At 37.8% G+C, this 72,089-nt stretch overlaps 2 pseudogenes; one reads left to right on the top strand and one right to left on the bottom strand.

Moving 5' to 3' along the window:
* Positions 1-3,557: 3,557 nt before the first annotated feature.
* LOC149247419 (transmembrane 9 superfamily member 7 pseudogene) lies at positions 3,558-5,421 on the bottom strand (annotated as a pseudogene).
* A 28,976-nt stretch (positions 5,422-34,397) lies between these two features.
* Positions 34,398-35,105, top strand: LOC149247420 (uncharacterized; annotated as a pseudogene).
* Positions 35,106-72,089: the final 36,984 nt, after the last annotated feature.

Raw genomic sequence — 72,089 nt, forward strand, 5'->3', positions numbered from 1 at the left:
AATAAACCATCGAGGTCCTCACCTATTCCTTCCTTTTTCTCAAATCATAATTTTTCTTAAAAAGTAATCTCATTGAGGTTACAAAGTTCCGAGGTCCTGATATTCCTTCCTATGATCACCTTTTAACTTTGTTATCATGGCTTAAGTCACCAAACTTTGACTGGGAATAACTCCTGATCGAGGCGACCATTTTCATACTTCCATATACCATTGGAAAGATATTTTATAGAACTTTCCAGTGGATAATTTCTAATGTATAATTTGAGCCATCTTCTACCTGAAAAATGGTTGCAAACTCTCTGCCATACTTTCCACCTTGGCTCTTCTTCTTCTCCCTAGAACCTACGCTTTGGAGGCATTTTGCAAGGTTCCACATACCATTGGAGAGATATTTTAGAGAACTAACCAAATGTTCCATCTCCAAGAGTATCTAAGTTGATCTCTTAAGGCAGAACCTCTTCTAAAGTTTGTGACTCCCAACCACCATAGTCATCATTTTATGGCTTCTCCAATAAGCCTACTACTATGGTGATTCTCTAGCAAAGATTGAATAAACCCTCGGACTCCCCCTAAGATTGAAACATCAAGCACATCAAACTAGCCCAATTTCCATCACAAGTAGGCTATGGAACATCAAATCCAACATCTGATGCCACAAACATCCATGTTATCTCGTTGACATCAATGCCAATAGTTAGAAAATGCCAACTTCCCAACACATCCCCTAGCATGATATTTGACATTAATACCTGGTGGGCCCCAGTATTGTAGCAATAATGCTACAACTCTTGGAGCTCCCTTCTTTAATTTTATCAACCCAGTAGTTCGTAACAAACTTGGAAGCGACGGTGTTGTATGCACAAGTACTAGCTCTTGCCGCAGCTGTCACTTGGTCAGCTGGCACAAGTCCGCTAGGGGTTTAAGCCAACCTCTATGAGCTCTTAGAAGAAGCATTTTAACTGATGGATGAAAGCTAACTCAAAGGAAGCTAATCTACTTGCAGAAAGAAACTGAAAGCCAAAAAGAAACGCAAACCCTAGCAAACCCTAATTCTACTAGCTAGTCCTACTGACGCAAAGGAGAGCATGCAAACTACTAAAAGAGATGCCATTGCCTCTATGAAGGTAAAATACATGTGTCTAGACTACCTCTATCTGAAGAAAACATCTTTTTGTATTTTTGTTCAAGTTGTTGGAATTATCATGCATGTGCTTCTAACTGGCTTTTTACTATGCAGGGGTAGATCAAGGGGAGAAATGCTTGGGAAAGGTTGGGAAGGTTCAGAGAGGGTCTAAGGGGTCCCTAACACCCTTCCAGAGAGTTTCACAAAGTTTGGCTGCCAAGAAACCGCGTTTATGAGCTGCTACAGGAAGTCTGCAGGGGTTCTACAGGATGTTCTGGCATTTCTACAGGATGTTCTGTAATTGTTCTACAGGATGTTTAGTAATGGAATTTTGGAGCATGGATGGAGAGAAAAAGGTGGAGGAATGAGTATGGAGGTGAAATAGGGGTGTAGGGGAGTTCAAGACTTGGAGGATGGAGTTGAGGAGAAGGTGTAGATGGCTGGACTTGTTCCAAGAAGGCTGGAATAATGCCGCACAAAAGGTAGGGTTATGAGGGCAATGTGGCAACATGAGGCAAGAAACCAAGTTAGGAGATGGAGAAGATGTGTTTGAGGGAGTCTAGGTAGACTGAGAAGTGGTACAGGTGCTCTGCAATTTGTGTTTCTAATTGAACCAACAAAGACATGCAAGAAAACAAAGATCTAGTTATGCTACCCTAATATGATCTAGCTAACAGTAACAAGAATGGACAGCAGCTTTATTTGCAAGGAAACCATGTATATTAACTATGCAATGAAGCATTCAAAGATCTGAACATGTAACCAACTTCTGCAAATGAAAACCAAACACTAATGATTGCATGGCAAAGCAAAGTCAGTGTTTTTGTGGGCAACGAAGTCATCATAGTCACAGCTCCTGATCCCACTGAGGGAGAGGTGAAACCACAGATGTTTGTTGGCCCTTTTCTTGAAGCTTTTTCTGTTAACAACCTATCAACTAAATCTGAGCATGAAAAGCTATTTTACTCATCAAAAAACAAACTAAATAACAAAACAAGATTTAGATCTAAATAGCAGATTTTATTCTAAGAATGCAGCAAAAACACATAAAGATAATCAAAGGAGGTATTGGGCGCTTGAGATGGGCCCAACCCCAAGAGCTATAGCCTCCTAAGAGAGATTTAGAGCTGGTACAAAGCTGGATTCATCTTTATTGAGCAAGAAAAGAAGAGTTACATCAAAACTGTCCACAAGGAGAACTTGAAAATGAGCTGAAAGCAAAGCTAATCTATTGCCTAAAAATCGAAATACAAACTAGCTAACTTCTGCCTACAAAATGACTAGCCACTAGCTACAAAATGACTAACCACTAGCTAACCCAAATGAGGCCCTAAGCCTTCTTATTTATACAAATTGAGGACCCCAACAGTCCTCCTAAACTTTAGGGACTCGGCTGCCCAAAACTTGTAGTTAACAGCAGTCCTACTTGACTTGCTTGGCTGCCCTTGTGCTAATTGATTTGGTGGCCATTGAACTTCGAGCTGATGGTGGAGAATTCGAGGTAAGGGCCCATAAATGAAGGGGACACCTTCCTACAAATCCTCTCCCTTGTTCTCCCATGAATTTGGCTGCCAAGTGCTCATTAAAACCTTCAATTTTGTCTCCAAAATGACCAAAAAGGCTACACAAAGCACACATTAGACTTGTTGGCATAATGACTAACCCAATTCACTCTATTAGCATAAATATAATCAAAAACATGCAATAAACTAATGAGAATGGTGGATTAAGTCGAATTAGGAGGTTGAATGAGCCCAAATAATTATCCATTTTTGGGGCTCATCATCACCCCCCTACTGAAAGTGTTGCTCATCCTCTGAGTAACCAATCTATCTCCTCATCTTTGATGGCCCTGGTAGCCTCCATGTCATCCCAAGCTTCTGAAGTGGTTTCCCCTTCTCGGTCATGAAACCATGCTTTTCTCTCTACTTCTTCCTACTGTTTTCTCATTCAATCATATGAAAGGAGATGAAACCAGTGGAGGATGGAAGAAAAGAGTGGTTGCATGCCTCCTCAACAGACTTCAAGCTTCAAATCCCTCTTCATAATTGATTTTGGCCTGCCCAAAGGCTCTACAAGATGTTTTTGGTAAGAATACAGAACTTCCTGTAGAAAGTCCTGTAGCTTCCTGTAGAAGGTTGAACCATGACTAGATTGTGTCCGAACCCTGAAAAAAATGAGTGTTCATGGAGGGGATGGATGTGAGGATGCCTGGGAACTTGGTAGGGACCCTTCTGCTTGTGTTGGGAGGCCCCCTTTTGGCATTGTGTTCCTGCAGCATCTTCAGCATTAACTCCCACAACAGCACATTGACATTGGTGTCTCTTGTAATGTTACCCAAAAACCTCTAAAACAACATAAAAGGAGCGAGCACCATTCCCCTAAACCAAAACTTAAACGGCCCCTCTAAAAAATGGTAGCTGCATGCAAAGCCTCAGTGAATCTTCACTGATGAGTATATTGTCCGCACAAACCAAAGGCATGCATAGAAACCTATTATACCGGTCAGAGCAAAAAATGAGTATGACATGATGGGCGTGTAGCCAAAATATAAAATTCCAGACACAAGCTTTGTCATCTCCAGCTTGGTGAAGAAATAGAATGTGGCATAGAGAAACAAGTAAAATGTTGAGGAGCCTGCAGTCAAATAAGATCTCCACCACCAGTTGTAATCTTCACTGCACAGTTGGAAGTAGCACAGGACAATGGTGATCTCTGCACATGTAACAATGAGGATCACAAAGACAATGAACAAGAACCCAAATATATAGTAGAACTGATGCAGCCATATTGAAGTTAATATGAAGAACAGTTCAATGAATATAGTTCCAAAAGGAAAAATGCCTCCAATTGGTATGGAGAAAATGGGCTGCATATACCAAGATTGCTCTGGAATCTGCCTAGGGATTTTATTGGTCTTCACTGGATATTCAATTGCAGGTTTCTTGTAGCCAAAGTAACTGCCCACAAAGACCAATGGCACCGAAATTTCAAACCATAAAAGGACCAAGGCAAACATAGTCCCAAAAGGAACTGCACCAGATGAATTTTTTTCCCATAGCAGTGCATTGAGAATAAAGAAAATGCAAAAGGCAATGCTTGGAAACAAGAATTTTGTCTTCAGCGTGTTCCTCCTCCATTCTGTGCCCTTGAACATCTTATATAGACGTGACGATGCATACCCTGCAAACAAACCCATAAACACCCATAATAGCAGCATAGCTGTCATTAAACCTCCACGGTTCGAAGGAGAAAGGAAACCAAGGACTGCAAATATCATTGTCACTGGTTTCATGGCAAAAAATCTGAACTCCAGTTCCCACATAGACACAAAGTAAGCTTGCATTGGTTGGGGCCCTGACCACATCTCCATGGACCGACTTCCATCCCGTTTCCTCTTGAGCCTCATCCTGTGTTTCTAATTGGTTGTATTTTGAGATATCGCGGTACAATGTTCGCATCATGATCATTGCAACCATTCCGGAGAGAAATAAAACAATCATCAATGAGTTGATGATAGAGAACCAATGGATCTGATCATCTATCATAAGAAGGTAAGTATCCCAACGTGATTCCCATTTCATAGGGCTCTCCTGGAAACTAACATCACAAGTGAATATAACTTCTTTGTCTTCTACAACTTCTTGGGGAATCTCAGAATTTGACACTGTATGCTTGGTATTTGGATCACAAGTTTTCAAATGGGCTTTGGCATTATCCCATGGTTGTTCATACTCATGCTTTACACTCACTAAGAATTGCCACCCTCGACGTGAACAGTCCAAGCTTCTTCGTATGCTGGGTTTCCAGTGGCGCAGCTTCCTGGAGAAACGCTTGTAGAGTGCCCGGCTTTTGTAGGACGTCTCTGCACCTTTGAACGATCTTGGTATGCGGGAGAATTTTGAACAAGCCGAAAAACTTGGCGAATGACGTCAGTTTAACAGAATTCATAGGCAAAGGATTCAGCCGAAGAGGTTTGCAAGTGTAAATGAATCAGCAGTTAACGTGAGTCTTCAGCTGAGCATTCCTTTAATTACTGCGTGATTTGTGGTGAGGTGGTAGAGACGTGCACTGCTCATGCAAACTGTTGGTCCCCTGCAGTGCCATCTGCCTGTAATCCCTTACCCTTAGTTGCACTGGAGTTTAAAATATCCACAACTGTCTGTGTTTTTTCAAATTTCACATGAGTTGTCTAACACATACGTTGCATGATTCCTGGCTGATTGATAGAGAATTGGACAAGGAACTATCGGCTTAATCCTGCTATATTCGTGGCTCAATTCCACCATTCCATTCATTCATGCAGTTTTTAAATTAGATTTGTGCAATAGAAGAACGAGTTTCAGTCACGTACCTGAAGTCAAATGGCTGCTGTGAGGTGCTGAGGCTAGTCATTGCTGCATGCACTAGTTTCTTTGGTTGCATGAGGGCTTGGCTGATGATTTTTGGTTGTTTTCCTTGTGCAGGTGTCCTCTGACCAGATCTAAGCTACAGGCATTTGTTTCCACATTCAAATCTGCACCTTCAAGCTACTGCTGCTGAATTTTCACAGGACCAGAACTTGTTTTCGCCATTGCTCCCAAACGGTAAACCGAATCGATCTGAAAATTTCCGAGCATGTTCCTATCATCATGATGCACCTCCCATAGCAAAATTATGATCAATGGATGCACAGATTCCGAGAAAAATGGAAAATGGCTGAAGATTTCAGAGATCAATTTCTCGAAAACTGTGCATCGGAATTGGCTGAAACTGCTTGGGTAGGCTACTATCACCCATGTGCATCTCCCCATGAAACAAATTTTGAAACGGATGCATGGATATGGAGAAAATGCAAAAATGGCTGATGGTGATGGAGGCTAATTTCTTGGAAACCGTGCATCGGAATGGGCTGAAACTGCTCGGGCATGTTGCCATCATCCCTATACAATTCCCTGTAAAACAATTTTTCAAATGGATGCATGGTTTTCAAGTTAGGGCAAAAACAAATTATGTTCTATGTATTTTTGCTTCAAGGCATTCTGCAGTTTTGTTGCATGGTAAGAAAAACTGAGCTTGGGTTGTGATGCAGGCATGGAGATGATGGAGGAGGAGTTTGAAAAGTGCAGGAGGACTTCTGAACCCTTGAGGAAGCTACCATGTTCGCCAAACCACCTTTTTGAAATCCATTTCTAGCTTCCTACCATTTCTACAGGAACTTCTTGTAGAAGCACAATGAAGAAGCACAATGAGGTGGAAAAAATGATGGAAAAGGGTGAGGAATGGGAACATGGATGCTTGTAAGCATAACCAATGGATTCCAAGCTTTAGATCCCCTTCCAAAATCGAATCTGGCTCACTTGAAGGTTCTATAGGATGTTTCCTGTAGAAATATAGAACTTCCTCTAGAAGGCACAAAAACTCCTTTGTCTTTGTTTTGAGTGATCCTCCTCACCTGCAATGTCATTGCTGCAACCTGAAATTATTCAATGGAAATTAGATTTATTCTTCTTTTTCTTTTTCTCTTTTTTTTTTTGAAAAACAACTAGGGCGCCTCATGGACGTTTTCACCCTAATTTCCTGCCCTGGGCGCCTCCAAGGGAGGTTTTCACCCAGAGATCTTATTCTCTTTTCTCTTTTTTCCCAACCCATTGACCGCCTCATGGAGGTTTTCAATCAATGAGCCAATCTAAGGTGCCTCTGAGGAGGTTTTCACCTTATATTTTTATTCTCTTCTTATTTTCATTTTTTCTCTTTTTTTCTTTTTTTTTTTCTTTTTTTTTTTCTCTACCCTACCCTACTTGAAAAACCAAATCATTTTCAAGTGTAAGAATACTTCCAATGGAGCCATGTGCACATCGAGATTAGAGACAAGATGATGTGAAGGCTTGAAATGCATGCTTTGACATGTATCCAGATTTCAGAGACCAAATGATCAGACTTTGAAGGGATCAAACATAGCTGAAGAAGATAGTACCGCTGCAACTTAGTGACCATCTAAAACCATATCTCAATATAGCTCTGATATCCTTGGTTCTTTTGCTGATCTGGATCATGTTTCATGTCACCTTCTAATATGACTTCCTCATCTTCCTCTTTTTGCTGATCTTTCTCTTGAATACATGGAAGATTTGATGGTAACCATGAAGGATCTTTCTTTATCTCTGCTTCTGATGTCTTCTCTTCATCAAGTAAAGCTCATGGTTTTTTGATTTCCTCTTCTGAATCTTCTTTTGCCTGATGTGGTCCTTCAATGCTTTCAATATAGTCTCGTTTTTGCAATACTCTTCCTGAGCTATGGTGAAGATCATTGAGCTCAAGAGCAGTTGTTTGGACATGTTGTGCCTCAGCTTTGCAATTGGGTTGAGCTACTCCATGGTATGGTTTTGGAAATGGTGGTACAGGTAGTTGAGTGGAGGTGTATATTTGAGATGGATGTGGATGGGGTTGTGGTTGGGCAGGCATTTGGGGTTGCCTTGGTGGAGGAGGAGGTGATGGTTGCGGTTGAGCAGGTGGTGGAGGAAAAGAAGTGGGAGGAGGGTTGTACTAGGGCCTCCACCCCTGATGAGGTGCATTCCACTGAGGTTGTGGCTGAGCATAAGAGTGAAATGAATGAGCAGCTGGTTGGGCATAATATGGATCTATGAAGGAACAAGGAGGAGGTGTGAACTAGGAAGGATGAGTAGGGGGACCCCAAGAAGGCATGAAAGTGGCTTGATAGGGGTCATAATAGGTCTCGGATGTCCCTTGCAGTTCCTTCTGATAAGATCTAGGTTCATGTGGCCTCCTTTGGTTCATATAATAGAGTGATTCAGTGGCTCCTTTGGCTCTCTGATATGCAGCTTTGATTCTGGGTAAGGAAGGGCACTGATCTATAGGATGGTACCCTTCACAGACAAAACACACTTCTATGGAGTGCAATGGACATTCGTTCCTAAGATGCCTTCTAGTGCACCTAGGACAAAAAATGGCCAAAGCCCTCTTGGCTTCTTCTTGCTTCTTTTGGATCCACAAGGTATCCAGTTGCATGGCAAGAAACTGCCTCATATCACTCTTGAAATCTTCGATCTGATTTGGAAATTCGTCTTTGGACAAGGTGCTGCTCCCAACATTTCTGCTTGTAGCCATTTGCTCCAGAGGAATGGTTTCTTCTTCTTCTTCCCTTGAGGTTCTTCAAATATGCCTAGCTGTCCACCTAAGGGTTCTTAATCACAGCCATCGAAGAAGAGAGAATGTTGGCTGTGTGAAGCAGTGGGGGTGTTGTGCAATCATTTTTCTAACTTATCTCTACTCCTACAATGCATGAAATGAAATCTTTTTGGTTGATTTTTGTATTTTTCTTCTTGTACCTGCAAAACTAAAATAGATTGAACTGCAACTAACTATCTTTCTGGAATGAAAATGCGGAATTGAAATGAAAGCAGGAAAGGACTAATCTATTTTTCTCAAATGAAATTGCAGGAATGAAATGCTAGGCTACGCTTGCGGAATTGAAATGCTAATCTACGCTTGCAGAAATGAAATTGCGGAATTGAAATGCTAATCTATGAAAGCAGGAAATGTCTACGCTACTTTTGCGGAAATGAAATTGCAGAATGGAAATGAAATAAACTACTTAGCAGAAGGTTGAAGTAGAAAATAGAAGAATAGCAGCAATCACCAATACTCTGACGCTGCCCCGGCAACGGCGCCAAAAAGATGGTGGGCCCCAGTATTGTAGCAATAATGCTACAACTCCTGGAACTCCCTTATTTAATTTTATCAACCCGGTAGTTCGTAACAAACTTGGAAGCGACGGTGCTGTATGCACAAGTACTAGCTCTTGCCGCAGCTGTCACTTGGTCAGCTGGCACAAGTCCGCTAGGGGCTTAAGCCAACCTCTATGAGCTCTTAGAAGAATCTTTTTAACTGATGGATGAAAGCTAACTCAAAGGAAGCTAATCTACTCGCGGAAAGAAACTGAAAGCCAAAAAGAAACGCAAACCCTAATTCTACCAGCTAGTCCTACTGACGCAAAGGAGAGCATGCAAACTACTGAAAGAGATTCCATTACCTCTATGAAGGTAAAATACATGTGTCTAGACTACCTCTATCTGAAGAAAACGTCTTTTTGTATTTTTGTTCAAGTTGTTGGAATTATCATGCATGTGATTCTAACTGGCTTTTTACTGTGCAGGGGTAGATCAAGGGGAGAAATGCTTGGGAAAGGTTGGGAAGGTTCAGAGAGGGTCTAAGGGGTCCCTAACACCCTTCCAGAGAGTTTCACAAAGTTTGGCTGCCAAGAAACCGCGTTTATGAGCTTCTACAGGAAGTCTGCAGGGGTTCTACAGGATGTTCTGGGATTTCTACAGGATGTTCTGTAATTGTTCTACAGGATGTTTAGTAATGGAATTTTGGAGCATGGATGGAGGGAAAAAGGTGGATGAATGAGTATGGAGGTGAAATAGGGGTGTAGGGGAGTTCAAGACTTGGAGGATGGAGTTGAGGAGAAGGTGTAGCTGGCTGGAATTGTTCCAAGAAGGCTGGAATAATGCCCAACAAAAGGTAGGGTTATGAGGGAAATGTGGCAAGGTGAGGCAAGAAACCAAGTTAGGAGATGGATAAGATGGGTTTGAGGGAGTCTAGGTAGACTGAGAAGTGGTACAGGTGCTCTGCAATTTGTGTTTCCAATTGAACCAACAAAGACATGCAAGAAAACAAAGATCTAGTTATGCTACCCTAATATGCTCTAGCTAACAGTAACAAGAATGGACAGCAGCTTTATTTGCAAGGAAACCATGTATATTAACTATGCAATGAAGCATTCAAAGATCTGAACATGTAACCAACTTCTGCAAATGAAAACCAAACACTAATGATTGCATGGCAAAGCAAAGTCAGTGTTTTTGTGGGCAGCGAAGTCATCCTAGTCACAGCTCCTGATCCCACTGAGGGAGAGGTGAAACCACAGATGTTTGTTGGCCCTTTTCTTGAAGCTTTTTTTGTTAACAACCTATCAACTAAATCTGAGCATGAAAAGATATTTTACTCATCAAAAAACAAACTAAATAACAAAACAAGATTTAGATCTAAATAGCAGATTTTATTCTAAGAATGCAGCAAAAACACATAAAGATAATCAAAGGAGGTATTGGGCACTTGAGATGGGCCCAACCCCAAGAGCTATAGCCTCCTAAGAGAGATTTAGAGCTAGTGCAAAGCTGGATTCATCTTTATTGAGCAAGAAAAGAAGAGTTACATCAAAACTGTCCACAAGGAGAACTTGAAAATGAGCTGAAAGCAAAGCTAATCTATTGCCTAAAAATCGAAATACAAACTAGCTAACTTCTGCCTACAAAATGACTAACCACTAGCTACAAAATGACTAACCACTAGTAAACCCAAATGAGGCCCTAAGCCTTCTTATTTATACAAATTGAGGACCCCAACAGTCCTCCTAAACTTTAGGGACTCGGCTGCCCAAAACTTGTAGTTAACAGCAGTCCTACTTGACTTGCTTGGCTGCCCTTGTGCTAATTGATTTGGTGGCCATTGAACTCCGAGCTGATGGTGGAGAATTCGAGGTAAGGGCCCATAAATGAAGGGGACACCTTCCTACAAATCCTCTCCCTTGTTCTCCCACGAATTTGGCTGCCAAGTGCTCATTAAAACCTTCAATTTTGTCTCCAAATTGACCAAAAAGGCTACACAAAGCACACATTAGACTTGTTGGCATAATGACTAACCCAATTCACTCTATTAGCATAAATATAATCAAAAACATGCAATAAACTAATGAGAATGGTGGATTAAGTCAAATTAGGAGGTTGAATGAGCCCAAATAATTATCCATTTTTGGGGCTCATCAATACCAACACACTTGTAGCCACTAGCCATCCATACAATGCCAATTGTCCAACACCCATTTAGTGGCATTGATGGGGGATACATCAAGGCTCTCCTGTGATAGTTCTCTTCTTGTTGACATCATCTCATTATCCAAGAAGTTGACTTAGAAACTCCATTCGATACCTTGGGGCTTACATACATCAATGGAAAGTTTCCTCGCTATTGGAAATAGGTCTTCATCATTGGCCTTCGACGAAATATTTTGTGTTGTGTTCAACTTCACCACATTCATTCACACCATACGGATTGTACTGAAGTACCTTGAGAACCATTAACATCATCGGTGGTTTCTCTCACATCTATTAATGGCATACATCATTGGCTGGTAATTAGATGGTGTCTACCACGTTCAACTTCATCTCATTCATTCACATGGCTAGACTCATACATTGGATGATCAAGTGAAAGAGATAGAAGACCCCATATCTAGTTACATCTATCCAGGTTTCACTTTTAGGATTAATACAAGATTACAAAAGTATGATGGTTATGATCATATAGACAATCATCCAAACATGGGTCAACTCTCTATCATCAGTGGATAGGCTAATCAATCATTGTACATGTAATATTATCATATGTGTTGAGCATGGGTATGTCTCCCTCATAAAAGATATCATGATGAAAATATATTGTAACAGATGATTTTCTTGATCTGGACTTGTCACAAGGTAAAGCACTTTAGTCATCAACTACCATTTCTGACTTTGTGCTTTACGAGGCAATCTATTATAGGCCAATTTGTCACATTTGGTCAATAGGCATACAAATCATATCAATCCACATCCATGAACATGTTTTCATAATCCCTGCACAAAGCCCTAAGCATGACCTTTCCAAAAATTCTGAGTTTCTGGGATTAACTACTCAAAATCATTTATTTTAACCCCACCCTTCCCCTTTGGCCACCTATGTTCAGCGCTAGTTTCTCCCTTCTGCACTAGTGTTGGTCAACACTAGTTTCTCCTTACTGGGGGTGCATTGATTCTAGAAATTTGGGAAAATTAAAAATATTATTGAAGCTCCCTCTTTGAGAAGATTCTAGGGGTTGTTTTAATGATTTACCTTGGATAAAAAGCTCAAGCCCTATCTAATCCTACCTTGGAGACTTCACCTCTTATCCCTTGAGTTCATCCTCCCATCATAAGTGGATCTCAAGCTCATTATGGTAAATCCTAAACTACCAACCCTATCCTATAAATTTACTACCACCCATAACATAAGGGTTGGATTTTGGAGACTCATTGTACCCTCATGCTACTACCTTGATTCTAAAGGAGTCTTCACCTTCATGCATTAGGGTTACATTGAGGTGTGCTTTGTGACAAGGAAGGACAAGTCAACTTGGGGAGATGTCTATAAGATCAGCTACTATTCTTGGTTGTAAAATCTCTCCTATTTCTATTGATACAAATAGTATCTTGTTTTCTTATATGTGTTGTGTTACATTTACATTCATGTATTTCAATGCCTTGTTGATTCATTGAATAGAGTAATTGAATTATGTTACATAGATGTTTCATATCCTTGGCTTGTTTTAGTTGTATGTGCAGGTTCTATTTATAGCACTTGGAGCTATGATTGGAGCTTACAAGAAAGGAGGAAAGAAAATCTTGCGACGGATTCCAAGTAGGCTTCTTTCCCATTCTTCAATTTCTCTAAGGAAAACTCTATATTCTTTGTCTTTTGTTGTTCTAGACTAGTCCACTAGGTCTAGGGAAATTACTTTTGTCTATAATCGTAAATTTTGCATAACACCTTGTATGGTATTAAAAAATCCCCAAGGGATTAGTACTCCAAGATGGATATGTATTTTCTTAAGTGAGGTTTAAAATAGATGCAGCTAATATCAACCTATATGTGAAATCCAATAATGGAAAATTGTTAGTAGTTTCTTTCTATGTTGATGATATAATATTTCGAAGTGATGTGAATCATCTAACTTGCTAGTTTGTAGTTGATATGAAGGTAGAATTTGAAATGTCAATGCTCGGTTAATTATTTTATTTATTTGGCTTGCATATCACTCAAACATGAAAAGTTATTTGTATTTCACAGGGTGAGTTTCTCAAGGAAGTGTTAAAGAAAATTGGCATGGAGGTAGGTTCTTTGGTAAGCACCCCAATGGTCACTGGATGCAAACTCAACAAGGATGATGTGTCAACATAGGTGGATCAAACTTTATATAGATATATTATTGCAAACCTATTATATTTGACAACCTTTGGACAAGACATTATGTAGATAGTTGGAATTATTGGAAGATTTCAAGTAGTTCTTAGACAAAGTCATCTCATAGCAACAAAGAGGATTCTCAAAAATATCTACAAGCCATAATGGCCTATATTCTTTGGTACCCCAGAGGTAAATATTTTTTACTAACGTATTTTACTAATGTCAATTTGGCATGTGATGTAGATGAATGTAAAATCACTAGTGGTAGTGATTTCTTTCTTGGTGAATGTCTTGTTTCATGGTTGAGTAAGAAGCAAACTTCAACCTCTCTCTCTAGTGTAGCAAAATATATAGCAACAACTTCTTGTTGCACTCAGTTATTATGGATGAAGAAGACATTACAAGATGTGCAAGTGATATATGACCATCTGGTGAGCGCCGGTATTGCAGCAAGAATGTTGCAACTCCTGGGCTGCCAACTTTACTTTTATCAACCCGGTAGTTCGTAACAAACTTGGAAGCATTGGTGCTATATGCACAAGTACTAGTTCTCACTGCAGGTTGTCACTTGGTCAGCCGGCACAAGATCACTAGGAGCTCAAGCCAACTTCTATAGATCTTAGAAGAAGCTCTATGTGTGATGAAAGAAAGAAATATTACTCTACAGAAGCTATTCTAATTGCAGAAAGGAAAAAGACCATAATGTAAAGCAAGACCTAGTAAACCCTAATTAACAAGCTAATTCTACTTTTGACAAAAGCACTATGAAAACCATGAAAGAAATGCCATACCTACTCAAGAAAGTAAACAACATCTAACCATGCTATTTCTAGAAGTAAATAAGAAAAAAAAAAATCGATTTTTATGTGTTTTTATGTGAATTTGACATGCATCTAATTTATTGTGTGTGAGTGTGGCAGCGAACAGGTGGTGTTGGAGGGTGGTTTTTGAGCTTGGGAGGATGTAAGATGGTATGGCTGGGTCCTAGGAGGTCTTAGGTCACCTTATGGAGGCTTTTCCCACACTTGGCCTTCAAAAGGGAGCCTACAAGAAAAACTACAGGAGGACACAGGGAAACTACAGGAGGCCTACAGGAGGAGGCTGAGAGCAATTTCCGCTATTTTGAGGGTGTGAGAGTGGGTGGAAAAGGTGGATGAAGGTTGGAATGAGGTGTTAGGGTGCCTACGGTCTACCATGAATCACCAGGAGAGAGAAAGATGATTGGGTTTTCTCAAGGAGAGAGGAAGAAGTTCTATGAGAAAAATGAAGGAAACTAGGGCAGAATTGAGGTGAGGTTTAGGAGACCTATAGGGCATGGATAAAATGGAGGATGTGATTGTTGATAATATGGCCTACTACTGGAAGATTTATACTACAAAGGAACTGACAATCAACCAATAAAATCAAGCAAAAAATGAAATGAGTGCATTTAGGAAAAACAGAGTTTTGCATTAAAATGGTCTAAACTATGATCTATGAAAGGAAATGCTGAGAAGTGTTGTAGGAATGGAAAGCATGAAAGAGGACTATTGTAAATCAGGAAATAAACATGATAAAGGAGATCTGAAGCAAAGCAAAACTGGACTATTAACCTACTAAAGAGCTGCAAACACTAGAAGTCCTATGAATGAGGAAAATCTATGTTTTTGGGGCAGCAAGAGAGTCTTTGCCTCAAATCATTGTCCCAAAGGGAGGAAGAGAGACCAAGGCACTATTAATAGCCTTTTGAATCTTTTATGATTGCTGCTTAACCTACTACAGAAAGCACAAATGGAAGCAAATTACCAAATTATCAAAAGCAACCTATTCTTAACCATAAAAGAAATATATCTAATAGCAAATTAATCTACAAACTGAAGTAAACCATGCAAATACAAGTAAAGAGAATCTTGGATGTTTGGATTGGGCCCTAGCCTAAGAGATTTAGCCATCTAAGGTAACTCAGTACTAGTTCAAAAAGGATTCCATCTTCATTATCAAAAAATAGCAAGATTACATAAAATTGTCACAAAATAGTAAGCTCGAAATTTGAGCAGAGTTTACATAAGAAAAAATCCAACCCTAGTGAGGCCCTAGGCCTCTCTACTTATACATCTAAAGCTACCAATATCTTCCTTAAAATCAGGGAGGCTTGGCTCCCAAAACTCGAGATAACTATCATTCATCCTCCACTTGCTCGATTGCCTTCTAGTGCATGATTTGGCTGCTTGTACTCCGAGTTGAATGAAGGGAAATTCGAAGTGAGCAGTAATAAATGAGGGGGATTCCCTCCTATAAGTCCTCTCCTCTTTCTACTTCGAGTTATTGTTGCCATTTGACCACTGGATCCTTAACTTTGACCTTGAAATCCATCAATAATCTACATTAAATACATGTTAGACCACATGGCATCATAACTAACTCAACTCACTCTATAAGCATAAATATAATCAGAAAATCATACAATAAGCTAAGAGAATGGTTGATTTGACTAGGTTAGGAGGTAAAATGAGCCCATATAATTACCCATTTATGAGGCTCATCATCACCCCCTACTAAAGGTGTTGCTCATCCTCTGAGCAACTTAGTCAATCTCCTCATCTTTTATGGCCCTGGTGGCCTCCCTAGCATCCCAGGCTTCTGATGTGGTCTACTCATGTTGGTCATAAAACCCTACCTTTCTGTCTATGTCCTTCCATTGCTCCTCCTCTTCTTCTTCTCTTCTACCGTCCAGCATGCCTAATAGAAGTGGAGGACTCAATTTGAGGCCCATCCAATTGACCTTCAGCATTTGCTTTAGGTTCGTTTTCCTCTTTATCTTCCTCAACCTCCCTGGGTGGAGGTTGGCTATATGGGAGAACTTTCCTAGATCGCAAGTTAATTTCTTGAATATCCATAGCATAAGTTGGGCATGATGGTTCCCCACTATACACTTGCTGAGCCTGTCTGTTGTTCGGGTTCAGATTTGGCTGGGCAGGCATTTGGGGTTGCCTTGGTGGAGCAGAAGGTAACAGTTGTGGTTGGGCAGGTGGTGGAGGTAGAAGAGCGGGAAGAGAGTTGTATTGGGGCCTCCACCCCTGATGAGGTACATTCCACTGAGGTTTCGGCTGAGCATAGGATTGAAATGAATGGGTGGTTGGTTGGGCATGATATTGAGATGTGAAGGACCAAGGAGGAGGTGTGGACTAGGAAAGATGAGCAGGGGGGCCCCAAGAAGGTATGGAGGTGACTTGGTTGGGGTTGTAGTATGCCTGAGATGTCCCTTGCATCCCCTGCTGGTATGGTCTAGGTCCATACGGCCTCCTTTGTTTTATGTAATAGATCTGTTCAGTGAATCATTTGGCCCCTTGGTATATACCTTTAAGTCCATGCAAGGAAGGGAACTTATCTGTAGAATGATTTTCTTCGCGGACTGAACAAACCTCTATAGAGTTCAATGGGCATTTATTCCTAGGATGACTCCTGGTGCATCTAGGGAAAAAAATGGCCAAAGCCCTCTCTGCTTCCTCTTGTTTTCTTTTGATATGTAAGGTATCCATTTGTATGGCAAGAGTTTGCAGCATCTCACTCTTGAAGTCTTCCAGCATGCTTCCAATTTCCCCTTTAGTGGATGAATTTGAAGAAGGGGTACTGGCTATGGGTTGACTCCCCCTACCTTTCTTTCTGGCTGCTCTAGAATGGTTTCTAAAAACAGTCTTTATGTCCTCATAGGATAGTTGGTAAATTTCTCCCTGGCCAATAGATGGAGGGTGTCTAAAAGGTCTTCTCGGATTCCCCTGAACAGGACCAACTTCAGAGGCTCAGGGTTAAGTGTACACCGGGCCCTTTTGTAATTGAGCTGGAACCTCTCTTCGTAGTCTTCTATGGACTCATCACTTCCCATGGTCATTTGGAATATTTCCTCTTTAGTGTCTTTTGACCTAAAATAGTCTCGATACTTGTTGTTAAAGGCTTGTTTCATCTAAGCCCAAGTTGTGATGCTATTGTTAGGTAATCCCATGAACCAGCACAATGCTGCATCCTTGAGAGTAGAAGGGAACAGTTCCAAATTTTTCTCATCTTCTGCATAGTCATAAGTTCGACAGATGACAACAAACTCAAACAAGAAGGTGTTAGGATCTCTTGTAGTCAAGCCATGGAAGTGAGGTAGGGCTGAAGGACTTATATTTTTCATTTTGGTGTCCCCATTGGTCTCTCGAATGGGAAAGGTACCCTCTATTCTTTCTCCATTTCCCCTAGCATTTCTATTTTCAGCCATTGGCTCCAGAGGAATTTTTTCTTCTTCTTCTTCCCCTATAGGTTCTTAAAATATCCTTGGTTGTTCACCTAAGGGTTCATATTGATCGTAGCCACCGAAAAAAAGAGAAGGTTGGTTGTGTGAAGCAGGGGGGGTGTTGGGCGGAAATTTTCCTGAGTTATCTCTATTCCTATGAGGCATGAAAGGAAATCTTTTTGGTTGGTTTTTTGTTTCTTTTTCCCCACACTGATAACACCTGCAGAAACTAAGATTGCTATTGAACAAAACAAATTGCAACTAGCTGAAATGAACTTGCTGAATGGAAATTCGTAGAATTGAAAAGGAAAGCAAGGAAATGTAGAACTAAAAGAAAGAAATGACTAGTCTACTTTTGTTGAAATGGAATTGAAAAGGAAAGCAAGGAAATGTAGAACTAAAAGAAAAGAAATGACTAGTCTATTTTTGCTTAAATAAACTATTAGCAAAATGTTGCAAAAAGAAATAGAAGAAAGTATTAATCACAGAATACTTTGACGCTTCCCTGGAAATGGCACCAAAAAGTGGTGAGCACCAGTATCGCAACAAGAATTCTACAACTCCTAGGCTACCAACTTTACTTTTATCAAACCAGTAGTTCGTAACAAACTTGGAAGCGTCAGTGCTATATGCACAAGTACTAGTTCTCACTGCAGGTTGTCACTTGGTCAGTCGGCACAAGATCCCTAGGAGCTCAAACCAAATTCTATAGATCTCAGAGGAAGCTCTATGTGTGATGAAAGAAAGAAATATTACTCTACAAAAGCTATTCTAATTGCAGAAAGGAAAAAGACTATAATGTAAAGCAAGACCTAGTAAACCCTAATTAACAAGCTAATTCTACTTTTGCCAAAAACACTATGAAAACCATGAAATAAATTCCATTACCTACTCAACAAAGTAAACAACATCTAACCATGCTATTTCTGGAAATAAATCAGCAAAAAATATATTTTTGGATTTTTATGTGTTTTTTATGTGAATTTGACATGCATCTAATTTATTGTGTGTGAGTGTGGCAGCGAATAGGTGGTTTTGGAGCTTGGGAGGATGGAAGATGGTGTGGATGGGTCCTAGGAGGTCTTAGGTAGCCTTCTAGAGGTTTTTCCCACACTTAGCCTTCAAAAGGGAGCCTACAGGAAAAACTACAAGAGGACATAGGGAAACTACAGGAAGAAAACAAGGAAACTATAGGAGGCCTACAGGAGGAGGCCGAGAGAAATTTCCGCTATTTTGAGTGTGTGAGAGTGGATGGAAAAGGTGGATGAAGGTTGGAATGAGGTGTTAGGGTGCCTGAGGTCTACCATGAATCACCAGGAGAGAGAAATATGATTGGGTTTTCTCAAGGAGAGAGGAAGAAGTTCTATGAGAAAAATGAAGGAAACTAGGGCATAATTGAGGTGAGGTTTAGGAGACCTGTAGGGCATGGATCAAATGGAGGATGTGATAGCTGATAAGCTAGCCTACTTCTGGAAGATATTGCTGCAAAGGAACTGACAGTCAACCAAGAAAATAAAGCAACAAATGAAATGAGTGCATTTAGGAAAAATAGAGTTTTGCATTAAAATGGTCTAAACTATGATCTATGAAAGGAAATGCTAAGAAATGTTGTAGGAAAGGAAAGCATGAAAGAGGATTATTGTAAATCAGGAAACGAACATGATAAAGGATATCTGAATACAGGAAAAACTGGACTATTAACCTACTAAAGAGTTGCAAACACTAGAAGTCCTATGAATGAGGAAAATCTGTGTTTTTGGGGCAGCAAGAGAGTCTTTGCCTCAAATCATGGTCCCAGATGGAGGAAGAGAGGCCAAGGGACTATTGCTAGCCTTTTGAATCTTTTCTAATCACTTCTTAACCTACTACAGAAAGCACAAATGGAAGTAAACTACCAAATCATCAAAAGTAACCTATTCTTAACCATAAAATAAATATATCTAACAGCAAATTAATCTACAAACTGAAGTAAGCATGCAAATACAAGTAAAGAGAATATTGGTTGCTTGGATTGGGCCCTAACCCAAGAGATTCAGCCCTCTGAGGTAACTCAATGCTAGCTCAAAAAGGATTCCATCTTCATTATCAAAAAATAGCAAGATTACACAAAACTGTCACAACATAGTAAGCTCGAAATTTGAGCAGAGTTTACATAAGAAAAAATCCAACCCTATTGAATCCCTAGGCCTCTCTACTTATACATCTGAAGCTACCAATAGCTTCCTTAAAATTAGGGAGGCTTGGCTCAAAAATCTCGAGATAACTATCAGTCATCCTCCACTTGCTCGAATGCCTTCTAGTGCATGATTCGACTGCTTGTACTTCGAGCTGAATGAAGGGGAATTCGAAGTGAGGAGTAATAAATGAGGCAGATTCCCTCCTATAAGTCCTCTCCTTTGTCTACTTCAAGTTATTTCTGCCATTTAACCACTGGATCCTTGACATTGACCTCGAAATCCATCAATAATCTGCATTAAATACATGTTAGACCACATGGCATCATAACTAACTCAACTCACTCTATAAGCATAAATATAATCAGAAAATCATAAAATAAGCTAAGAGAATGGTTGATTTGACTAGGTTAGGAGGTAAAATGAGCCCATATAATTACCCATTTATGACGCTCATCACCATACAATACCAATCATCTATGATAACACAAGTGCAATCAACATGTCCAGGAACCTTTTTTTCCAATCCAAGACAAACCATATTCCAATCAAGTACCATTTCATTCAAGAAGTTATAAATTATATTGTAAAATTGGAGCATGTACCTATAAAAGAACAAGTCGTTGATATCTTCTCTAAACTTCAAGAGACCAATTTGAGTATTTAAAGTAGATAATGGAGTAGTCCCTCTTACCTCCCTCAACTAAATCTTCTCCAATAATAAGAAAGGAAGAAACCAGATTAGTCCGAGAATTCAACACATCAAAAGGGAGATGTCGGATCCGTAAGGGTAGCATATTATTTTCATTTCCACTGATAAGTAAGAAAAACATTTCACATTGAAGTGAGCATAAGAAAAATTTGAAGAAGATAAGTGCAAACACTAATTAATCATTCAAACATGGCGAGAACTAGTTAATAGGTGAAACTGCAAGTGCTGAAACCAGTTTTAAAATCAAAAGAATTTTTATGCTTTCATTGTTTGACATGACACATGCTTTTATGTTTGATAACAATTTTGTTGGTGTTTACATCAATGACAAATGGGGGTAATGTTAGAAATATGTTGGCACGTATTAGGATATTCTAACATATAGGAAATAGTTAAGTATAACTTGGTCTAATATAGAGTTAGGTAAAGTGTGTTTCTTACTATGTATTTTTATAACTTACAATCCGATGGCCATGATATGTTCTAGAAATGAAGTGATCCGACGGTTCATTCTCTCCTCGGTATTACCGACACTTGATCCGTGACTTAACACCTGATTGGTCCATGATCTCTATTTAAAGAGCATGGAGGGTCATTTTTAAGGTGACTATTCATGAGAGAAGCTTACATAAATTTCATTCTTTTATTAATAAATTGCCTGAAGTGGCCGTGTTGGATCAGGCTGCGGACTGTTTCCCTCTTTGAGGGTTTTAACCATGTCAAGAATACTGGTGTATTGATTCTATGATATGTTTGTGAGTGGTGTCCTTTGGTGTTCTATCTGAGGAACTTACCCTATAAACTCCTACATGGTATCAGAGCTATTTGAGGGCTGCATCCATTGGTGATCCAAATTAGAAGTCGACACAACTACATTTGACTATCGTTTCCTAGATCAATTGTTTCTAACCTCTTTTAGGATGAGAAGATTGCTCTATTGTGTTAGGAGCATATGTTCCAGTGAGGAACCCTTTTCATTTCACGCGAAAAGGTTTCTAGTAGCCCTAGCTAGGTCATTTTTAAGATCTAGAGGTATACAGTCTTTATTTGTAGTCTTAGTTATTTATCTCTCTGTTTATTTCAGTTTATTTCCCTCTCTATTTGTTATTACCGGATCTATACATTTCATTTCTACATATGCTTTGTGCCCCTCGACTCTGTGCGATATGGGAAATCAAAAAAAGAAAGGAAGGATTCGTTCTCATGTGTATGCTCTTTTCTGTCATGCCTTAGTGTGATCTCGGAAAATCAAAAACATTGAGAAAAATATTTAGTTTCCGGCGAGAGCTAACTTTAAGTCATAAGGTTTGGTATATTTTTTGTATGTCCATGTTGGGTTGTGTGGTATTTTTTTTTGTAGGGAAAATGATATTTTTCAAGTAAGCACACACCCCAAAGCTTCAGTGACTAAAAAAACATAAAACAAACAAACCCCCCTTCCTCTTTTCCAAAAATTACTAACCTTTTAAACTAGCTCACTTGGTCCAAAGTTACTTTATGAGAATAGAAGTCTTGAGTTCAAGTCTTTCTTTTTGTTGAGTTACTTTTTCAAAAATCACATGTAACTTATGTTTTAAAGTTACTTTATGTAAAAGTGTTCTCACCCATTATAGAAAGTGAGTCGCTTATAATTCTAAAGTCTTTTTTTCTTTTGTTTAGTTTACAATTTAGTGGGTAACTCATGAAGTACCATTGTAAAAGTGAATTTCACCTATTTATAAAAGTGGGTCACATAAAATCCTTTTTTTAAAGTGAGCTAATTAGATTAAACTTGGAAAGGGAGGGGGACTTTTTTTTAAATATAAAATTATCATTCACTTCCGCACATTCATACACTTCATCGGCATCTTCAATAACGTTTCTTCAAAAAGCAATAACTTCCTCATCCGGAAGCCATTTTCAGAACCGTTTTTTTTAATCAGCCTAATTTTGAGATCTTTACATTGGAACACTTAGTTTCAGCATCTATAGCTTTAGTTTCTATTAAAATGGAAAGTCTATGCCAAGTTATTCTTGGCAGCACCAACTACTTCCAATGGTGGTCCTACATTGTGGATTTACTTAGAAGTAAAGGTCTTTATAGAATAACCTCAGGCCAAGAAACTAAACCTAAAGATGAAGAAAAGGCAGCCAAATGGGAAAATAGGCAAGATCAAGCATGTGGGTTGATAGGGATTTCTATTTCTTCAGACCTTAGATTCCATATCGTAGAACTTGATACCCCTAATGAAGCAATGAAACAAATCACTAAAGTTTTTTGAGTTAAAAATGAAATTGGAGCCCATCAACTCGAAAATGAGTTGCTTATGTTGGACCCCAATAATTTTTCCTGCATTGAAGATTTTTTGTCCAAGTTCAAAACCCTTAGACTTCTCTTGGAAGGTGTTAAGGTTAAGAAAGAAGATGGTAGCCTTATCTATTCCATTCTTACTAAGTTGGGACTAGCCTGCTCTGTGTTTGTTTCCACCTTCCATTCTACTAGAGAAGCCTTTATTTCTCAAGGACAAGAGTACAAGTCCCCCTCTTTTGATTCCTTTTGTGATTCTTTAATAAGAGAACAAGAAAAACTCTTACATCTTGGTCTTCTTAATCTTGGAAACTCTTCTAAGAAATCCTTAGCTGCCCAGCAACAACCAAATTCAAAGAACCCTAAGAAGCAGTATCCTAAAAAGAATGGTCCTAAACCAAACAAGGGTCCTAAGAAATTTCATTCCCAAAATGAAAAATCAATTCAACAAAATGATAAGGCAAATAAAAGCAAAGGGACTAAGACTAATAGACATTGCAACTTTTTTAATTGAGATGGCCACTTCGAATCCAAATGCTTTAATAAGATGGAAGCCTTGGAAGCAGCAATGAAGAAGCATAACATTCATTTGGAGCACTCTTCAACTTCAACTTCATCTTCATGAATAACACTTTCAGCATGTGGTTGTCAAGCATCTCAGTCTGGTTATGCACTAAATGTATCTTCTTATTCTCATTCTCATGAGTGGCTTATTGATTCTGAAGCTTCTTATCACATGGCCAAAAACAAAGCCATGTTTTCTACTTTAAATGATTGTAACACCAAAAATATATATGTTGGTGATGATAGGTATCTTAGTGTCGTAGGGACTAGAACTTTCATCTAGACAATGGTCAATTTAATGATGCATTATGTGTTCCAACCTTATCCTGCAACCTTCTATCTGTATATCAGATAACTCATTCAGGTGAAGGTAAAATCATTGAATTCTCACCTCATGATGTTGTAATAAGGGACCTAAGAGATCCTAGATAGATTTTAGCTACTGGCATTGTTGATGATTCTACAAGGTTGTATAATTTTAACAACTTTGGGTCATCAACTCTTCGCTCAGTGTTTGTTGCTTATAATGATGAAGTGAGAAAACTTTGGCATGAGCGATTTGGTCACTTAAACTATCGCTCCCTTCAAAATCTATGTAAAGAAAATATAGTGGCAGGTCTTCCTATGGTATCTTGCAGAGATGGTGTTTGTTCCAGATGTGTACTCGGAAAACATCATCAAGATAGTTTTGAAAAACATGCCTCTCTGCATGCCTCAGCCCCTTTATAGCTTGTGCATAGTGATTTATGTGGTCCACTTCTAGTTGTTTCATTCTCTAGCTACAAGTATTTCTTAACTTTCATTGATGATTTCTCCAAATTCACTTGGGTTTACTTCCTAAAACACAAGAGTGAAGTATTTAACATGTTCTTGGCCTTTAAGGCCTTTGTTGAGAAAGAATCTAGACATCAAATTCTTAAGCTAAGATCTGATAATGGCAAAGAATATGTTAACAAAAAATTCATCAACTTTTGCACTGAGCATGGAATTCAAATGCAACATACTGTTCCATATACTCCACCACAAAATGGTATAGTTGAAAGGAAGAATCGCACCTTAAAGGAAATGGCTAATTGTATGCTTCAATCTAAAGGACTTAGTCTTAATTTTTGGGTAGAAGCAATTAAATGTGAAAATTACATATTAAATCGCACTCCTACTAAGGTTTTAGATAATATCACTCCAGAAGAATCATGGAGCTCAATTAAACCAAATGTAAGTCACTTTCATGTTTTTTGGAGTGAAGCATGGGCCCATATTCAAGATGAGAAACACAAAGCTTTAGAACCTAAGAGTGAAAAATGTATTTTTGTTGGATATTCTGAAGATGTCAAAGGATATAGACTTATTCCACTTAAGTCTAAAAATGTTATCATTAGAAGATATGTAAAGTTTGTTGAAAATATATCGGCCTACAAGCATAGTTCGGTGAATGTGCCACCTCTCTCTATCCCTTCTACTTCTAAAAATATCTCTTCTTTAGATGATGACAGTGAGGATGAAAATCCTCCCCCACCTTCTCAGGATCCTCCTTCAGCTCCTAAGCTTCCAAAATGGGTATGTGCTACTCGGGATGCAACAAGTGCTCTTGCAGGTGATCCTACAAATCAGCAACGTACACGTTCTCAATTCGATAGAGCCTCTTCTTTACTAGCTCAATCTTCAGTGAATTATGATCCTGACACCTTTACAGAAGCTTCAAGCCATCCATATTGGGACACAGCTATGAATGAAGAATATCATTCATTATTGGCAAATGATACACGGGATCTTATTCCTCTTCCAAAGGGATGAACACTTGTTAGATGCAAATGGGTTTCCAGAACCAAGTATGGACCAGATGTAAAAGTTGATAAACATAAAGCTCATCTTGTTGCTAAGATCTTTTCACAAGTTGAAGGCATTGACTATACTGAAACCTTCTCCCCTATTTCCAAAATGAACTCTATCTGCCTTGTTCTTTCCCTTGCTACCTCTTTCAAATGGGAATTCCATCAGATGGATGTTAAATCTACTTCTTGCATGGGGACTTGCATGAAGAAATATATATGGAACAACCTCCTGGATATATACAAATAGACTCCAGCCTTGTATGTCGGCTTAAGAAATACCTTTATGGTATCAAGCAAGCCCCTTGGGCTTAGTATGCCAAAATGGATAGCTATATTTTAGATGTTGGCTTTTCTAGGTGTCATTCTGACGATACTGTCTACACCAAGAAAGTGGGTAAGTATCTTATCATTCTTGTTCTTTATGTTGATGATCTTATCCTTACTGGTAGTGATCTCAACCTTATAAACCATGTGAAGTCCAGCCTTAAAAGGAATTTTGAAATGACAAACTTAGGACACTTGCATTATTTTCTTGGTCTTCAAGTCTTGCAAACCAAGGAAGGTATTTCCCTTTCCCAGTCCAAGTATGATTATGATCTTCTACGCCATTTTCACATGGAAGACTATAAGCCAGCCCCTTCTCCCTTTCAATCTAGAGCCAAACTTTCAATCACTTGTACCTCCCCTGAAGTTGATGCTACCTTATACCATCAACTTGTAGGAAAACTTTTGTATCTGACCCATACTCGTCCTAACCTTTCCTTTGTTGTTGGCCTTATTTCTCGGTTTATGCAAAACCCACATGAAAGTCATTGGAAAGCAACTAAAAGAATAATTCATAATGTTCAAGGTACAGATCAGTTTGGGATTCATTACATTGGAAAAGCATCTCCTCTATTGGTTGGTTTCACTGATTCCAATTGGGCTAGTGACCCTGATGATCGGAAGTCTACTGCAGGTTATGTCTTCACTCTTGGTTATGGAACTATTACATGGAATTGCAAGGAACAAAGTTCCATTTCTCTTTCTTCAGTAGAAGCAGAGTATCGTGGCATCATAGAAGCTAGTAAGGAAGCCCTGTGGCTTCATCATATCCTATCAGAGTTTGGCTTTCAGTAGCAGCATTCGACTACACTTTGGTGTGATAATCAAAGTGCCATTCAACTATTCAAAGATCCAGTCCAACATCAGCATAGCAAACACATTGAACTAAGCATCCACTTCATCAGAAATCTCATTCATGACCATGTTCTTGAAGTGCAATATTGTTCAACTGATGATCAAATTGCAGACATCTTTACAAAGGCTCTCACAGAAGCGAAGTTTACTAAACTTCGATTTATGGTTGGAGTTCAGGAAGTTGTCACTAAGGGGTGATAGGCTCTAATGCCTCCTTCCTTCTCCTATTGTGTCATATTTGTACATCCTTCAATCCTATCCCAAGTTGTTTTTAAGGGGGGATGTTAGGTTATTCCGACACATAGGAAATAGTTAAGTATAACTTGGTATAGTATAGAGTTAGTTAAAGTGTGTTTCCTTACTATGTACTTTTGTAACTTACAATCTGATGGTCATGATATGTTCTAGACATGAAGTGATCCGACGGTTCATTCTCTCCTCGATATTATCGACACTTGATATATGGATTAACACCCGATTGGTCCATGATATGTATTTAAAGAGCGTGGAGGGTCATTTGTAAGGTGACCATTCATGAGAAAATCTCATGTAAATTTTCATTCTTTTATTAATAAATTGCCTAAAGTGGTCTTGTTGGCTCAGGCCATGGACTGTTCCCTCTTTGAGGGTTTTAACCACATCAATAACACTTGTGTATTGCTCTTTGATTTATTTGTGAGTGATTTCCTTTGGTGTTCTATCTGAGGAACTTACCCTGTAAATTCCTACAGCACGGATGTCAAAGGAAGCATCATGTAGTGGCAAGGATCAGTTTGTTGTAGGCAGGTTGGTGAACAAGTGAAATTGGTGTCTAAAGGAGTATTATCTTTAGATTGATTTTTTCATTATACATTTAACCGATATGCTCATATGGACTACTCATATGGATAGATCTTAAAAATCATTTCCAAATATATATGGAAGTAAAAAACAAATTCCCCCATGATCAAAAGTTATGAGCAATCAAATTTCACAGGCCAAGGGCAGAATAATTCGGTCTATTTTTTCATACTAGACTATAAGTATATTAGACTGGAATTTGATTAGACTGAAAGTCTATTACACTAGAAGTCTATTAGACTGGAATTCTATTAGACTAGAAATCAATAAGAATAGAAGTCTATTAGACTAGAATTTGATTAGATTGGGAGTCTATTAGACTGGAAGTCTATTCGTCTAGAATTTTGTTAAACTATAAGTCTAGTAGATTAGAATTCGATTAGACTTGAATTCTCTTATACTAGATGAGAGAGATGGTGTGGAAGCACAGGTGGAGCCACAATGGCACTTGACATCAGCATGTAAGCACATGTGACATGGCATTCTAGGATGGTGACACATGGAATGTTGATTTGGACTTTCCAGGTGCCTAAGTGGCCTATTCTCGGGTGACATGTGGACCACTCATGGAGGCCTCATGGCCTAGATGACATCAACATGACCCAATTTAGTGATGTGGAAGAGTCTCATAAATTATGCTAGGGGTCATTTTTTGTTTGATTTTCCAGTGTTAATGATTTTTGTCCTAGTAAGAAACTCAGGCTAGTTGGTCCTATTGAACACGGCCTAATCGAGCCTCCAGGGATTTAGTGGAGTATGAAACATGCACAAAGTAAATGACACTAAACCTAAACCTTTTTTAGCCCCAAAAGTGTTCAGGATTTGATCATATCCTATGATTTTATGGTGAAATCATTATCAAGCAGGTGCTCCAAAACTTGGCAATTAGAAGCAGCCATTCGAGGGGGGGAATAACAAAGTTGACAGATTTTTTGCATTGTGTCCTATATTCGACAGTTCAAACAAAGTTACCATATAGTATAGCCACAACTAAGTGGCACTTGGTGAAGTTAGCAGAGAACTGGAGTAGTTGGTAGTGTATTTGGAAAATTTTCTAAGTCTGAGAGTTCACCAAAATTAGAATTTCATCCAACTCACTCTTAAATCCTATAACTCACCAAAATTGAAGAATGAAATAGTTTAACTCATATTTTCTCATAGGGAATGGTGATCAGAGACTGAATATCATTAGTACACATCAAGATAAGTTGACAGGAGTGGAATATATGAGAAAAGTGAGTTAAAATAAAGAATTTTTTTAGTTGAACTTAACTAAAGTTTTGAATCTAAAAATATCAGCTCTTATTCTTTATAAGCATAAATTGAATCATTAACAAGGATGATGACCGAGAGATTATATAAGACTATATTTGAAGGTTTATTATGGTGATGTTGTATTAGAAATTACATTGGTGATTGGGGTGTGGGGTTGAGAGACAAAGAAAATTTATTTTGTAAAAGAGAAGCTTTCATGGTTTGAGTTTGAAAATGGAATTAAAGATTAACCGAGGTCCAACAAGTTGTAGATTGCAATTTAGGGGCAGTGGCTCCTTTTAGTGGTAGCCAATGAAATCAAGGGTTGTAGCTCCTTTCAGTAGTAACTGATAAACTAGGGAGTATTAGCATCCTTCAAGTTGGAGCTTAAGAAACCAATAGTTTGAGGGTTGAAGCTCTCAATTAGGTTGAAGCCTACGAATTGATGTAATAGAAAGTTGAATCTTTCCTTTATAAAAGTAATTTGTTAGCTCTCCATAGATTTCTCCAGCTTGAGGAGAGATATCCCAGAGGTAACCACAAACCACTTTTAGGCTAAGGTCCAACCTCCCTAGCCTTAAAGAGGGCTCTCTCACTATGTTCTTCTACCAAGAAATTGAAAGACTGATTTTATTTGGATTTTATGCTAGCTATGCTAATCAGAGTGAAAAAAAAATTCAAAATTGTGGCTACAAGGTGAAAGAGAGATTTCATTGGTTGTGGAGTCAAAATAATATTTCAGCAACCAAATCACAATCAATAGAGAAGTTTGAACTAGGGTGAGGTAGGCAGAAATCTGGATCTAAAAACTTTGTTGTAGTATGGCTGAGATGAAATGAGAGTAAGGATCCATTAAATATAAAGCATGTATAAATGAATCTTATATCTAACTTCAAAAGAAAATGTTTAAATTGTTTGACAAGCATGAGCAGGTTACCAATGTAAAATCTGCAGCATAATTTTCTTTCAAACAATTAAGAAGCAAAGGCACATGTGAAAACTAGAAGAGAAGACAAATCACAAAGAGAGGCACATCACCATTATGCCTGCCACAAGAATCCTAGAACAAAACATTCCCTGTGTTAATTTACTGATTACTTCTTTTTAAAACTTTCTTCATTGTTTACAGAGTTTTCTCTTTTCACAAACCCTGATTCCTTTTTACATGTCTTTAAATCGTTAAATACAATAATGAATTTGAAATTACCACTCTATGTGGTATAATTCACTTCACAAAATTAGAATAGTCTAGATGCAATGCATCTGCAGAAAAGAAGGAACTACCATATCAAAGTTATCACAATTTTGAAACATCATTGATTTAAAACATAAAATAGTTTAGAAACATCATGTCTGGAAACTCAACTAAACTAACTTATCCACACTTATCCAACCAGAAAAATCACTTCTAGAAGGTCCCAAAATAAAAATTTACTAAAATAACCATGACTAGTAAACTTGTGCAGCAGAGGGGACTGATATGTTTGTGCAGTAGTTACGCAGCAGAGGGGACAGAATTTCTTGAAAAACTAGGGTTCAAAGACAACATTATATATCCTGAATCCTGATAGATTTTACAAAATGGAAGGAAGATTTTGTAGATGAGGTTTTCCTTGAGAGAAACCTCTCTCAATTTCCAAATATTCTTCTCCATCTCTTCACAATATACACCCAAACATCATAACTAAAACAGTAAAATCCAAAACCTGAAAAATAGACTGTAAATATGCATTCAAATATTCAAATATATGACACTCATGCATAAACTGAAGGAGGTTTTCATTATTTGGCTTGCTTTTGTAAAAATCCTCTTTCAGTTTTCCACAATTCAGCTCCAGATAGTCGGAAGTAGCTTTTGAAATGATAACAAAAATAGTCAGTTTCGCAACAAATTGGCAGCGAATGTTTGAACTCGACCTGCAATCTCTCCTTCGACTTTCTCAATGATGTCTTTCACTTTCAACTTTCTCCAGAGCTTAAACCAGACTTTTGATGAGATAAAATAAGAGAAGTTTCAAATAATTATGAATTTTTAAGCCGCCCAAAACCCTCTCATGTCATGATGATGAAATTTGAAATCATGGAGGTATGAGAGATATAAACCACTAAGAGGCCCATGACATGACCCCTTCCACTCTAATAATGACCCCTCATGGACTATTGAACCTTTACAAATTCGACCTTTACAAATATTTTGACCTTTTTACACAAGGGACTCTTTAGACTATGACACATAGTGACTCATAGGCTAAAATTGACAAACGGACCTCCAAAATGAAATAGTAAGATAGGCAAACACTTTGATTCGTAGACTATAGGACCCTAACACAATTAATAAAAATATTGAAGTATCTATGTGTTTAATATCTTCTTCTTGTGTTGATTGGTAATGATGCACATGTGTATTGTTGCTAAACAGATTGATGGTGTTTAATTATTTTTTACTTTGTCACGAAAGAAAGATTTTAATTCTGACAATACTAATTCACCCCCCTGTTAGTATTGTCCTGGTTTCTAAAAATTGAATCTTTTTCATATTTTCATTATCGAATAGCTCCATCTCATCTAATTTTATTAAACAATCAATTTCCCGCATGCCTCCTTTGTAGAGATGTCATAGTACCTCACCATCAATGGTAATACTCATTTAAGATCAAACCACAAGTTTCTTTTTTTAACTAATAGAATAATTTCACTTGATATTTTCTTTTTACTCTTGCTTGCAACTTCATGCATCACTTCTAAACGATATGCCTCACAACGCATCAAGAATTTTTTTATTTCATATTTCATGCTCTTTCATCACGTGATAAGTATGAGGAACCAAAATCTTGTTAATTCCAATATTCAACATTCATTCTCTTAAAACTTAAAAATAACTTGCATAGGCTTCCCTGCTAATCCCTCTATCATCACACACTCCTTAAATTTCCTTTACATCAATTTTCATGTTTTTAATGAATTGGTTAACTACTTATTTCCTTAAAGCATCAAATTATGGTTTTTTAAGCATTGTTATAATGCCTTTTTTCTTTAACATGGTTTTGCACAAATCCACAAAATATCTACAACTGAAATCCAATATGGACTTCAATGTACACACTCTTCTTCTATAGGAAAATCCATTCGTTGCCAAACATGATATATTTTTCATTTTTCTTTATCTATTCATCCACCCAATTGGAGTTTTCTTCATTGTAGAGATTCTCTTTTGAAGATGACAATTATTAGTTTTTAAACTCTCAATATCTTTGAATGAGTTGGATAATGTTTCATTTAATCTTATGATTTATTGATAATGAATCATATTATGTTCATGGAGCTGCAATATATTTAAATTAAGGTCACGAATTTTCTATTCAAAAGAAATATGACTACCTTCCAAATTTTTACATTTTCCTATAAGAACATTATTTCCATGGCACACAAACCTATGTAACCCTATTATTTTTTTAAATCAGGATGAGAGATGGACATAAGGTTAATTGGGTATAGTTCTCCTTTTATCAAAAGATCCACATTTTTAGCTCCAAGTTCCCTTAAGGCATTGTAATCAATGTTAGGGACCAATTTGTGATTTTGTTTCTAGATCGACACGATATCATTACTTAAATTTATTTGCAAAGCATAATGATTGTTACTTATACCCTCTATATGTGTTGGAGATTCGTGTAAACAATAAAGATTACAAAAAATCAAAACATGTTGGAAATTACAAATGGAAAAAATCAACTTACACAAGGAACAATTTGGGAGATGTTCCAAGGAAAAGGACACTTACGTAGGTATTAAGGCATACCTCGATCTTTTTAAGCATATTATTTCCAAATCAAGATCGAGAGAACATATTTTATGGCAATATTCAAGTGGTACATGGGGATAGCTATAGTTCTCAGTCACATGAAAAATTCAGAGCCTCCAATTTACACTTAAATTTTATAGGAATGATTTTCTAAACCCTTGTATTAATATACATTTTTCTTTAGGAATTGGGTGAGTAAGCTCCAAAATTGTGAATATTAATTGAAATACAAAAAAAAATTCTCAAATTAATTGAAAACTTATTTCCATAGTAGTTCATGTCACAGCTAAAAAAATAAAACAACATACTTAGAACAAGTCGCTTCACTTTAAGAAGATATGGAATTTGGTCCAAAATTGCTTGATCTGATTTGATAGATGAATAGAATGACCACCATGAATGAAATGGTGATCAAAGCCATGATTAAATAGAATTCTAACAAGTTTCAAACCATAAAATTGAAATGTGATTTTCATGCTTCAGTTTTTTACTAAACCTAAGTACTCATGGGGGCTAGGTAAGAGGACCAACAACTAAGATGAAATATGTGGACTCTTTCTTGGGCTAAATTTGCCAAAAGAAATCAAAATTACTAAGATTGTTATATTGGGAGATTCTCTTCTCACCATCCAATATTTATATAAAGGTTGTTATCCTAAGAATTGTCAACTTAAGCTACTCTTTTACAAAATTTTGGGCACCCTCGACCACTTTCATCTCAAGACCATTTTTCCATATCCTAAGGTCTTAAAATAAGGAAGCAGGTGAGCAAGCAAACCGATCATGTCTCTTGAAATTGAGACAAACTGACATCAATAATTTGACAGGATGGTGAAGCATCCCATGATTCAATCCTCTTCATTCATAACCTACTTAAATTTCTTTAGATCCCTTATGAAATTTATGCAAAGAGAAAGGTTTTTATCTTTTATACCCCCTCCCTCCCTTATATTTGCCTCACCCATATGGTTCATGAATTCGACACTTGGAAATTCATAAGGGGTGAGGTGGTGGATGGTGAGCATGCAAGCCATGTTGAGAGTTCTCTCCTAATGAATTTGCATGTTCTTAAATCTCAAGTCAGACAGTACCGCAATCAGAACTTGTATTTTTCACCTACAAATTTGATGGCACCAAGGTGGTGGGTAATTATAGAATTTAATGGTGAAGAGATCTATTCTATGTTTGATTTTTCATACCATGGGGTTAAATCCATGGCAAACATCAAGCTATGTTGTATCTGGCCTCTAGGGTGGTTAGGTATACTATGGTGTCGATAGATCATTTTCTTGAGCTAAGCAACGACTCCTGTAACTAATGGTGTCTCCTACTGTGAATTGGAAATATTCTAGAGCAATTGTCTAGTCAATTGCACTGTTGGTGGAGAGTGGAGGTTTTTTGGTATTTGTGGGTAGGCTCGTGCAGTTTAGTCAATTCTAAAGAAATGTTGACTTCTTTGTTCGACTATGAGTTTGACTCAGTTGAAGACTTACGTGATTTAATGAATTCACATTAACAATTCAAATTAGGGTATCGGTTACAACTGAGAATGCACCCGTACAATTCAGTTAAAAAATGTTTATCTGCAAGTGATACAAAAAGTGTTGATGATGTTGATGTCGTCTTGGCTTTGAAATGCTTGATTTTGTAGTGCCCTTAACTTGATCGCTTTGATTACATGATGTGAAATGTGCTTGCTTGGAAGATCATCTTATCAAGTTGATGATGTGACAATTTGTGCTTGTGTACTTAAGCTTGATTACAAGAGCTTGATTAAGTGTTCTTATACTTGAGCTTGCTTATGTGCATGTAGTTGTTTAAGCATAATACAAAGAGAGTGTTTTGATAATATGAACACAATTCATTCACATGCAATCATTACACATGGTGTACCTAAGATCCCCTTATTCAATTTCGGGAAGATCTAGGACACAAGCACCACAAAAATTATGATTTTATTAATTACTGGAGTACATCATTCTTCATTGTCACAAATTTGTAGTGGAAACTTCTCAATGAGAATGTCACACTTGCAAACTTTGGAAGCAAATTTTCTTCAAAATATGGATGTTCACTTACTCAATTTCTCTCAAAGTAAAATATTACTTTGGATTGCAACAATGACTTTCTCTAAAGAACTTCACTTATCACTTCAAAGGTTTATAAGTCGCACCTTATCGCTCCAAATTTCAAAATACTTTCACCATATCATTCCACAAATCATCAACCTTATTGAAAATTAATCCCAATCTTCACCCATATAACTCCCAAATAAAAATATTTGATCCATTCCAAGAATCACTCAAAATTAAAAAATACACCTTACCTTAGTAGCAATGAGATTTCCTGCCTTTATAGGCTCGTGCTGCAGCTACAACAACAGCAACAGAAGAGGCTCTTCTCATCTGTTTTCAGCCAAAATATATGTCTCGGGAAGAACTCTATATCCTGCAGTGGATGTGTTGGGTGTTGCTGGACATAGCCTTAGATGGACTGAGCCTTGCATGATATCCATTCAAAGGAAAAATGTTCAATTGGTACAAGTGTAGAAAGTAGAATTGGAAGAATCAAATACAGAAAAAGAACTGGAAGAACCAAATATTAGAAAGGTGGATTTCTTTGCAAAGCAAAGTGAAAGAATTAGCCTTCCTATATCCAAAGACTCCATTGGGATGCCTCAACCAATCAGCAAATTTTTCAGTCATCCATCAAGAAAAACATCAATGCTAAACACAAGTGCACTACAAGACTTTGAATGCTTGGGCCCCAACACATATAGGTGCACTTTGCAGAAAAATGAATTTCTAAACTTTGAAGTTGCTCCTAGTTTGGATTTTTGAGTGATCACTACACCTGAAGACTGCACTATGGAAATGCTTTCTTGCAAAATCGGAGGCGCCAAAACATTGGAAAGTCAAAACAAGTGATTTTCTGCAAAGGCGAGAAATTATATAACATGGAATACCTTGAAGAAGTGTTGGTTCTTGAAATTCTCCAGGCGCTTCTCGCTCTTCAGTGTGACTCAATCATACACCCTATCATAATATTCAAGAGCACCACACATCACTAGATCCTCCAGTTCACCAACACTATAGCTCAATTTGGAAAAATGTCATACGTTTCCATGGTGTAGCATGAATGATCGCAAGTCTTCCCATCAATGGAAAATGATCAATGGGGTTTCTTCTCCTCCTCCTGATTTGCTAATCAAAACTACAAATAATTCTCTACCCCCAGGCAGGGGCGAAATCTTAGATTATTTGTAGCTGAAAACCACGACAATTCACCATCATCTACCCATTATTCCGAGTGTGGGGAAAGATTTTTTCATTGCGATGATTCGGGCTATTGCAGTGCGAATTATTTTGGAAGCCCATTTGGCACTTGCAATGATTTCCTCAACTCCGATGCTAGATCGCTCAGGAGCATGAGCTTCAATGAAGACCGCAGTTTGGAGAGATTCGAACCGGGGTATGAGACCATGGGTTTTCAGTGAAAGAGCTAGCAAGTCGAGATATGCCTGTAGAGTGACCCAACGGATGTTGTCAAAATTTACTACGTAATTATGCCATACATCGGCATGGTAGCTTGTGTGAAGACTGTGGTTCCTGGCCGAGAAGGATGACACGCGAGAAGAGTTGGCCACAACAAAAAGGTTTAGATATGGCACAATGTTGTGGATATGGAGCGTGGCGGCAGAGGGTATGAGGCTAAGTTGCCAGAAACGGCTACCTCCAACCCCAAAACGGCATTTTCCCATTTCGGATCCGGATCCGCGTACGAAACGCCGGAAAAACGTTTTTGTGCCGTTTTTTTTTTTTGGAAACGGGGAGTTTTTTTTCGCAACCGTTTTTGAGGCGTTTTTGTCGAAAAAACTTGCAGTTTTAAAAAAATGAAAACGTTTTCAGGAAATTTTGAAAAGTATTTAGAAAATTTAAAAGGTTTTTCAAAAATCGTGAAACATTTTTGGTGAAAAGTTCGTCAAATCCGGTGAGTGGAATCATCTATAGGCTAGTGGAATTTCCAATGTTGGAATTCGAAATTTGTCAAACTTCAAACCAGGCCAAACAAATTCGTTTTAATTCGGTAAATTCCAAGGCACATTTAACGATGACTTTGAATTCCGGCATAAATCTGCAAATCGAACACTTAGCTAGGGTTCATTTTCAACGCAGGAGGCACAAGGGTTACGAGGGAATAGAGGACGGGCCAGCATTATTCTGAAGCCTCTGGATCAACTTGTAAACATTCTACGGATCCTCTGAAAACAGACTCTGTGCATCCATGCCAAAATGGGCTAGTCCGACGCCTCCATTGACTGTTGTACGCCCATATAGTGTTCAAGTATAACGACCTTTGTTGTTCGACCCCCTATGCGAAAATGACAGTGACGTCGTTATGCATTCACACAATCCTTCATTGTTCTATCTTACGAACTACGGGTTGCCCCCACAACAGAAGGTAACTGAGTTCATGTAACTTGTCGATATTGCCAACACATTACTTTAACCACAATCAACTAAATACTCGGCTATGTTAATTAGCATTATATAAACCTAATATTTATTATTATTACTTTCAATTTCATATATCAATATAAATTTATATAATATTTTATATATATAAATAAAATTTATTATAAAAAATTATGTAATTTAGCTGGTTTATATATATATATATATATATATATATATATATATATATATATATATATATATATATATATATATATGGGGCAGCTTAATTGATGATCAAAATATGAGTGCTGAAAAAAACTGAGAGATGCAAGGTTGCAAGGTTTTAATGAGACGACACACTGTAGACCCATAGGTTTACTAATAGCTACGTGTCAGGCTGGCCGCTGGGTTCCTCTGGGGGATATATATATATATGTGTGTCAAATTTAATGGCGAATTTTATCCACCATTTTTTGTAAGATGATTTTTTTTTTCCAAATTCCAAGGTTGTCACTAACCCGAACCAGGTGACTTGATGACCCTGGAATTACTAAAGCAAGAAGATCTCCCTAAGACTATTCTAATATAGGTCAAGCATCTCTCCAAGGAACTAGGTGATACATTTTCAGACTTCAGTGTGTCTGCTTCCCTTGGCTTTTGAGTTTTTACTGGAACTGTTTTGGTCTAGCACAAGATAGATTCAAAAAATGCAAGACTGATATCAAATATTACCCACAGTTCTTCCAAACAAATCCTCAACCATCAATAACAGAGGTCTTGGGCAGCTTGAATGGCACAACAAGAGGGGACTAAACTCCCTTTTTAGTAGCATCTTGAACTTCAGAAATAGACTGGAACTGGTTCCTCAAAAGGACAAAACTCAGCCCATTTAAAATGGCAGAACTCAGCCCACAAAGCAGCAAACTCGACTAGCAAGTAATAAGAGGTAAACTCGGCCCAGATAACAAGATATATTTAGCCAGCAAAAAAGGAACCCTTGGCTTGATATGAGAAGGTAATCTCTGCCTCTTTGGAGAGTGAACACTGAAACGTTGCTTCAATATGGCATATGTTGAAATTTGAATTGATGATGATGAATCATGATAGATCATAGATGATACAGATAATCTAGATTCTGAAATATGAATGGTAATATGAATTTTTTATTTTTATATATATATATATATATATATATATATATATATATATATACTATGTGTCGTTTCCTGCCGTATCGTATCCAGATTTTTTGAAAATTTGACGTATCCGTTTCAAACCCCGTACCCGTATCCGTTCCCGTATCCGTTTTCTGGTAACTTACGTATGAGGATTTGCTAAGAAAATTGGCCACGATTTTATGCAAAAGGGTGCCACAAAGGTTCCTGCACAGAAATTGCTAAGAAAATCGGCGTGGAACCAAGTGAAAGTGAATGATATGTTGTAGTCACCTGAGGATCTAGAGAGACTTTATTTAGAGGTCCATCTTCTGAAGACTCTGCACAACCATGATCCTCCCATAATACACAGCAGGTAAACTCGATCAAGACTATCAATTCAAAGATTGATATCTGTCCCTTCAGAGATGATTGAATGTGATCTTTGAAAATGAAATCGGCTCTGCCTTCAATAAAATTTGATCACTTCTTAGCGTGTCATGCCAAGCGAGTTCCTCAAGAAATTGGCTTCACTGATGTGATTCAACAACTTTCGCCCTTGCAATAAAGCAACAGTCCAGTTTTGCAAGCAATTAGATGTCGGCCCACTTCTTTTGCTGCTACGAATTCAGACATAAATTTGGCTGCTACAGGATCAATTCAACATGGATCATGTCAATCCACCGTGGAACACATCTTGGTATAATGAAAATTTATGTCCAGGAGATATTTAATAACTCGCCTTTGTGATATGATAAAAAATTGGTCTAAGAGAAATGCAAGCTCAGCCCTCGATCTGTGGCTAAGGAACTGAGGGCTTCGATCTGGAAGCAGATGGTAGTTGCTGGAGTCAAAATGATTCTCAACAACACTTTCTCATACCAAAATCAGGTTCTGGACACCACTTCCATGCTTGGAGTTGTTCCTCCTAGGTATGGCTCTACTGGCAGTGAGATTGGATTCGACACCTTTTGCAGTGAACAATCACTCAAACTCGGAGTTCCAATAACATTGGTCTCTCCACAGATAAAAACACTCACAGACTTCACACACACACAAACTAAACCACACTTATTTTATTTATTTACAGATAATAAAATCTCATATTTACGCCACCTTCAGGCCCATATTGGCTGCTCTAATACCACATGTAGAATACTAAATAAAATTAACACACATAAAAAAATACCAAAGACAGAAATGGCGGAAAAGGCCTCAGTCTTGATGTATTCCTCTCATGATGCAATCTAATGTACAAAGAATGATAATAGTACAAATAAATACATGAGGAAGTTTGTCTCAAGGTAGTGCGTCTATCTTGAACAAGCTTGGTTGAGATATTTTCTCAACAAAACACTAATCTAGGAGAACTAGTTGGAGAGAATCTCTCATCCTAACTAAACTCCATAGTTTGAGGAACTAACTCCTAATTCTCAAGATTTGATTTATTTAATTATAATTTTGGATTTATAATTGTTTTATTATGAGAGTGAGGCTAACAAGTAGCAAGTGTCCACAACATTTTGAAAATTTGCACCTTGAAACTATGGACTTGAACTGGAAATTCCATCAGCAAACCAACACAATCATTTTTCTTATGGATGAACCTCAATCTCTCAAAGGCAAAGTGAATCATCAGGATGATGAAATTGATGCCTTGTGCAAGCAATTAAATTAATTGCAAATGAAAATCAAATCTCTACAAGTAATGTACTCAGTCGACCTCCTGGAAAATTGCAAATAGATCTTAATAGACCCGCAATTTTTTATCCCTCTCCATTTTGTTCATGAATTCCTATTGCAATTTTTTCCTTTTTTTAGGCCAGTTTTGCAATTTCTATGTATGTAAATCATGTGTCGTAGGTAGATCGTTTGCAGTATTAGGCTTGCAGTTAGAAATTTTGGCATCAGCTTCTGGTACTCCTTTGAAGGAACAGTTGTTTGGAAAATCAATGTAATCATTTCCTGAGTATCTCATTACATACAGGTGCAGACTTAAGAAGGATTACACATTTATATTAAAATATGACTGAACCAATGAAATATTCAGTCAAACCTAGAATTAAAAAATTTATGCTCTTGTGAGATGGACAGTTAAAAACAAGATGAATGAGCAATTTTTGAGAATAAAATATTTCCCATGAAAATGTGAAACATGGGATTCATAAACTTAAATAATGAGCAATTTTTATAGTGAAATATTTTCCATGAGAATTGCCCATAAATAAATTGGAGATTCAGGGTTCAAAATACATGTTTCCCATAAAAAATTTGGAGACCGAGGGTTCAAAAAACATGAGGAGAAATCAATTTACTTTGTCCACAAAAATTTCCCACGAAAAAATTGGAGAATGAGGTTTCAAAAAACGTGAGAAACAAACCATTTTTGACAAAAAAATATTGTGCATTCAATATTTGAAAAAATGTGTTTGACAACGATAATTTTTTTGCATATTCATTTTCATATTAAAAAAAGAAATATTGCTAAAAAAATTGTTATTAGTTTTAATCATTTTTTTTATTAATGACTAATTTTGTTCCTCATATTTAGGAATTTATATTGTAGATTTGTCCCTTATATGTAGGAATTTATATAATAAATTTGAAAAGGTATATTAAATTTTGGATTACGAAATTTTATTAAATCTTGTGTTCATACATATATATATATATATATATATATATATATATATATATATATACAGAGAGAGAGAGAGAGAGAGAGAGAGAGAGATGTTTATTTTGATAAAAGTGACATTTATTGGGTAATTTTGATAAAAGTAAAATAAAAAAAATGATATATTTAAAAATTGTCTATATGACATTTTTGAGTTGAAATTTCTTCTAATGCATAGTCCCTTTGTTCTTCTTTCATCCATTTATCGACAAACCAACCTTGTCATTTTCATGATTTTTTCTATATTTATTAGTAACCAATTTTCTAGTGGTCATATTTTTACTTTCAACTTTCCTTGCAAGACTAAAAGCATTCTCTAGAGATTTAGGTCCAAATAGATGCACCTCATGTTGGATGATTTCCTTTAGAGTTCCCATAAATAGGTCTAACATTATCCTCTAAAATATTCTATACTCTAAGACTCAACTTTTAAAATTGTTGAGTTTGTTTTGTAACTGTATCTTTTTATCAAAGATTTACCAATTGACTAAATAATGTGTTTCTCTTAATATCCCCATAATGTGATATCAATTCTTATATAAAAATGGACCAATATATAACATATTAATTTTCTATTTCACAGAGTCATTGATACCATACATGTTGATCTTGTTCTAAAAACATGGATGCAATATTTACCTTTTGTAATGATCAAACTTGGTGTAGATCAAAGTATTGATCTATCTCAAATATTCATTTTACAAGATCATTACCATCAAATTTCCTCATATGGATGTTCATAATGTAGTAGTTCCTTGGTGCTAACTTGAAGCCCTGATGACATGGATCTTGGTTTGAAAATTCATGATTATGATTTTGTGATTCAAAATTTTGTTCTCTAATTGTGATAGGATACTTCCCATATGAGATTGATTCTCAACAACATGCTTCTCCTTATGTTCATTATTTCCTTGGATCTCCACATGCCTTTAGGAACCATCTCCAAGATATGATTCTCCATGGAAATTGTGGCCTTTTGTATTTCTTCCTTATTTTCATTCATCTTTTTTGTTATTTCGTTTTTATTTTAATTTATCTTCTTTTCCATTTTTCTTTTAAACTTTTCTTGAGAACCTAATAAATCCACCTTTTTCAATATACTACTATCCATTTCATTAACTTTATTCTCTAATTGAGATAACCTAAATTCTAAGTCTTCACTTTCTTCATGAGTCAAGGATGAGCCTTCAGTAGATTTAATCGGTGTAATGGCTTTCTTTGGAGGTATGGTGGAAAATAATAATAGAACTCCTCTTTGTTACAACTTTCAATCACCAAACAAAAAAGGGACCTTCAAATCAATAGTTAGGTCACTAGTAAGTTATATATCTTAATTTCGAGAATGTAAGAATGGATGAAGTTTTATTGATATATCTCTAAATATTTGAGCCCTTATGGATCTTAAATTTTATTCTATAATAATCAAATATTTATTTTATGCAGTTCCATAGGTGTGAATTGAATTTGATGTGTCAAGTGAAAGTTATGGTAATTTTCCCATAAGCAACTTTAGTTGTTTCCTATAATCAAACTTGTATAGTGTGCCACAAGTGCAATTATTCAAATATGATTCTAAAATTTTTACCTAATGAACTTTTGTATGTTTCATAAAATACCTAAGGATTTCACAATCTGAAAATACCTAGATAGGAAGATATAGAAAAAGCATCAAGCTAACCTATTTAAAATTTATTTTAGGATTGTCCACAAACCCTACCTTCCATAGGGTATAACTCTGAAAGTATAGTGAACCAAATACTAAAAATCGAACCATATGTTCCAAAAAAAATTTTCTTAATATGATCCAAGTTTCATTATCTTATAAATTACAGAAAAATAGTTATTGTGAAAATGTCAAACTGGCTTGTTGGAAACTAATTTCAGAAGCATATAGGAACCTGTACATCCTTAGAGCATATATCTGAAATTATAGTGAAAAATATCTTAAATTTGAACCATATGTTCACCATGATTTCACCTCAATGTGGTCAAAGTTTTACAATCTACAACCTCAGAAAAAAAAAAAAAAAAAAAAAAAAAAAAAAAAAAAAAAATGTTATAGCAAAGATAGTAAATGGTATGATTGTTGCACCTTAAAAATGATAAGAAACCAATAATTATTTTCCTCTTCAAGGGGGGAACCTCCTTTTACAATGAATACAATGTACAATGAAATGTTTGATTATCCTAAGACTAGGTCTTCTTAGTATATATATAGGATACAAAGGGTACAATTATATTAAAATAATCATTGCACCTTAAAAATGATAAGAAACCAATAATTATAGTCCATATAACAGCCCCAAAATAAAAACATGTAATTAAATAGATTAATCATGCGATTTAAATCAACACACAATTTATCAACTAATTAACATCAAATTTCATAAATATGAGTAGAGACAACTTACCTATGGCGATGATGTTTCTCACTTGTGATTTCAGGGTTGAATGCTAGTTGTATTATGCTAACTGCAACAAAGTCTTGGGGATGACTCTCCACCCAACCGTAGGCTCAATTGCACAAAATCTTGCTACAACTAGCCACCCCTAAGCCCTCAATCAACATACTACTGCCAGGGAATCCTTTGTCTCACAACACTATTCTCCCAAGAGAATGGATGATGGAATCATGGAATGATGGAATTCCTCTCATCTTCCTCACCATCTATTAAATAGAGCAAACATTGGAAGGGAAACCACATGCACACACTCCATGTGTCAACATGCCACTTTACTGCTTTCTTGTTTTATTTCTTTTGTTTTTACTTTTTTATAGCTTTACTGATTTTTACTGCTTTCTTGTTTTATTTCTATTTATATTTATTTAGAGCTTTAGTATTGTTATTTATTATTTTATTATTATTTATTATTTATTTACTATTACTATTTTTTATTTATTGTTTATTATTTATTTTCTTGTATTTTAATATTATATTATATTATTTATTATTTATTATTTTTATTATTATTATTTATTATTAAGGGACATTACATACTCCCCCACTTTAAGGAACTTCATCCCGAAGTTAATTTGAATTATTTAACATTTTATTTTGTTATTTACTGCTTCCTGTTTGCTGACACCCTCTGCTAAACTAGTATAACCAACAGGCATCGAAAGTTTCACAACACCCGAGAAATCCTAAGGAATCTATGTCCTTTTTCCCACTTTCGGAACTAAGCATAAGCCTCCTTGGTCTGTATCCTAGTCCAAGGCTGGCCCCAAAGCTCGTGCCTGACTCAGACCTCATCTGTCCCAAGATAGGCATCCGGTATGGTACTCAATGACTCCGGGCATCTTGCAAGGCCGGCCCACTCCCTCCACAACTACTAAGGCACACAGCCCCAGGCATAAAAGTCCTTACACCCCCACCAGACTTTGGCATCCCACTCCAATAATAGGCACCTAGCCTAGAACATCAGGCACTTGGCCTCCTCAAGATGGTCCCATAGCCCTTCAAGAGCTATCCATCAAGAGCTACACAAGGCAAACGAACCACTGGAATCCTGTCAATCATCACACCTCAACATGCAACCAATGCATTAGCTATACCATCATAGAAAATAATCCACATGCCAAGTCTTGCATGTCATCATGAGAACATTCATCATTGTTATTCACAACATTATGAATAATAACGAAATGCATGCTCATGCATGTCATAAATTTGTACGCAACTATCACATGAAATACCATCATAAGTTAGAACATCAACATAATTGCATCAAATACATATCATGACTTCACATAATAAATGAACCACATGTCAATAAACCTCATATTATAACATCATAATTCTTATGCAACATTATGCATATCATATCCATCATGAAAATTCAACATCATTATCATAACAAAATAAATAATAAAGTGTTACATATGCATGACATTATTAACTTCTCATCAAAACTATGTCTAATTGCTACATTTATCACATCATGAAACATCATCACATCATTATACTTCAACATTTTCATGTTGACATAAACTAATAATTGAAACCATAAACTCATCTTTAATACCATAGTGCATCAATAAAATTTAATCCATTAAGCATGATCATGACTTAACCGATATTGAACATAAAGAATATAAACCACCACCTTATTTTAAGTTATAATTAACATCTACTTATTCCTAAAATTGTATCCTCTAACCCATTCCCCTCATATTAGAGGTAGTATAATAAAAAGAAATATTAATAAATAACACTATTTGTATTTTTAAATCATCAAATCTTTTGATTGCTAGTTTCCACCTTTATGAGAAACCACTTCCCTTAATCAAAACTAAACTTTATTCTAATTTATATATCTAAATTATATCTAGATTAACTTAATATAAGAATTTAAATTGTGGTCACACCAATTCTAATGTACAATCACCCAAATATATAAAAATAATTACATCATTCATTCAAAATTTTACATTTTCTTATAAATCCTATATTATTCCTTAATAATTCTCATATATCTACTTTTCTCTTAACTTTATGAAAAATTATACATATTTTTCATCACAATATTTTGTTCTATTACTTTCTCTTATTCCATTATATATTTTCAAACTTAAATATATATTATAATTTTAAGAGAACATGTATATTATAATAATGAGGATGCATTAATAAGTTACACTCAACTATATTTACCTTGAAGTTAACTAGTTATCAAAAGCATAGTTAACTATATGTTTATTGAAGGATTCATAATTGATTTTATTAATTAAAATTGTCATTTATTTACTTATTTTTATCATTGTGAGTTGGTGGTTGTTAAAATGTCATGCACCTTTGGAAAGTTACTGGCTGAAATTTATGCAGCGATTTTATTTTGTATTTTTAAGCAATAATTACATAGTGCATCCATGACCCTTGCCCTTTGGTGGGACAATTATGTGTATGCTTGTCAAGTTTCTTATTAACTCAAAATATTATAAAATAATAATATTAATATAAATCTTTATATAATTAAATATTACGACTTACTTTTATTAAATAATAAAATAAAATAATAATCGACTAATCTCTACATAATATCTTATAATATTATATAAAAATTTTAATTTTTATTACCAAATTTATTGAATTAATAAGTTATATAATTATAATGATATAAATATATTCAATATTGAAAATTTACTAAATTTTTCAAATTTTAATAAATAATCACTTTTCTCACTTTCCCATAACATTTGCTAAAAGAATAACTTGTAACTACTTCTCATCATGTTTTTAGCACTCTAAATTAGAATAAATCATTCCAGCGAAAAGTTAAGTGATAGTTCAACCAAAAATTGTGTGACAACTCAATTTATAAAAGAAATCAACTTGTAACTAAACCCACGTTTTTATTATTCACCGTTGATCTGTTCAATGAAAAGGAAAAAGTCTTTCACATGGAAGCAATTATCATAGCAGTTATTTGATGATTGTTTGATTGAGAAATCTATTTTCCTTTTTACGTCCATTTGAGTAGAAACCGAGCATGGAAGGCCTAGGTTCCGTGGATTAGGGACACAGTTTTCATTATCTTACAATGCATTATATTCATTGCCAAAGGTTACAACGGATTAATACTCGTGGGCATGCAGACACACAATTGAACCTCTGACAAGATTGTGACAAACCATCGACGGATTGTTAAAAAAAATCGTCGATGGGTAAGACTTCAAACCCAAACATTTGATGGTTATGGAGAGTCACTGACGAACCAGTTGTTAGCTTTGCCAAAAATTCGTCGAATCAATTCATTGATGAACTAGTTGATAACTAGGCTAAGATTGGCGAAGCAACCTCTCATCAATTCACCGACGAACCCATTGACAACTCGCCTAAGGGGAACCCGAAAGAAAGGGAATTGAACAATTCACCCATGAGGAGTTTTGATAGGTGAGGGTTTATAGGAAAATTTGTAGTTGCAACTTGCAGAGCCACATTATGTGAGTAATAAGTCACAACTAGAGTCAAAAGCTTCAAGTCATAGCCACACTAAAAAGTTTTCTTTGTCGCAGCCCAGCGATAAAACAATTAGAATAGAATCATTAGGATGTGACTGTAATTTTTTTTTTTTTGTTAAATCATTTCGATCGAAGTTTTTTACATTAAAATGTCTATAGGCCCTAAGAGTTGAACCTAGGCTCTGATACCATATGTAACAGCCCCGAAATAAAAACTTGTCATTAACTAGATTAATCATGCGATTTATAATCAGCACACAATTTATCAACTAATTAACTTCAAATTTCAGAAATATGAGTAGAGACAACTTACCTGTGGTGATGATGTTTCTCACTTGTGATTTCGGGGTTGAACACTAGTTGTATTCTGCTAACTACAACAAAGTCTTGGGGACGAATCTCCGCCCAACCGTAGGCTCAATTGTACAAAATCTTGCTACAACTGGCCACCCCCAAGCCCTCAATCAACGTACTACTGCCAGGGAATCCTTTGTCTCACAACACTATTCTCCCAAGAGAATGGATGATGGAATGCCTCTCATCTTCCTCACCATCTATTAAATAGAGTAAACATTGGAAGGGAAACCACATGCACACACTCCATGTGTCAACATGCAACTTTATTGCTTTCTTGTTTTATATCTTTTGTTTTTACTTTTTGATAGCTTTACTGATTTTTACTGCTTTCTTGTTTTATTTCTATTTATATTTATTTAGAGCTTTAGTATAGTTATTTATTATTTTATTATTATTTATTATTTATTTACTATCACTATTTTTTATCTATTGTTTATTATTTATTTTCTTGTATTTTAACATTATATTATAATATTTATTATTTATTATTTTTATTATTATTATTATGATTTATTATCTATTATTAAGGTACATTACAGTCCACTTCGAGAGGGAAACTTCCTTTTACAATGAATAAAATGTACAAGAAAATATTTGATTATCTAGAGACTAGGTCTCCTTAGTATATATATAAGAGACAAAGGGTACAATTATAATGAGGGATTATAACCTACATGATAATATAATAATAGAAATGTAACCACTCAATATCTTTAGCTTAATAAGGAGTTTTTGGGTTAACATGGAGCTTATATAGGGCTTCACAATAGTTAATTGCTACAAACATATTCTTAATAAAATAGAAAATATACAATGGAAAACACGCGCATTAACATAGAAATTTTAACCTAGAAACATAAAACAAGGAAAACAAAAAATATTTTCAATATGTGTTCTTCTATACAAATTTACAATACAACATATATATCTCACAGTGTCCATAAAGTGCCAATCCATTTTACATGGATTAGAATACAACCATGGTTCCTTACTTAAAGTTAACAAACCATGGGAAAAACCACCATGTGCCACAAAACCACTAAAGGTGAAAACCATGTGTTGAAAACTACCAAAATGGACATAAAAAAACTACCCAAAAAAATCACCTATTCAACATAATGAAATGCGCATTTGAACTGCCCTAATTTTTCATTTTGTACAAACACTATATTCCTTATTTTCATGATTAAAATATAAGAATAGAACATCCTTTTACTCAACCCTCAAGTGGGATGGAATATAAAGTTTAACCTGAGTGGATACAACCTACCCTCACCAAAATGATAGTTACTGATGGTTTTTCTTTAATATTATTAGTTTCATATGTTGTAAGTATTAAAATAGCAGCATGTAATGGTCTACTCTAACACCTTGTCTTAGTGGAAAAACTTAACTACTTTTGCTTTAATGCTTAAATGTCACTCTGATTTCTTTCTTATTTGACATTTTAGGATAAATTGATTAGCTTGATTTTTACCATATCAATATGTTACCTATTGAAGGTCAATGTGATCTGTAAATAGACATAGATATTCCATTAGAAAATTCATTACAATATATCTACTAAAATATATTAGAAAATTGAGATCTATACTATGAGGGTTTATTTCTACTTAGATTTATAGTTATGTCAATTATTGTTTATTGCATTTGCATGAAAAATATAATTATGAAAAATAGTTTATACCAAAATAAAAACTCACAAACCACAATTGACACAAATTATATCATGGGAAACCCTTTTGGGGGGGAACCCAGTTGGAAGGTGAGGTCACTCTGCTTTCTTTCTCTGAGTAAAAACTTGATGCAAGTACAAAGAAATAAGGTTTGTGGCTCGTGGGCTGCTATAGTGAAAAAAATCCTCTCTATATTCTCTCTTCGTATTCCTATTAGCTACCATGCTCTTCTATTAAACAAAATGCACTCGAAAAGAGTGGAATCCCTTTTCCTCTGAGTTGTCTAGTTATAACATAGCCTAATAGCTCACTAGTTGTTAAGTATGGTTCCTTAAACTCTAAGCTAAAGTTACATTATTGACTCTCCTAGAGTATTCTTAATCCTGACATTGTCGCTAACCCATTTTTCATGAGTAATGGGGGCTAACATGGCATCCTTTCGAATTATGGTAATTAAAACATGAAGGTAAACTTTCGAGTAGCATAATTTTTGCATACAAACTCTAATTGAGGAAATTCTTACACCATTGGAAATGTATATTTGTTTATAATAGGAAAAATATGTGCCACACTTATGAGACAAATATTTCCCCCAAAAATAATTGTTTTAAGCCTCAAACTGCTCCCATAAGGTTTCGGACTCAAATTTGCCAAACTAGGTCCCATTGATAAAAATTGGTCTTGTGAGTTAATTCCTCCATGTTTTATACTCTAAAAGCATCGAGATAAATGAAAAATAATGATCCAATCTGGATCACACCTCCCCATATGGGAATTCTTTGGTACCAAAAATCTTCTATCAAATGATATGAGGAAATTTTTCCTCCACCTTCTCTTGGGTGTACCATTTAGCCTTTCCTGGAAGCTATCTTTCCAACCCAATCTTCTAAATATCATGTTGTTCATATCGTTTATTTTTAAACCTCTTCTATAAAATTTTATCTTCTATCAACTCTATTTGAGCATCTAATGCCAAGTCCTCTACATGAAGTATGACCTATTCCTCATCCTGATCTATCATGGAAGGCCCGTAGAGTTTCAAATACTCTACATTCACAACTAAGTAAATGCACATGTGGGGGTATATTAAGTCTATAGGCATTGTCTCCCACCTTTTCTAGTATCTCAAAAGGACCATACTATAGGCCCTTGATTCTTTTACCATGATCATCTAGACTTTCCTTATTTAACTGTAACCATACTTTGTCTCCAAATTTGAATGACTTCTCTTTTCTATGTTGATCATGACTCGCCTTATATTTTTCTTGTGACATTTGCAATGTCCCTTGGACCTATATATGGATTTTCCTGATATTTTCAACAAATTTTTCTACCCTTAAGAAAACCCCTATAAGGTCCTCCCTCACTCCTTATTTCCCATATGAAATATGGACCAAAGGTGAAGGTGGAAAATATCAAAAACAAGCTTCAAATGGGTATTTACCAATAGAAGTGTGGACTAATTTGTTATAAGAGTGTTGTATATATACCAGAATTTCATCCTAGGTATTCAGATGCTTCTCATTGTAACCCCTCAAAAGATACCAAAGTCATGTTGACTACTTCTATCTTACAATCTATCTATGGATGGAATGTTGTAGACCTATTTAACTTTGTATCCATCTTCTCCCATAATGTAGTCCAAAATGCATTGAGAAATATGGTATCCTTATCTGAAACAATGCTCATCGGTATCCCAAAGTGTACCCAGACTTGTCCAGAGAATGAGTTTGTTGCTTCTTTCCCATCGATAGCCTTTTTACAGGGAATCAGAACCCACATCTTGCTAAAGCTATCAAATACCACAAATAAATAGTCATGTCCCTTCTAGGTTTTTGGTAAACCTCCCACAAAGTCATGAAAATGCTTTCCCAAGGATGAGTGGGTACAGGTAACGGATGATATATATCATATTTCATATTACTAAGCTTGTTGGTACAATAAAGCATGCATCCACTTATGAATCTAGTTACCTGCTCTTGTATCTTGGGCCAATACACATACTTCTCCAAGTTGGTCATTGTTTTCCCTACACCAAAGTTCCCTATAACCTTAGAGGTGTGAGCCTCTCTAATTAACTACAATTTCTAATCTTTAGGAACACATAACTTATCCAATTTGTAGAGTGATCAATTTTGGAGATGGTAGTCAATGGTTTTGTCACCATTATGCACATGACTATGGCTTTGCAACTACTAAAACACATCCTTGAATTCCTCATCCTGTAAGCATGCCTCTTTGTATGCATCATGGGTGAATGGCTCCATGTGCATCAAAATTCCAAAAGCTATGATTTGTGATGTGGGTGACCTTGAAAGCATGTCGACCAACTTCTTTGTGCTACCCTTCTTATATTTGATCACTAAATGAAACTTTTGTAGAAATCCCATTGACTTGTAACTCCTCGTTTGTTGTAGATTACTCTAGACCTGCAGATATTGTAGTGACTAGTGATATATGTGGATTATTGTCTTATTTCCATTAGATATTATTTCCACTTCTTCAAAAAATGCACCAGGGAATAGATCTCCTTGTTGTGGGTAGGTTAGTTAAGAACTGCCCCATGAAATACTTCAAAATGGTAGCATACAAGCATTCTTCCCTGCATCAAGACCACTCCCAAAGCATACCCACTTGCATATGTTTCCACTTTGAAGGGATGTTGCAAGATTGGTAATTCCATAACTAGTTCTTAGCTAATCTTCTTCTTTAACTCCTCAAAGGCCCTCTACTAACCCTTTCCCCACTTCAAACGTCTACCACTTGCTATTATGACATGGAGTGGTGTTGCTATTACTGAAAATGAGGCTATGAATTTCCTCAGGTAATGTGCTACCCCAACGAAACTCCTAGCCTTATAAACATTAGTAAGCACTAGCCACTTCATGATGGCTTCAATCTTCCACCTAATACATACCCTAGATACACCAAATATTGTCATGCAAAATCACGTTTCTTGATATTTTCTAGCAGCTAGTGCTTCTTTGATGTCTCCAGCACCTGTTTCATATGGAATATGTGCTCCTCCCATGTAACATTATATACTAGTATATCCTCCAAATAAGCAATAACAAATTAATTTATAAAATGGCACAGTATATCATTCATTAATCTCATAAACATAGCTAGTTTATTGCATAGTCCAAATGGAATGACAACCAAGTTCATACAAACCTTGGTTATTTTTGAAGGTGGTATTTTAGGTATCTTCTTCTCTTACTTGAAGCTAGTGATATATAGACTTTTTCTATCATGGTGATGTATTTTGCATGTTGTAATTGATCTAGAAGATCATATATTTTGGGTAGGAGATACCCACATAGTGATGTAGTCAGTTAAATGACACCTTGTTCCGGTAGCTATTGCAACTATTTTTTCAGTTCACTTGCTTCTAGAACATATTATATGTGCATCCCAATGTTTGGCAATGGGGACTCTGGAAATAGCTATATCTCATGCTACACTTCCCTCTTGGGTGGTAGCCCTTTAGGCTCCTGGAACACATCCCTATATGTCTATAGCAACTCTTCCAATTGTTATTTATGTTTCTTAGTGCACCCCTCTAGGGATTCCTTTGCTTTCACTGACTCCTCTATAGATTTATTTTCTCTTCAAAATAGTAAAGCATACTTCTTGCTAGAACTAATCAATTTCTTAGCTCGAGTTGTGATCCAGGTGGATGTTGGTGGCCACCCACCTATCCCACTTGGACCCCCATAATTGTCTATTTCAATTTTTCAGTTTCCTTAATTGTAGCACAGTTTACTATTTTAAGCAGTTTTTCGTGTCCCAAACTTCCGGAGCCGTTTTGAGGCCCTAAACGACGTTTTTTTGGAAGTCTATCGCTAGTGATTTTTTGTCTAAAATTGTCTTCTCTGACGTATTCCTCAGAGAGATCTTTCCAATGGGTTATCATGCATGTCAAACGGGGATAATATGACCAAGTCGCGACCCCGGGAAGTTGGCTGTCCAGCTCACCCCAACGGGGCCCATAAACTCTTGGTGTTACATCTCCTCGAGTTAGGGTTTTGGTTGTTTAGGATTTGCTCTTATTGTTCAATAATAAAAATACCCTTGAGCCTCATTTTAAGGGAGTTCAGAGGCATGTAGCCGCCACATCTCTTCTTAGAGATAAGCTACGATCGCTCTAGCTGGTTTATTTCCATTTCTATTTGTAAGTGTATTTCAGTATTTTACAGTAATGAAATGAAGTATTATTTCCGCTGCATCTTTTTATTCATGGTTATGTCTGTACTTTATTGTGTTCCTATTTAAATCAAGATTAGTGGTATCAGAGCGGTCTGCTCTTTCTCTGCTTTTCTTTGCATGTCCCCAACGAGGTGGGGATATAAGGAGTTAGGGCTTGAGCTGGTCGAACCTTTGCAAGACCAGCCTCGCAAATCCTAATGACCTCCCATGGCAGATGAAAAGAAAGATGATGGGGCAGGAGATCCTATCAAAATCTTGCTCGAAGAAGCCCTCGAGCGGCAAAGGAACGCAATGATGGACAGCTTTGCCCAGATCCTTTAATGGCTACCCAGAAGCTACTATGGAAACACCACACCCTTTAAGGTACAAGTTAATTTGAAATCCCCATCTTCGAAGGTCAGATAGATGCAGATGCTGTAGATAAATGGTTAAATCTTCTAGATGGGTATTTTTCTGTTCATGATTTTTCTAGTCAGGAAAAGATTATTTTTGCCCTTCTCAAAGTAGCTCCCTGCGTCAAGGACTGGTGGGAAACCTACTGCGAGCAGAAGGATGAAAGTATGGGCTCATTTTTTTTAGCCATACCCCTTGGAATTCATTTCGGGATGCCATTAAGGAGCAGTATTACCCTGTCAAAAGCTATGAGGACAAATACATAAAGTGGACCATGCTACGACAGGAAAGGGACCAAGATGTGTCGGAGTTCACAAACATTTTTCATACCCTTCTCACATAGTTGGCTATCAAGGATTTTGAGCTGCATTTGGTACTCAAATACCATGGCTACCTACAAAAATACATCCAGGATGAGATGGAGTTCCTTAACATCTCCTCACTCGACACGGTGTACCGATACACTATCAAAATCGAGCAAAAGTTTAAATAGAAGAAGCGAGACTTTGGATCTACGAATCCAAATACCAGAGGACAAAGCCAAGGCAGGGTGACCCAAGACAACCCGTCAAAACCGCAAGAAAAGAAAAACACCATGAAGTCAAAGAAGGACACAAGAAAGTGGTGTGATTTCCATAAGAGCCCCACTCACAACACAAGTGAGTGTCGGACCAAGTAGTTTCTAGTGGCCAAGTTGAAGGCTTCAAAATCAAATGCATGTTCCAACCCTGAGTCAGAAACCGACAAGGGGAATGGCAAAGGGAAGAAGATCATTGACGCAAAGCCCAGTGCCATTGTTGCCACCACCAAGATCCAGAAGAATGAGCCCGAAGATCTAGAGGAGGGGGGGCGTCTTTTCCACTCACAGATGTGGGTGAAGGGTTCGCCGCTGAAATTAATTGTTGACAGTGGGAGCCAAAAGAACCTCATTTCAATAGAGGTAGTGAAGCAGTTGGGCCTACCAACTACATCACACCCGCAACCGTACAGTATCAGGTGGCTTCACCAAGGACAAGGCCTCTGAGCTCTCCAGCAGTATCGCCTTCCCTACAGCATCAAGCCCTTCACAGACGAGGAATTGTGTGATGTTGCACCTCTGGATGTTTGTGATGTATTATTAGGCCAGCCATACTTGTGGAGCTGACATGTCGTGTATGAGTCAAGGCCTCACATTGTTATTATTACTTTGGGTAATTCATTATATAGGATACCAGAGTTAGCCCCACCTACCACCACTTCTTTGATCACTACTAAGAAAGGCAGCAAGCTCATCTCCCAGACTAGGAAATTCATTTTATGTCTAGTTTACTCCCAAAATAAGGGGAAGATCGTCGCCACATCCATGACCCCCACAAAGGGTTCCTCCATGTAGCAGCAGTAGCAGAGGGATACGGTCATGAAAGAATACAAGAAAAACTTCTCCTCACCCACAGGGTTACCACACAAGTTTCAGGTGAGAAACAAAGTCTGGTTACATCTATAGAAAGAATGCCTTACAAGAGCCCATCAGAAACTCCGACAACTCCGAGATGGTCCTTACACCATTACCAAGGCTGTGGGAAACAATTATTTGGAGCACAACATTCCCCCATTCCTTCACTTGCACCGAGTGTTCAATGTGGACCATTGTCAACCATGCTTCCCACCATTGTTGGACACATCAAAGATTGCAGAACAACTCACCAAGGACCAAGTTCAGCAGATGGAGGAACTCAACGCAATGGGGACCATTGCTTCCTAAGGGGGGAGGAATGATCTAGGTGGATTTTGGTGGCCACCCACCTATCCCACTTGGACCCCCACAACTATCTCTTTCATTTTTTCAATTTCCTTAATTGTAGCACAGTTTACTATTTTTAGCAGTTTTTTAGGTCCTAAACTTCTGGAGCAATTTTGAGACCCTAAACGACGTTTTTTTTAAATCTACCGCCAGCGGTTTTTAGTCCGAAGTCATCTTCTCAGTCGTAGTCCTCGGAGAGATCTTTCCAATTGGTTATCATGCATTTCAAACGGAGATAATATGACCAAGTCGCGACCCTGGGAAGTTGGTTGTCCAACTCACCCCAATGGGGCCCATAAACTCTTCGTGTTACATCTCCTTGAGTTAGGGTTTTGGTTGTTTAGGGTTTTCTCTTATTGTTCAATAATAAAAAATCCCTTGAGCCTCATTGTAAGGTGGTTCAAAGGCATGTAGCCGCCACATCTCTTCTCAGAGATAAGCTACCACCGCCGTAGCTGGTTTATTTCCATTACTGTTTGTAACCATATTTCACTGTGTTACAGTAATGAAATGAAGTATTATTTCCGATGCATTTTTGTATTCATAGTTATGTATATACTTTATTGCATTCCTATTTAAATCAAGATCAGGTTGGCACTTACTAGTGAAATTTTTTACTTGCCTTTGTGCGCATTGATGATGAATAATTTTCCATCATTAACAAGATGATAACAATTGGATCTCCCAATGAATATTTCATTGTGCATGTACATAGAGGGACTTCTAAACACCACTCCACATACATCAAAGGGAACTAAATCTAGTTTTTCTTCATAAATAGAATAAGCATTGATAGGAGAAGAGAGATGGCAGAATGAGAGAGGTGAGAATGGAGCTACAGGAGCGCGAGGGTTTAGGGTAAAAATTAGGGCTTGCTGAAGTGCTGCAATCGGTCGCTGTCACCAGCTTGTCGTTTCACTGTAACGGATCCGGAGTCGATCACACGCCATCCAACATCCGTCGCTGTTTATCTCAACTGCTGGCTGTCATGGAGGGTCACATGGAGGCGGATCTCGTGGATTATTCCGAGGATCCACTGGAGGACCATATTATATTCGGTAACCCTAATTTTGTTGCGCTGGTTACCGCCACCTGACTGTTACGGAACCGTTCTCTCTCGACACTACACCAGTGGTCGCTCTCCCAAATCCGTACATCAACAATTTCGACTCTGCCTACCCTCCTGCATCGACGCCTGGCCTTGAAGCCCCACCGCTATCACCTGGTACAGCTCAGCTTCTCTCTACCTTTTCCCCTCATATTCTGGCTTTCGATCAACCCCCTCCCTTGCCCTCTGATCTCCCGACTACATCGGTGGATACCCCGGTGAAGGGATCACAAACCCTACCGGAATCTGGGATTCGACCCTCTGGATGTTTTGGTACCCCGGCTGTAAATGTCAAACCCTCGAAGCCCATCCCCCCTGAAGGTGTAAAAAACCCCTTTGTAGATCACCCGTCGGCGCCTCGCACAAAGAAGAGGAAATCCAGGTGTATCAGAGCGACGACCAAAGATATCACTATCTCCTTCAGAGATCCATCAGCTTTAGGGGAAGCCGTGACCATGGCTAGAACGGTCTTGGTAGGACATGTGCGGGGACGTGCCTATTCAGCAAGCCGACTGATGCAATGGGTAAAGGAAATCTGGGGAGCCCTGCTCAAGGAACTTCCGGAGGTACATGTTCTCCCCCGTGGGTGGTTCTCCCTCCATTTCGCGAAGGAGGTCTATACGGATTTAGTGCTGGAAAAATACTGGCACATTGAAATGGCACCAGTCCTGCTAAAGAGGTGGAGTCCCCTATTTGACCCAGAGCACGAACAGATTGGTGCAGGACCCCTATAGGTGCACCTGCCTGGACCGCCACTACAGTATTGGAGTGAGGAAGTGCTCATTAGGATTGGAAACGCATTGGACACGTATCTGGATCATGATCGCACGTATGAAGAATCTAAGAAGTGAACCCTAGCACGCGTGCTGGTTCATCTGGATACGCGTGAGGGATTGGAGGAAAAGATCACTCTGCAATGGGGAAAATACAGCAGGATCCAAATTCTCGATTACGAAGGCATACCGTTCAGATGCAACCACTGTCACCAAGTGGGTCACCTATTCAAGGACTGCCCGCTGAACAAAAGTCTGGAGGACTCCCCAAAGATCACTCCCACTCCATCTAGAGGCGCATCTCCGGTCATCCTTCACCCACCACAGGAGAACACAATAGCACAGGGATCACCAGTGAAGTCAGGGTTGAAGGGGCTAGGCTCGTCTTCGCCTCCTATGACTAGGGCTCGGGCCGCAACTGCAGCCGCACAGGTCTCGGGTACTACCCTAAACTCTTCCTCCTTATCTCTTGGTATCTCCTCTGCATTCGTTACTTCATATGCATCTTGCACCATGGCTCACTGCACTATCTCACCACCTCCTTTGTGTGTCTCCACTGCCCCACCTACCCTGTCGCCCTCTTCCTCCACCTCCTCGCTAACATCATCCAGAAATTCTACCTCCTACCCTTACTCTCTTCGCCCTTGTACTCACCTTCCGGTCTCCTCCGGACCTCAGATTGGTCTGGGTATTGTCCCCTTGGTACTGGGACCTCTGACCTCCAGAGGCAGAAAATCTGATCTTTCCAAATCTATCAGGGGGGCTGGGGCGGAGGTCGCATCTGGTCGACAATCCACAATTGATGGGGTCCTTAGAGCAACCTTAACCCCTCGGAGTGGTCCCCCATGAAATGCTTATCCTTCAATTGTCAGGACCTGGCTAGTGCCCCCAAGAAACTAGCCCTCAGGAGACTATTTAAAGTAGAACAGCCTAACATTATTCTCCTCCAAGAGACTCTAGGCCTGGCCGAGGAAATCACACAATCCTTACTCTCACTAGCGACAAGATGGAAGTTCTTGGCAATGGATGCCACTTGTCGATCTGGGGGACTGGCGCTCGGTTATAACCCTAAATCTATCAGGGTCGATTCATCCTGGGGAGGACATGGATTCATCGAAATGGAGGTTTTCTCTGCAGAACTTGGTCAAGCCCTAAGAATTGTGAATGTATATGGCCCCTGCCACCAAAGGGAGGCTTTTTAGAGGCGGCTCCTTAATCTCACATTATTGGAATCTGACCACACTATTCTGGGGGGAGACCTAAACTTTTCTCTGGGGTTCCGTGAATCTTAGGGTGCTATGGCACAGATGGATACCATAACAGAGTTCATGCAACATACTCTGGAACAGACAAACTTTATTGATATCCCCATGCAGAAACCCATGCCAACTTGGAGGAACAGAAGGGTGGGAGCAGCTGCCTTGGCGCGCAGGCTGGACAGATTCCTGCTAAAAGGCCCCCTGCTTCATCATCTACATCTCTATAAGCAATGGGTTGGATCGGGGGGGTATATCAAATCACTCCCTAATTTTATTAGAGCTCTTTGGTCCTCATCATAAGCCAAAACCCCCCTTCAAATTCAATCACAGCTGGCTTCAGGACCAAGATTTCATGAAATTGGTCACAGAGTTCTGGATGGCACACCCTATAGATAGAGAGGCATCACTGGCCAAGGGATTTTGTAAAAACCTACTGGAGCTGAAGCATATAGTCATCAATTGGGCCAAGGAGAATTTCACCAAGGAAACCGCTCAGCTCTCACTTGTTGAAGAAGAGTTAAGCTCTCTACTAGACGACCGGAACTTAGGATTTATCTCGGGAGAAGACAAGTCTCGACTGATTGAGCTGGAAAACCAGAGGACTAATATTCTTCGACAAAGGGAGGAATCCATCAGATTGCGTAGCAGAGCTATTTGGTTGAAAGCTGGGGATGAAAACTCAAGGTTCTTTCACAACTACGCAAAGGGAAGGAAAGTGGCAAACACTATATGGGACCTCCCCCTACCCGAAGGAGGCCTTGCAGACTCTTTCAACAAGCTCTCCCAGCTTGGAACATCCCACTTTAGAAGTTTGTACAAAAGTCCACCAGGACAAAATTTGGCAGAGATCATTAATGTGGCCACTCACTTCCCTAGATTTGTAACCGAGGAGAACTCTATTGACCTTTTGGCCCCGGTCAGTATGGAGGAACTGGAAAGCACACTCAAATGGTTCAAGAAGGACAAGAGTCCTGGGCCGGACGGCTGGACTATTGAATTCTACTTAGCTTTTTTCGACCTGTTGGGACAGGACCTTCACAGGGTGGTAGAGGAAAGTAGAACGTCTGGGTGCTTATATCATGCGATAAACTCTACTTTCATCACCCTCATCCCCAAATCTGACTCCCCATCCTCCTTTGATGATTTTCGACCCATTTCACTGTGTAATGTTCTATACAAGATTATTTCTAAGATCATTGCTAATAGACTCAAACCCATTCTCTCAAAACACATTGCTCCTCAGCAATTTGCTTTCCTGGAAGATAGACAAATTCATGAAGCCATAGGATCTGCCCAGGAAGCCCTACACTCCATCTGGTCCAAACACCTTAAATGCATCCTCCTAAAAATTGACCTATCAAAAGCTTTCGACCGAGTCAGCTGGCTATACATTAAGATGCTCTTAATTCATCTGGGCTTCCCTCTACCCCTCATAAACTGGATCATGGCTTGCATCTCTACTCCCTCATTCAGCATCCTGATTAATGGCTCGGCTTCCCCTTTTTTTCACTCTGAAAGGGGGCTTCGTCAGGGCTGCCCCCTATCACCTCTTCTATTCCTATTGGTCATGGAAGGACTGAATCGGCTAATCAACTCAGCAAAAAGGGAAGGTTCTCTCAGAGGCCTTAAGATCACGGATGAATGCTTCCTCACACACCTACTGTTCGTGGATGATGTACTCATCCTATTGGATGGTAGCATCAGAGACACATTGGCACTTGCCCGCATACTTCAGCTCTTCTCACAGGCCACAGGCATGATTGTTAATCAAAGGAAATCTACTATAACTCTGGCACGTACCTCGGTCAATGAATCTCAAACAGCTCGACAGGCTTTCCCTTACATTATTCATCCTTTGGACAGGGGTCTAAAGTATCTGGGCTTCTGGTTAAAGCCCACTTGCCAGAAGATTGCAGACTGGGTCTGGCTGGTATCAAAATTGGAAAAAAGACTATCTGTTGGAGTCACAGATACCTATCCAGGGCAGGACGATTAGTACTCGTAAAATCCGTGCTGGAAGCTACTCCGGTGTTCTGGATGGCGCTCGCATGGATTCCAAGACACATCCTGGCCCGCCTTCAGCAATTATGTAACAGATACCTCTGGGCAGGAAATCAAGACAAGCGTATCTTTGCCTGGATCGGATGGCCGAAGATAGCACTCCCAAAAAAGTGGGGAGGATGGGGACTAAAAGATCTTCCACTTTTTTCACAAGCATTGGCAGCGAAAATGAGTTGGGCATTGCTAACTAGCCAGAGCTTATGGACCCGTCTCTCATACCACAAATATATATGGCCCCTTGGTATAATGGAATGGGTCAGACTACCAAATTGGAACTGTGCTGGCATATCATCTATATGGAAAGCATTACTATTTTCACTGCCCATGATCAGAGACAACTTGGTTTGGAAAATCAGAGATGGCACCCTGGCTAGGATCGGAATCGACCCATGGTCGGGCAGCGGAGGAAGACATATTCTGTCTCAGGATTTGGTTGGACATCTACTCGCACGAGATATCAAAGTAATTGCCCAAATTGCTGACAAAGAAAACTCAGACATTTTCCATCAGGCCTGGAGGACAGCACATCAATTAAATCTCCCTCAAAGATGGCATCAGGAATGGCAGACTTACAGAGAGGCCCTGATTGAATCACACATCAGAATCATAGAGGGGCCGGATGAACTGATATGGAACCAGGCTGATAGTGGAATTTACTCTCCAAAGGCGGGCTACATCTATCTTATTAGCCACAAAAAACCTGAGGTCATATCGAACTGGTGGCATAGTATATGGAAACTCAATGCAACTCCACGATCAAAGCTCTTCTTCTGGTGTATCCTGAGGAACAAAGTCCCTACAGGCGAATACCTAATGCACAGAGCACTATATGGACCAACCTGGTGCGTGCTATGCAAAGGAGACACCGAATCCACAGAGCACCTATTTATGCGTTGCAGAAAGACACAAGAACTGTGGACATCTCTTAAAAACACCATTTCATACTCTGGAAATTGGTAAGGTACAGACCTGACAAAGGCTTGGACTAGATGGGAAACGCGGCACAAAGGATTGAAAATCATCAATCTCCCAATTCTAGTAAGCTGGAATATTCAGAAAGTGAGAAATCGCATCATTTTTTATGACAATCCTATACATTGGCCAATGATGGAGGCAGGAATTGTTGCGGCATTCAGAGAACTACCAGATCCCCCGCCCCCTAAGCTGCGCCACCCTCATCCACCTCCCCGAATTGACCGAAACACTCCATGGGCTTTCTTTGATGGGGCCGCAAACAGGCAGGGATGTGGAGGGGGATTTATCATACACAAAAACGAGCATCATTACTACAAAGTGAAAGCGGGACTGGGAATTGGATCGAACAATTTTGCCGAACTCATCACACTTCGCCATTTACTACATTTTGCATTGGGTCATCATTGCACTTGCATAAACATTTACGGGGACTCAAAAATCATCATAAATTGGTTCAACGGCATATCTGATTGTCACATTCACACACTCAGCATTATATTAAACGAAGTATTTGAACTCAAAGCAGCTTTTAACGACATCACATGTTCACATATCTACAGGGAACATAACGAAAGTGCCGACAAACTATCCAAGGAGGCCGCGCTGATGGACAGAGGAACATGGGAGATCACAGAGGTACAAGGCCAACAGGAGTTCAAGTACTACCACCGACCATACATAGATCTAAGTTACCAGAATGCACCCGGACAATAAATTATCTGAAGAATATCATGTTTTTTGACAGAAATATATTTTGTAATCACCAAAGCAATGTGTTATTTTGTTTATTTTTGAAACAGTAAGGTAAAGCCAAAAGGCTTTGTATATAGTTGGTATATATAGCACCAGCAGATTGCCCGGTGAGGTACATCTGAGTAGATGGTAATGTTCAGAATCCTTTTTGTAACTAAACGATAGACTGTGAATAGTGACCTCAGCATATGCGTAAAGCATCTACAATATGTAATTTTCCATATAATGAAAATTACAGATTTTTCCAGTGGAATAAAGAATAAGCATTGATAGCAAATCTAATTTTTCATTATTTTATTACCTTTATCTTTGCATCCTTATTTACTATTATAACATATTTTTCCACACTTTTTTCATCTGATGTTTAGGTTAACCTAGGAAGATCCCTTTTCCCTTGCAGACCTATCCTTATCTTAAAAAAACATTTTAAAATTTGAAAAATTTAATTCAACTATTTTTTGGGCAAGGTTTGTGAGTTAGACCGGAAGCCTACCTACAGGATCTCGTGCCATAACCAACCCAACTAGTTTTTGGTGGTATAAATAGACCCTATGGGTTTCTCTCATATGCATCCTAATGATACGCATCCATACTCTACACTTCCTGATCTCCAAGAAAACCTTGTTTCCTTGCATTGATGATAAGCACCCTTATCTCTCATCTCATTGCTACTATTGGAGAGAAGGTCTTCGTTGGCTTCAGTAGGAAGGATCTGAAGGAGGGTTCTGTCAGTTTCTGTAGTTGGGATCAAGTTGTATCATAACTGCCTCTTTGTTGTTAATATTTCAATAAAGAGACTCATATTTTGTTCCTATTTGCATTGTTAATTTCTTATTAATGTGAATGGCTAATCAATATCATTATGAATTAACCTATTTATATGCATATATACTTTGAATTTTGTGATATGTTCTTGGTTTCTTTTCTATCTTGTAGGTCTAAAACTTCAGGAAGAGAATTTAAGGTTTAGACCCGACGAGATCCTTATCTACCGTAGGAACTACAGGCGAATACATCACACATACTTTGTAAATTCAAGTTGTATGCATGCTTGTTTGAGTCTAGGCTATTGAATTTTATGTTATATTATGTTGGGGCTTCTAAAACCTATCCCTAGGTAATTTTTCCACAAACATTTACCCATACCAATGGATATGGGATTGGATGATCATGAACTTTCAATCCTAATTTGTTGACCAACTCTATTGCAATGATATTTTCCTATGATCCAAAGTCAAACAAAGCATCAATCTTGGTATTTTTAATATATATCTTTATATGGAAGAGTCTGGTCTTTTTGTTCTCTTCCTATTACTGAAATATACTCAAATTCCCCTCATTTTGCATTAATGTACATACAATATTCTCATTTGTCTGAGCTACTTTCAACCTAGTTACTTGAATTAGTGGCCATGAGATTCTTCTTGCTATTCTTTGGGTTAAGCTTTGGATGTAAAATTCAACACCACTCCTCTATATAACCGTCAATGTTATAGTGGTTGTAGTGGTTGTTGGGATCTTTGCACTAGTGTGATATGGTTATCATCATTCTATCTGTTCTCCCTTTCCACTTCTTCTTCACCTCCTTAAAAGCATCTTGGTGCTCCTTTTGCTTCAATCCGCTTGATTTCTCTTTCTTCTGGCCTTTGTTCTCCAAGTATTGTGCTTGTATGCAAGCCTCATCCACCAATATGGGCTTGAACAGTATCACTTGCTTCTGCGGATGACTTTGTAGACCCCCCAAATACTTAAGGAGTGCATTTGGCTTCTTTGGGGAGATACCTAGCATTGTTGCCATATTTCTAAATTTTTTGGTGTAGTCATGTACACTTTACCCCTTCTTCTTCATGAAGTAGTGCCACTGGATCCTAAGTCATTGGGTTTGGAAAACAAAATTGATTTTAAATTTTAAGTTCGTTGAATTTCATTGCAGGGTGAATTTATTTGATGAGTTTTTCAAATCTCAAGCTAAACACGAACAATAAAAACATGGATTTGAATAATGTCATGAAATTAGTCTATAATTCTATTGAAATTCATCAAGTTCATTATGAAATCGCAAGAAATTCAAAGAGGCTTGTAATAAAACAATAAAACCCTAAAGGCCAAAACCTACTCACTTTTAAAAAAAAATCCAGGTTGTTTGTACTAACAGAATGTTGTCTCTAAATTTCAAACTTGACAACAAGGGAGAGCCCAATACGAGTTAAGTTAGCTTTGGGAGGATGTTTGGAGTCGTATTATTAATTTACATAGAACACAACTTTTTTAAATAATATTTTTCATTCTTACTTGTTTTTTTTTATCTTCACAATTTTGATATGTTAATTTTTTATTTATGCTATACACACTTAAAATATATATATTTATAAACATCTATAATAGAAATGTAATATTTAAGTCAAATATAAAAATTAAATATAGAAAAAACACATATGTAAATTAAAAAAATATTTAATCTTTAAATTTTGTTGTCATTTATTATTTTTGAATATATATATATATATATATATATATGTGTAAGTGTTAATATTTTGTTTACACATATTTATATATAGTTATATTAGAAGTGTAATTATTCGATAAAATATAAAATTTATATAAATAAAAAAAACATATGTATGTTAAAATATTTTAATGTTTAAATTTTTATAAAAGAAACATATATATTAATCTTTAAATTTTGTTTATATTTATATTTATATATATATATATATATATATATATATATAATCTTAAAATACATTTATATCTTCATAATTTATATAAAAAAAGAGTTACGACAATTTGAGTATATATATATATATATATATATATCAATTTTTTTAGTACGTCCAATTGAATATTGAATTTTACTTTCAAAATTTTAACTATCAATTTTTTGTCAAATTTTAAAGTTGTCGAACTCAAACACAAGCACGAACCAAGTGACTTAGACTAGATCCACTAGTCCTCTACATACTTGATAGGATGAAGTTGTGCCTTTATGATAGTTTTAAAATCCTCCCACTTAATCACCATAGGATCTCCCTCCAACCTCAAGGTGTGTGTGGCTTTCCCAACAGGTCAGGGCATAGCCCTCTAATTTCAATCAAGCAAATGAAATATTTTGTTCTTCCAAGCTATATGATGAACAATAAAATCAACTTCTAATTGTTGTAGCCAATTATTTAACTTCAAAGCATTGATTTCAACTTGACCTGACTTTATATCGACCTTTGCTTCCATTTTGAACAAGGGTTTTGAAAGGCTTACAAAACTTGAACTAGGTTGATGTTTTGCGAGTTCTTTCCTTAACTCCTTCTCTGTTTCTTCGCAATCTCTTGATCACCCCTCTAATTGGACCTCTATGTTAGAATCATCATCTTCTCCAAATAGTCCAATCTTATTGGTTAGGGCTCCCATGAGGAAGCTCACATTCATTTATATCTACAACATATGCTTCCAACCACAAAAACCTCTCCTTTGTTGGATCAAGAGGGTTATTCACATTTTCATTAGCCATGATTATATGAATAAAGTTCATTATCACATAGAATATTTAGAATATAAGAGGATCCATCATAGGATAAATAATAAGTATATATAAATGTTTGAATACAAAAATGATATGATTGAATATAATGATGGGTCCTATATAAATATTAGGTGGGAGTGCCTTTTTTAAGGAGACGTGTCTTTTTTAGACATACCATTTCATAATTATTATTTATATTGTTTGTATTAATTATTATTTACATTATTATTATTTGTATTATTCCATATCCATGTTCATAATATTGCCTTCCTCTTTAGAAATTCATTGTCCTCAAAACTTATGGATGAAAAAGCTTTTATATTTGTACTTTCACTTGCAATGAGATATTGATGTTGTCATGATTGACGATACTAGACAATGTGAACTTCTAAGCACTGAGTTGAATTGTGGAATTGTAACATTATTTGACCAACCTAATTCAATCCTTTATGGAACATTGTGATTATAGGCTTCCCAAGATGAATTGTTATCATAAGACTTGACAATTTTGGTATTGGTATTCTTTGAAAGATATGTTAATCTACCCTGACAAATTAATACACCTACTCTTTTGTTTAGGGTGTCAATCAGGTGTCTTAGTAGTGTTTCATTGTTTTGTTTATGGAGTTGTATTTTTTTTCCATTGATGTTGCATGATTAATTACTGAGATTTAATTAGTACGTGTTAGGATTCCAAGAAACTCTCCTAGTTTGTAGCTCGGAGATTCCTGGTAACATATAAATTCAACTATTGTTGCAGATTTAATGGAAGGAATGATGGTTTCGTTCAAGATAGATAACCACTTCTATTTTGTTTCACTCCAGACATGTGTGAACACCCCTAGACTACAAGGCTTTAGACCACCAATTGCTCACAGTTTGATGTATTAGGTGAATATGGAGAATACTAACCACACCAGCAGATGCACAAGACCATGTGATGGCTGGCTGCAACTATTAAAGAAGTCTGTAAATCTAATCTACTAATGCAAAGACAGGATGACAGCTCTCCTGCATTAGATAGAAAGAAACCTAGACAACCTATTCAATGATGCATACAGGATTCTAGCACAGAGATAAGATGACAGTTATCTAGTGCTAAACATCAAGAGATCAAGAACATAGCATATCAGGCACAGCTTAGAACAGAGGGAAATGGAAAGTGAGCAGTTAACAACAAAAGAAGCTTATATTAGCTGAAAATGAAGACAAGACGCTGCAAGTGACAAAATATCTACAATCTCCAGAAGTTGAACCTTACATCAAATGCCAACCATGATTACATCATGTTTCTAAGTATTTATAGATATAAATTTCAAGGGCACTTGGCCACTTAGGTATGGAGGGGTCATAATTGACCACCAACTTGCATTTAACTGCCTGATGGAGTCCCTGAATGAATTTGCTTGCTTCAGTAGGAGAATCTGATCTATTCAGGTGTTGTGTTGTCCTTTTTGGTTGTTGGAGTGCTCGTACTAGTGGAGTCCATAACAGATAAATTTGGTTACATGGTTGTCCTTTTCCTTTTCTCCCTTTAGCCATTATTTTGGTTAAATATGGTGGTTGTGAGTTTGACCGTGACTGGTACTAGCAAGCTGGTAATTTCCTTCTTCGGGAAAGCAAGATGGTGAAGCATGTGGAATGCATATGCGGGTGAATGATTTGGATGAGCGGGAAGAATAACCGTCGGATCGAGGGAATGGATGGCGGAGATGGCTTGGAGGAGGTTGTCGGTCGAGGTGAGAGCGGGGTGAGTCATAGCCATTGGATCTTCAACGGACAGATCCAACAGTGATCAGGCTATGGAGCTGCACAGTTGTTATCAAGCGGGCGGATTTGTCAGGCGATAAATGGTATTCATCTCACCGCTTTTGAGCCCTAAGCGGTAAAAGCCGGAGGTCGCGTGATTCCATTTAGCGATCGACACGTAGCGGCGGATGAGAGAGAAAAACTGCTCTCATCGTGTGCTATCGTTCGATCGGGTTGTTGGCGCGATGAGAGCGAATGCCGTTGGATCTTTATGGAGATGATTTGACGGCAGGAAATGATGGAGTTGGTCACTTTATTGGGTGTGACGGGAACCGTTAGATCGGTGGGGTGATCAACAGTGAGAATGAAGCGCGATGAGTTTTGATAGTGCGGAGTCATATGGGCAGGGTTTTATGGCAGGTTTGTGGTTTTGCACTCGGGTTTTAGGCCAAAGGGGCTTTGTCGGGTTTCAGAAAGGCTTATTTAGCGTGTAAGGAGAGTTCAACGATGAGTGAGGTGAAGGAGGAAAGAGAAAATTGACCATTGTGAGCCCCCTTCAGACACAACCAACAGACCATGATCCTTTCTGACCTTAGAAAATCAGCATTGCATAGCAAAGCTAACATTGGCTCCTTCTAGGGATGAAATCCTCCCTATGAGGTTTCAAGAACTTCAGACCACTACCTTTCACACAAAAACAAGATCAGCAACATTTCCTAGTGTTCCATTGGGCATGGAGTCTGATTAAGCCTATACTAAGATATATATAAAAGAACATATTTACAACGCTGAGGCCTAAAAGGCCTTAATTAGCATAAACTTTCAAAAACTGCCCATTAACTAGGCCGTCAAAAATTGTTTCTCCTTCCATACTTTGCAGCATGAAAGTATTGTTCCTCTGGAACTGAGCGATGACGAATGATCCTATCCATAAAGCATCGAATTTACCGGGATCTCCTGGCCTTTCCTTCAATTCATCCCATTGGAGAAAACAGTCATCATACTGAGAATTGACCCTTTTCACCTTTCTATGAAGGGTTTCTTTCTCTTGGTCAATGTGCATGTCTACCAATTCATCAAAGACTTGCAAAATCCTATTGATTTGATCACCTACCTCAAAAAGTTTAGGACATTTGACCTTATCAGGTAGAGATGGTTTATATTTCACCCCCTCTTTGTATGCTCTCATCCTTGGATGTTCTTCGTGGAAGCTTTTGTACACCTGCTGAATAACAAGGGCTATTGTGTACTCAGCTGTGTCATTTGTGGCCTGAACAATTAATATAAATGGTGAATCCGTGTATTCTTGTGTGGGGAACATAAAGACTTCACCTGCTCCTGTAGCTTTCTTAGAACAAGCTCCATTAAAGGAGGTGTCCTAAATCTGTGAGCCTTCTTCCTTCGTGATCTGGAAAACCGCCTTTTCAGGTTGTGTGGAGGCCAACTAGGCAAGCTTCATTATATCAAGACTGAGCTTATCCATGTCAGCCTTGGGCATTGAATTATGGCTGGCTCTAGTGCCTAGGGGGAAATTATGAGGGATTCTATCTTGAATAGACAAAGGGACATAAGATGATGGGGGGCTGACTTCACAAATTTTTACCACTGGGCTGAGGATAATAGTAGGTTGGTCCATTTGCAGATTTGCATAGTCATTAGAAGCTTGGCTGGCTTTAGGCTCAAGATCTTCAAGGATAGATTTCTTGAAGGACTCTTTCTTCACTGGTTCAATCAGAGGCATGGGTATTCTTGGCTTCTAAATTTCTGATTGAAAACTGAAAGAAGAAGGGGAACTTTCAAGGCCTCTTACCTCTATGGCTGGAACTTTGAGGATGATGGGATCTACTGCTGGTTGCTTCTGCTCATAAGCTTGTTGTTCTACAGGGACAACAAATTTATGAGTAGGGGCTACTTGGACATTATCTATCAAAGACCTCGGATTATATCTCTGTTGATCTTCAGTTTGCAGAGCAACTTCTCTGTCCCACTCTTGGTTGATCTGGCCTTTGAATAATGACTTCTCATAGGTAGCTTTGGTTAAGAAAGGGGCACTTCCCTTGTCTTCCATACCATGGATCTCATCATCTTCTTCCAACTACTCTTCTTCCATGACTATATTCTGAAAAGGGGCTTCACCTTCTGGTCTTCATTGGCATCTTTGTTTCTTTGCAAAATCTACAACTACTCATTTTCTCTTCTATATGGATTTGAATTTGGAAGAGAAATGGTGCTAGGAACCCGTCCTTTCCCTGAATGTTGCTCAATATTTAATGTGGAAACTTCATAGGCTAATGACTCAATCATCCTTGCCATTTTATCGATCTTAGGATCTGAGGACTATGATAGCTCACCCCTCTGTCTTCTTTTGTCAGCATTACCTTCAAGCCTTTCTGCAACCATGATGTTTGATTCTACTTCCAGGGTTGCATCTTGCATATCAGCCAAAGAAGCACATATTCTCTCCCTCGGTAGTAAACAGAAATAAGAATCGAAGGCATTGGCATAGGTGAGCTTAGCAGAGGTAGGAGTGGGTTTCACTTTAGCTGGTATCATGCTGTATATGCGATTAAATCTCTTATTAAAATCAAACAACAACTCACCATTTTCCCTTTGTAAGTTCCCAAACTCAATATGATAGAAGAGCAGATCTTTCTTATCCATCCAATGCTTTAGGAACACATCATCTAAGGCCTCAATGTCTGCTATGGACCTAGGTGCCATTTCTCTGAACCACTTTCTAGCCTCTCCATCAAGGCTTTGGACAAATACTCTCGTCCACACATCATCTTCACTGATATCTAGGTTATCGACATAGCTATAAAAATACTTAAGGTGCTCTGCAACTGTTACTCCCTCTGTACCAGTGAACTTAGGCATGTATTTCTGATATTCTCCTGCAGGCATGGCATTCAAAATGGTAGGCAGGACCAGGGGTCCATACCTATCAGCTCTTATTCTTTCCATTTTAGTGGGTGCTTGTGGGCCTACCATGACTGGGGTAGATGGAAAGGTATTGGCAGTTTGAAAGGTAGGGAACTGAGAAATGACTGACAAGGATAAAGTAATATGATGGACTATAGGGGAGGCTTTCTTTGGACTGAGATCCACAGGGGAACTTATTGAACAAGGAGCTTTATGAATCTCTGGGATTATTTCTTCACTGGTAATGTTAGGCTCTATATTTTCAACATGTGCATGCTTAGCTACAAGCCTTTCTTGCAGAGATACATAAGGTTGTTTAGGCTTACCTGATCTTGATGCTCCTTTTTGTGATGTCTTTCTTTGCTTGACAATCTTCTCAAGGTCAAGCACTGGGTTAGCTGGTGATTTCTGAGGATTTCTCCAAGTGTGCCTTACAAACTAAGCCAGAACTGTGATCTGGAATCGCTAAAAGGTTTTTCCTCCAGTAGAGTTGCCAAATAGATGATTACAACCAAATCTACGTCGTTCTCCCATGGAAGCCGAGCTTCAATCTCCTCTCCCTGGCAGCGGCGCCAATTATGTTAGGATTCCAAGAAACTCTCCTAGGTTGTAGCTCGGAGATGCCTGGTAACATATAAATTCAACTATTATTCCAGGTTTAATGGAAGGAATGATGGTTTGTTTCAATCTAGATAACCACTTCTGCTTTGTTTCACTCCGGACATGCATGAACACCCCTATACTACAAGGCTTTAGACCACCAATTGCTCACAGTTTGAGGTATTAGGTGAATATGGAGAATACTAACCACACCAACAGATGCACAAGAACATGTGATGGCCGGCTGCAACTAGTAAAGAAGTCTGTAAATCTAATCTACTAATGCAAATATAGGATGACAGCTCTCCTACATTAAATAGAAAGAAACCTTGAAAACCTATTCAATGATGCATACAGGATTCTAGCACGGAGATAAGATGACAGTTATCTAGTGCTAAACATCAAGAGATCAAGAACATAGCATATCAGGCACAGCTTAGAACACAGGGAAATGGAAAGCGAGCAGTTAACAACAAAAGAAGCTTATATTAGCTAAAAATGAAGACGAGACGCTGCAAGTGACAAAATATCTACAGTACCTAGAAGTTGAACCTTACATCAAATGCCGACCATGATTACATCTTGTTTTTGAGTATTTATAGATTTACATTTCAAGGGATCTTGGCCGCTTAGGTATGGAAGGGTCATAATTGACCACCAATCTGCATTTCACTACCTGATGGAGTCTTTGAACAAATTTGCTTGCTTTAGTGGGAGAATTTGATCTGTTCAGGTGTTGTGATGTCCTTTTTGGCTGTTGGAGTGCTCATACCAGTGGAGTCCATAACTGATAAATTCGGTTACAGGGTCGTGCTTGTCCTTTTCTCCCTTCGGCCATTCTTTTGGTTAAATATGGTGGTTGTGAGTTTGACCATGACTGGTACTGGCAAGATGGTCATCTCCTTCTTCGAGCAAGCAGGATGGTGAAGGACGTGGAATGCATGGGCAGGTGAATGATTTGGATGAACAAGAAGAATTGTCGTCGGATCGAGGGAATGGATGGCAGAGATGGCTTGGCAGAGGTTGTCAGTCGGGGTGAGAGCGGGTGAGTCATAGCCGTTGGATCTTCAGCGGATAGATCCGACGGTGATCGGGCTATGGAGTTGCATGGTCGTTATCAGGCGAGCAGATTTTTTGGGCGGTAAATGGTATTCATCGCACCACTTTCAGGCCCTAAGTGATAAAATCCGGAGGTCGCACGATTCCATTCAGTGATCGACACGTAGCAGCAGATGAGAGAGAAAAGTTGCTCTCATTGCGTGCTATCGTTCGATCGGGTTGCTGGCGCGATGAGAGCGAATTCCATCAAATCTTTACGGAGATGATCTAACAGCGGGAAATGATCGAGTTGGTCACTTTATTTGGTGTGACGGAACCATTAGATTAGCGGGGTGATCAATGGTGGGAATGAAGCGCGATGAGTTTTGATAGCGCAGAGTCATATGGGCGGGGTTTTATGGCGGGTTTATGGTTTTTCGCTTGGTTTTTAGGCCAAAGGGGCTTTGTTGGGTTTCCAAAAGGCTTATTTAGGGAATAAGGAGAGTTCAGTAGTGAGCAAGGTGAAGGAGGAAAGAGAATATTGACCATTGCGATCCCCCTTTAGACACAACCAACAGACCATGATCCTTTCTGACCTTAGAAAATCA

This window comes from Pinus tabuliformis, chromosome 7 (genome assembly GCF_031772625.1).
Source record: "Pinus tabuliformis cultivar Carrire ecotype Pingquan chromosome 7, CPIR1, whole genome shotgun sequence".
In the NCBI taxonomy this organism is placed as follows: Eukaryota; Viridiplantae; Streptophyta; class Pinopsida; order Pinales; family Pinaceae; genus Pinus; species Pinus tabuliformis.